Source organism: Lissotriton helveticus, chromosome 4_1, assembly GCF_964261635.1.
Source record: "Lissotriton helveticus chromosome 4_1, aLisHel1.1, whole genome shotgun sequence".
NCBI lineage: Eukaryota > Metazoa > Chordata > Amphibia > Caudata > Salamandridae > Lissotriton > Lissotriton helveticus.
Window position 1 is genome coordinate 1,130,707,810 of NC_136063.1, and position 72,089 is coordinate 1,130,779,898.

Below are 72,089 nucleotides of genomic sequence, written 5' to 3' on the forward strand. Positions count from 1 at the left end.
CTAGTCCACTGCCGTGCAGATCTCCACATCAAGAATACTAATCTAGTAAGGTCAGGGAGGGCACATGGGATGCAGGTCCATACAGCCTGCCCATAGTAGTGTCCCAAATCATAAAAATCAGTTTGACCCTATAGGCCAGGTAGCCCCACCCACCATGGAGCCAGTCACTGAGGACCACCAACTAAGAAGCCCAGTAGTAGAGTTGCACGTAAACAGCACACATTTCCCAAATCCAAATTGAGGCAACAAATAGCTCAAAGAAAGGAGACCACATTTGAAGGTATAAAGAGGAACCAGTGTTTGGGCAGAGAGTGGGGAACATTCTGCAGAATATATAGGAACCATGGTAAGACCATCATCTTGAACAGAGCCTATAGATCAGTAGCATAGAACGCCGAGACATAACTAGTAGGGGCCTAGTTAAGGGAACCAAACTCGATTTGGGCCAATTGACCTGAATACGGGAGGTCTGCCAATATTGTTGCAGCATCTGGATCAATCTTGGGCCAATAGTCTCTCGGGCAGTGACCAAAAGCAATACGTCATCTGCAAATAGAGTAATCCGATCTTCAATGTCACCCTCTATCAAAACCCCTGGACCTGGCCATTGCATCATACCCAAGACATTAAAGACTCCATCACCAAGGTAAAAAGGAGGCATGGCAAAGGAAACCCCATTTTCTGGTACCCTATAAGAATAGGCCAGCCCAAACTGCCAGGCCAGGTCTTCCCTGGACCAGAAACAAGCATCATGGGACCGGTTTCAGGGTATCACCCCTCATCAGGCAGGTTGGCTTGAATCCAGTAGCATAGTGAACCACTTACTCAAGGACCTGTTCGCCGTCCTGGTAGCATGAGCAGTCAGCACAAAGACCACTGCAGGAGACCAGCCAAGGAAGAGTTGAGGGTCCCACAGACTGGCACCCCCAGTATCCACAGAGGCAGGTCAGTATAAATCCATGGTGGTCAGCTAGGGCTACCAGTCCCCACTGAAGGGTCCAGCATGCAACAGGCATGGAAATGGGTGGCCACAATGTGGAGATCTCCCTGCAGGAAAGCAGGGCCCTACAAGAGTAGATGAGCCAACACCAGGGGTACACAAGGTACTGACACACCAGTACGGGAAAGTCCTGTGGTCCCAGCAAAATGAGCAGTTGGACCCCTCCGTGGATCCAGCAGAACCGGGCCTCCAAGTAGCACCCTGCGTAGTCCATGGGGGAAGGGACCACAGAATAAAAGAGGGTGCTCCAGTGTGGCCTGCCAACCCCACTCACCAAGAGAGGCACAGAAACGGGGATTCCCGCCAGCCAGCCAAAGCCTTTGCACTCCCCTCATGGCCCCACTGGTTCTGAGTTTGAGGCCCCGGATCCGGAGACAAAGAACTAGCCGCAGACCCCAGACCCTGAAGGACACAGTGGCCCTTCCCTACCTCCAAATTCAAGCAGAACCTGGCGGGGGCCCGATGCCACTAAGGGAAATCAACACAATCTGCTCCATTTGGCACGGCATCCGACAGGCTGAGGAGCTGCAGGTGGAGTGGCTCAGCACAGTATTTATCCCAAAGGCTTCAGCCATGTGGCTCAAGATGAGCCCTGACGTGCCGTCATTGGAGCCCCTAAACACACGCCTGGTCTCTAAGGGGGGCTCTCCAATGGTTGCCAGGTCAACTCCGCACCCTGGGTAATACTAGCAGCCAGTATGGAGTTGGAGTCTTCTTCCGAGAAGTCTGGAGCTCATGGAGGGCTGACTTCCATCTTGCCTGCCCAGACCACGCCCCCTCCCATTGGTCTCTCTTTTAGTTGCTGTTCAGTATACAAAGGTGCCAAATCATATAAAAGCTCCATCTGTTTGGGCCCCCCCCCCCCATCCACGTTAGCAGAATGGAACAATGCTGGCTCTGGGTGGGTTGGCCCAACCACCCATTTCTTTGACTGGGGAGGCTAGGGTCGTTAGACACACCACAGGGCGGCGGAGCCAGCATTGTGTGGGGAAAACCCAGCCCATCCAGGACACAGGTACACTCCTCCCACACATCACTCATGCTAATCTCCCACTCACCACCGGGCAGACCCATCCAGACTTCCTGGAGCCTGGCATGCCAGCCAGCTCCAGCCAATCACGCTCCAGCACCCTCACAGCACACGCACACATATCTCAATGTCCAGAAGTAGCACTTCCCTTCTAGACACATACATGCCGCAGACACCATCTCGCAGCATTCACTCTCACGAGTTTATACATACTAAACTCGAGCCTGCACTCCCCACGCATCAGGAACTACCAGGGACACACACATTCCCCATGCATTCCTATGGGAGGGCAGGCCAGCCATGCTACACGCTCGCACTTTCACTCTGGGACCCAGGGAAAAGTGCGCAGAGACCCAAAAATCACTGACACAGGGTCACACATAAGGCAAAAAGTTCAGGGGTGAACCAGCCCTGCGGGCCAAGTCCAACACAACCCCCTTCCAGCCAAAACGCAGGGGAGAACAATCACCACCGTGATGGACTTCCCTGCTTGGGGCGATAGAACACGGACGCAGGCCCGCCACTGCCGGGACACCCTCCTGTTCTATGCCACGGTGAACCCCTAGGGTTCCTTCTAAAGCTACTGTAAGGACCAGCTGGGCTACCCCACTGGTACTCCACAGCTGTCCGCGGCCAGGACCAGGCCCTAGGCCACCCAGGTGCCACTGGTTCCTGCCTACTCACGAAGTGGGGGGTAGTAACCCCAGGCCCATAGTAGCCACTTTCCACTCTTCCTGTCTGCAAGACAGGGCTAGACTGCCACTGGTGCTCCAGCCTAGGGTCTACAACCTCAGGCGGACCAGGAGTCTCAGGGAAGGCTCTCCTCCCCTTACCTCTTCTTTTAGGGTTCCTCCTCCCCGTGCGAGGGGGACACCTAGAACGCCATTCCAACCTGGGTTTAACCCCTCAGGTTGCACCGGGGTCAGAGGTGGGCTCTCCCACCCTCTGCACCCCCTTCCAGAGGTCTGCCTTCTCCCACCTGGAGAAGTTCCTCTGGAAGAAGAACCGGTCAGGACACTGGTTACAGTCGTCCTACCCTTCAGGTCAGGCTGACCCTGAACCTGGCCATCCAACCTCCGGTCTAAAACCTTTGGTGGAACAACTGCCTGGCACTCCAGGACTTCTGGGGACTCGCACACAATCCCCCTGAGGCTAACAACTGACACATCTGTTGCGTGACTGTCTGTCTGGCGCAGATCTCCCGCCCTCTGTCCACCTGACAGTGTGTGACGATCCCCCAGACCAGAAGTGGCGCCACCCGGGTCCCTCCAAGAAGATCTAGCCCAACTGGCTAGTCCCTGGTCCACTGGTGCATCCACTGGGGAACTCATCCCCCAATCACTCCTCACGCTGGACTCCTGTACCCTCCCTACCGGAGCGGTACTGCCAGCCTCTAGAACCACAGGAGCTCTGGTTACAGACGCTCCAGGTCCTCTACTCACTAGGAGATCCTCCTCAAATGGGCTAACAGGACAGCCTAGGTCCCCAACCTGGTGTTCCCTCAAGAAACCATTCAAGTCCTGAGGCAGGGCTTCGGGCGTCTGGGGAACCTCGGTCTCCCCCTCACTCCTGCTCCACTGAGCCAGGCAGTGAGCCCCTACACCCTCCTCGCTAGCCTGGGACCTAGCTGGGCTACACTGAGCCTCTTCCACCACGCTGGGCTGGAAGATCCCTGAACCACTACTTTTGGAGTCACTCACCAATGACTCTGCAGAACCTCTGGTCCCTTCCCAGCGGTCTGCTTCCTCTGCCAGCTCACATGGTTCAGACAATCCACACCCTAACAGGTGTTGGCGCAACCCTGGTGAACAACAACTGAGCAACTGCTCTCTGAGAAACATATCGAACAATATGTCCCAATCACATTTCGTGGGCTCCCGTACCCAATCACACAGGGCTCCACAACAGTCATCCTCAAAGTCTTCCCAAGACTGATGAGACGGTTTCCTAAGGTTCCTAAACCTCAACCTATTCTCCACCTCTGGGGAAACAGGAACCATACTCTGGGAACTGGGACTTTCTAGACTGAGATTTAAATAGCTGCCACCACTGGACTCAACCCTCCCTGGGGGATCCAGAAAATTAAGACTGCGCTCAGGGGATAACCTACACTCTAGGGCTATCTTCTCCCTGGCCAAGGCTCTCTCAGCCTCTGCAATCCGCTCATTCACACCCAGCTGCGCCATCTCTCTGGTATGCTCTAACTGGAGCTTTTCCATGGCCAGCTGGTGCTCCCTCTCTTCTCTCCTATCCAACCACTCCTCTGGGGACAGGGAAAGGGATGGGGTGCTACATCTGACACTGGACCCAGCAAGGGACTCCCTATCTAGGGGGTACTCGCTCTCTGCTGGCGCCCATCCACTGTCAAACTCACTCTCCACATCAGACTCTTCAGGGTTCCCCTCAGACCCACCACCCTCATGGTGTGCGGCCCGGGCCCTCTCCCTCTCACTGTGCTCACGCTCCCAGTCACTCTTCTGCCACAGGATCATGTTATCCCTAAGCTTGGACTGGGTGTCTGACTCACTCACTGGAATGTCTCTCTCCTTACATAACCGTACCAACTCATGCACACTGTACTTAAACAGGCCACAAAGGTTAAAAGGAGATTCCATCTTGACAGGATGTTCACAGACACGTGCAACACAAGGGATCTAGCAATCTGAAGTAGGAGTACACAATTCCAAAACTTCCACACTCTCCTTAAAAAAGAACTCACTCATGCGTCCAGAAAAACACACCATTCATCCACACACACCCTCCCCTCGGATCGGTAAGGTAGTTTCTACCACCCCTGACTTCTCAACCTGACCAAAAGTGACACAGGTACCAAACTCTGGAAGCAGGGCGGGGGACAAATGTACAGGACACAATTATAAAATGACACTCTTCAGGAGAAGAACAATGGAATTTTACCAAAAACAATAATCCCCAAAATGTGGTTATCTAAAAAATGTAGAGCTTTGAAGTGCGGCCAGCCGCTACTGTGGTACAACGCAAACACAAATCCTTATCCCACCGCTTGCCGCCAATGTTGGAAATGGGATCCCTGGCTGGCCAGGGCTTTCGCCAAAAGTCAGTCAGAGACCACCACACCCAAGTCAGGGCAAGGGGTTATCTTGGCGTGTAACTCCCTTGCCCTGACTTGGGTGTGGTGGTCTCTGACTGACTTTTGGCGAAAGCCCTGGCCAGCCAGGGATCCCATTTCCAACATGGAGGTATCAGTAAAGTTAGTCGCAAGAAACGCAGCCCACTCAGATTCCTGCACATTAGATGTAAGTGCGTTACAGGGTCTTGTTAGCTGATTTATTATTTGCCAAAATGTATTTGTGTTCTGAAGTTTTGAGCTGAAGATTAGTTTGGACCAAAAGCTCTCATTGGTTATCCTTTTTTGTTCCCAGACCTTATTTTTATAGATGTTTCTTTGCGCACGAAAGGTGACCCACTGACAAGCACCGCGGTCAGCAGACAGCAACTTCTTGCGAGTTCGTCGAAGTGACCTTCGCAGCTCTTGTAGCTCGTTTGAAAGTTTTCTCTGTGATCCGTCTGTGCCGGCTTTCATAACAGGTAGCTTCATATTTTGTTTGAATTTTGTCAAGAAGAGAGACCATGCATGAATTCGTTGCTGCATTCCCTATACCATTCAGTGTGTCCTTCATTATCATAAACCACTTGTTTTCATTCGTGTTGGACCAGTTTATACGTTTCAGATTGACAGAACTTAGTTGACCTTCTAATATATATGATGGTTGCAATCTTTCCTTGTTAAGGTTGAATTTGGTGTGCTGCATTGCATGATCGCTCAACAGGGAGAACTCAATATGAAAGCTAATTACTAAAGGGATTAATGAAAGGCTAACAATTGTAAAGTCCAAAGTTGATTGAGCATGTGGGCCATAGTACGTTTTACTAGAGGGTTGGTCTTCTGGGAACCTTCCATTCAGTACACGCATACCGAGAAATTCTAGTTCTGACACTAATTGGATTGCTAGTTGGTCCTTCCGTGTTCCTGCTACACCTTGTGTCTGTTGAGGAACACCCCAATGGATGTTATCAGCTGTTAATTTATCTTCTTCTTCCAGAGTAAGAATGAGATGCAGTGCGCGCAACGAAATTCGTTTTATTTATTTAAATGTTTACTTACCTGTAAAACTCCGTAATCCATACATTACTACCCCCCACCCTGCCCCTCCCCCTGCCCACATCACCACCCTATAGAAACACCTACTGCCGACCGCTACTGCTTGCATCTCGCTTAGTTGTGTCTTGCAGCAAGGGGTAAACATCTTTACAACATATTGGGTAACTGTTAGCGAGAAATGTGTACAACAACTGCTATATCAGTATATCATTACTCCAACTAATGTCCAACGAGAAGTACACTCAGTACCATTTATAACAACATGCTAACTCTTGGGGGATGAAAAATAGGTTGGGGGGGAATGGGAGTGAGGGAATCACATCTCTCTGTTTTGCTATATTGGGTGCAGATGCCTTTACTAAAGCAGTATTTGCCTTTACGTAGCACTGTCCGACTCCACACCAAAACCGGAACCCTTTGATGCATGGAGGGAGGGAGTTGTCTTGCCATTTTGGACCTCTTCCATAATTTGGACATCCTCACCTTCAAGCACTGCCAAAGGTACTTCCACCTTCCAGTGTCAGAACACTCTCACTACACCCAACTCAAACACTGGGTTTTATGGTCCACTAGAGACCACACCACTATGTGCAAAACGGAATTGGCTCTAAAGGGTATTTCTCCTTTCTTTACTCCCTACTGCTCTCAACATTCACTTCCCCTCAACCACAATACATGGGTTTTTGGGAGCGGATACTCTGCAGTTCCATTCCTAAAGTGCAATGAGGCAGCCTTTGGAGAGACATACCTAGGTTCAGTCATTCAATGTGGATACAAGAGCCCCATATAAATTACGATATGACTGGTACTTTTATCCTACTAAACTGTGGAAAATCTTTCCGATACCTGAGACTTATGCTGGTGGGGCTGTGACATGCTGGGGGACTTCAGGCACATCTGGTGGAACTTCCCTACAATCCACCCATTTTGGGCAGAAATACTAGCACAGATCAAAGTCATTCTGGGATATCCGATCCCGGATGGCCCAGGCTTCACACTCTTGGACCCAAGAGATGATTCCCTTAAACATTAAACCGTGGGTGATAGATCCATTCTCTGGCTGAGTCTTGGGGCAGCAAAAATGGCGGTAGCTTCTGCCTGGAAATGAAAGGAAGCATCTTCACTGACACAACGGCACACCTGACTATGGCAGGCTCTCACAATGGAGCGCATGGCAGACAGCCTCTCTGTCAACTTTAAAAAATTTTAATGTATTAGGGGTCCATTCATAACATATCTTTCTAGAGGTCTCCCTTTAAGTGCGTGTCCAACACGAACAAGTGCACTCCATCTCTTTCACTTTTAACAACTTAACTTCAGCTGAACATTGGGGAACTAAAACCCCTTTTAATAGATATGACTCCAGCCAACAATAGATAAAAATTACATACTCTAGTCGCCCAGGAGATGGGGTCCATGCAGCAAGAATACGGTTGGGGGGGTGACACCATTTTCCAGGTGAATGTACAGTGAGTTTTCTCTACAATTGCATGTTAAAAAACGATTGGAAAGTCATGATGGGGGTGAATGCATCACTGATTTATCGGAGTGCAATCTCTTCTGTAGTGGCTGTCCAAGACAAGTGGATTCTTTCTTGTTGTCTCCTGATCTGAGGGCAGAGTCCACAATTCTCCCTTTTATTTGTTTCTAAGTATGCAGAAGCGCCAAATAACCCTACAAGCTCTGTCCATTTAGCCCCGCCCCTTCCACGTTAGTAGTATGCAATGGCATTCCCGCCATTTTTTTGGCTGATGTACAGTGTATTTTCGCTACAACTGCATGTTGAAAAACTATTTGGAATCCTTGATGGAGGTGAATGCATTGTTGATTTATTGGAAGTCAATCTCTTCTGTAGTGACTGACAAAGACGAGAGGGTTCTTATGTGTCGGCTCCTGGTCTGTGGGCTGAGTCCATGGTTCTCTCTTTTAACTTCTGCAGTATGCAAAAGTGCCAAATAACCTACAAGCTTCGCCCATTTGGCCCCGCCATTTCCACGGTAGTAGTGTTCAACGGCATTCCCGCCATTTTTCAGGCTACTTGACAGTGCATTTTCTCTACAACTGCACGTTGAAAAATGATATGAAATCCTTGATAGAGGCGAATGCATTGTGGATTTATTGGAGTGCAATCTCCTGAACTGAAAGCAGAGTCCATGGCTTTCTCTTTTTTTTAATAAACCAAATTTTATACATTTTATATGAAAACTGAGCAAACCAAGAAAACTTTAGCAGTATGCAATCACCACAAGCATATATCAACATCTGGCGTGTAGTCGCCCATCTGTGCCCTGTAACCCACCATTTATCCCAGATCTTTTTATTACTGTGAGAACACCCACAGACAGCATATATTAGCTCCTCCAATTTTGCACACCAGTCCATAGCTACTCACCGTGCCGTTTCTGAGGGTGGGACTGATGAGTTTCATAGGCGAGCTATGTCCCTCTTAGTCACCAACGTCTCCAGATCCACCAACAGGCATTCACTCCTGTTGCCACCCAAATCTTCCATCAAGCTAAGAAGGGCAATACGAGGAGAAAAGTAAATTGAGTGGTGCAATATGTTTTGGCTTACCTCAGAACAATACCTCTCAATCACCGGACTGGACCATGTCACTTGGAAAAATTCTGCTGCGTCCACATGGCACCTAGAGTATGTGTTGTGTAAAAAATGCCCCAGGGGACCCATGATCAAGTGGACCTCCTAATGGCAAAACTTTGGTGCCTCACCAATAAGATCACAATGGGCTGCCAAGACATGGTGGAGCTGTAAGAACCTGAAGAACTGGGAACAGTGAAGATGAAAGTTAGACTGCAAATCCTGTAATGACATCATATGTGCACTCTGCCACACATCCCCCAGTTGGGAGATGCCTATGAGGTCTCACAGGCTGAACTTGCTAGGTGAGCCATGTGGTGCAGCCAATTGCCCCTCCAGAGGGGGTATGCACAATGACCCTACCCATCCACCTAGTCCACTGCCGTGCAGATCTCCACATCAAGAATACTAATCTAGTAAGGTCAGGGAGGGCACATGGGATGCAGGTCCATACAGCCTGCCCATAGTAGTGTCCCAAATCATAAAAATCAGTTTGACCCTATAGGCCAGGTAGCCCCACCCACCATGGAGCCAGTCACTGAGGACCACCAACTAAGAAGCCCAGTAGTAGAGTTGCACGTAAACAGCACACATTTCCCAAATCCAAATTGAGGCAACAAATAGCTCAAAGAAAGGAGACCACATTTGAAGGTATAAAGAGGAACCAGTGTTTGGGCAGAGAGTGGGGAACATTCTGCAGAATATATAGGAACCATGGTAAGACCATCATCTTGAACAGAGCCTATAGATCAGTAGCATAGAACGCCGAGACATAACTAGTAGGGGCCTAGTTAAGGGAACCAAACTCGATTTGGGCCAATTGACCTGAATACGGGAGGTCTGCCAATATTGTTGCAGCATCTGGATCAATCTTGGGCCAATAGTCTCTCGGGCAGTGACCAAAAGCAATACGTCATCTGCAAATAGAGTAATCCGATCTTCAATGTCACCCTCTATCAAAACCCCTGGACCTGGCCATTGCATCATACCCAAGACATTAAAGACTCCATCACCAAGGTAAAAAGGAGGCATGGCAAAGGAAACCCCATTTTCTGGTACCCTATAAGAATAGGCCAGCCCAAACTGCCAGGCCAGGTCTTCCCTGGACCAGAAACAAGCATCATGGGACCGGTTTCAGGGTATCACCCCTCATCAGGCAGGTTGGCTTGAATCCAGTAGCATAGTGAACCACTTACTCAAGGACCTGTTCGCCGTCCTGGTAGCATGAGCAGTCAGCACAAAGACCACTGCAGGAGACCAGCCAAGGAAGAGTTGAGGGTCCCACAGACTGGCACCCCCAGTATCCACAGAGGCAGGTCAGTATAAATCCATGGTGGTCAGCTAGGGCTACCAGTCCCCACTGAAGGGTCCAGCATGCAACAGGCATGGAAATGGGTGGCCACAATGTGGAGATCTCCCTGCAGGAAAGCAGGGCCCTACAAGAGTAGATGAGCCAACACCAGGGGTACACAAGGTACTGACACACCAGTACGGGAAAGTCCTGTGGTCCCAGCAAAATGAGCAGTTGGACCCCTCCGTGGATCCAGCAGAACCGGGCCTCCAAGTAGCACCCTGCGTAGTCCATGGGGGAAGGGACCACAGAATAAAAGAGGGTGCTCCAGTGTGGCCTGCCAACCCCACTCACCAAGAGAGGCACAGAAACGGGGATTCCCGCCAGCCAGCCAAAGCCTTTGCACTCCCCTCATGGCCCCACTGGTTCTGAGTTTGAGGCCCCGGATCCGGAGACAAAGAACTAGCCGCAGACCCCAGACCCTGAAGGACACAGTGGCCCTTCCCTACCTCCAAATTCAAGCAGAACCTGGCGGGGGCCCGATGCCACTAAGGGAAATCAACACAATCTGCTCCATTTGGCACGGCATCCGACAGGCTGAGGAGCTGCAGGTGGAGTGGCTCAGCACAGTATTTATCCCAAAGGCTTCAGCCATGTGGCTCAAGATGAGCCCTGACGTGCCGTCATTGGAGCCCCTAAACACACGCCTGGTCTCTAAGGGGGGCTCTCCAATGGTTGCCAGGTCAACTCCGCACCCTGGGTAATACTAGCAGCCAGTATGGAGTTGGAGTCTTCTTCCGAGAAGTCTGGAGCTCATGGAGGGCTGACTTCCATCTTGCCTGCCCAGACCACGCCCCCTCCCATTGGTCTCTCTTTTAGTTGCTGTTCAGTATACAAAGGTGCCAAATCATATAAAAGCTCCATCTGTTTGGGCCCCCCCCCCCCCATCCACGTTAGCAGAATGGAACAATGCTGGCTCTGGGTGGGTTGGCCATAGGGCTGGTCGTAGGTCAGGCCCTGTTGCCAACCCCCTGCTGTGCATGGCCATAAACCGTGTGCAGTGTACAGTTGGCTGCCTCTGAGGGATTTGCAACAAAGTCTGCCCACCGGCTAGGCCCTATGTACTACCCTGCATCTGCGCCTTGCTAATATGTATACATCTGTTGAGAGAAAGCCAAATTACTCAAGATACTCAACGTCTGTTCCAAAAGTAATGCCCTACTATGGACAACTTTTGTCTGCATGAAACACATCACAATCGCCGAACCTACATTGAGAAAGGAAGTTGATATGAAAAGAAAAGTGGGTACTGTAAACAGTGTTTACACTATGGAGAAAGTTTATTCTGTACCACAAAGATTGCAGACAGTGAAACTCTCATGAGAAATACATTACAAAGTAATATAAAGTATCTGCTAAGAACAGTGTACACTCTATGCAGGACTTGTCAAAAAAGACACTATTCGCATTACATAACCAAGGTCTGAAGGCGCTGAAGATTATACTATCTGCAGCCTTCATACTATGGTGAAAACTGTACAAATAGTTCTTCTTCTGAAGCAAATGAAGCACATGGACATAGGTTAGTGTCTGGTGCACAAACTCTTCTATGTTATGGAGAAATTGTCATGCTGTGGAGATTCTGTCTAGTAACTCAAGGCTGCTTAAAATACGTAGCATGTAATACGTAAACTTCTGTGGAACATGCTAAACACAAGTTGTCAACTGTCACCTGCACACAGTGTCACTCTTAAATGCAAAGACTTATAACATGTTCAGTTCCTCTACACACCTATGATGCATTAGGAGCACATGTATTTTGTAAACACTTGCACCCATTAGCTGGACACAGGCTGCACAAAATTAGGTAGAAAAGTTCAATGGTAGCTATCCGCCACTATGTAAACTATAAAACAAACAAACATACTCATTGAATGACATCATGGGTGATGTAATCAGTGATGTTATGTCAGATGTCATCAGTGTTGTCATAAATGAAATCACAGAACATGTCATGAGTGATATAATATGTGAGTTCATAAGCAGTACATGGCGGGTGCAATTTATAGTTAGCTCTGCAAACTATAACTGTACATTTCTGTGCATATATTTTAGTTTAAAACGTTATTGTTGTAATTGACATATTCACCTAATTATAACGTTACTTTAACCTTTGGTATAATCAGTGAGAGAGTGTGTGCGTGCATATGTGTGTGTTTGTGCATGTGTGCATGCGTGTGTGTGTTGCAGAAAAAAACATTATGAAAAAATCAATGTAAATTTGGTAGAAACACATTCATCTTTGGGTACGTTAATTCCTCATTCGATTAGCTAACCGAGCCCGGATCATATTCCTGCATATTGTGTGTGCGAAAGGAAGTAGCTGCTTTTATGAAACCTCAGTAAACTAATATTAGTAAATGATGATCACATCTATCAGCAGAGAGGAAGGATTGCGTTTAGTGATAAAACTGCAGGCAGCTGTGGTCTGTCCTGTGTGCTTGGAGAAGTGCCATCATTAACTGTGAAATGGGTTCTTCCTGTCAGAGGCCAATAGTGGAAGAGGCACTCTCTGCACTTACCTATTTTTGGCATAGATTTTTCTATTCTGAACTGGAATCCGTCTCTTGGCCTAGACACTTATATCCAAGAGGAAAATAATCTGAATCAGTGTAACTAAAAGTGTTTCATTGCTGATCAACAGCTAACTAAACACAGTTTTCTGTCTGACACACATTGCACTGTGAGGTTAAGGTCATCCATCCCTGTAGGTATACTTTGCTACATAAATGGAAAGTCAGCGTTTTATTGGCAGTCAGTCAGTCAAAAGCATCTTTATTTCGGATAATCTAATGCCCATAAAAGAAAAACCACATTAAGAACACATAAAAGCATATAAAGTATAAATTCTAAAATATGGAATAAAACACAATTCATCACACAGAAAGGTCACATATAAAAGCACCACTGTTTCAACAGGAAAATCCTGACCGGGAAACATATTAGAGAATAAACACAATTCATTACACTCAAAAATAAAAGTCAACCTAGGGCGGCATGTATAATCACTACAATTTCAACAGGGCTATCTTAATCAGAAAGCTTGTCATGCCAGACCTGAACTGCCGCTTTAAAAAAGAGCCTACATATAAGCTCCTCTCATCAGCCAGCTTGTTTAAGAGAAAACTGAATGGCATTTTAAATTCCCTAATATTGTGTTTTTTAATGAGCGGAAGTACAAAGTGCTTCGTATATCTTAAATAAAATTTGCACAAAAAGTGCAAAGTGCTGCATGGACTGACCAGAACTCCCATCACAGGGGAAAGGTCGCGCATCAAGGTTCGTTTAAAAACCCGGGGTAAAGCCTAATAAGTATTTTAATATCCCAGCACTAAACTGAAGTAACAAACTACGTTCCCAGCATCCTCTTGCTGTAAAGAGGCAGCAGGTAGGAGGGCTGACTACAGCCTTGTTCAAATAAGATGTCACTGTTGACTTCCCCATCCACGTTCAATCTAGTGGTACGCTCCAAATTAAACAGGGTTAGCTGCACACATTTCTTATTTATATTCACAGTATTTTCAGGGTCTGAGAAGACATGCTGTAAACCAATCTTTCAAAAAACTCCACAGCTGGTAATCGAGGGATTTGGTGTGCCCTTTCACACCCCAGAAAATCCCTAATAATATCCATTGTTAAAGTGGCTTCTTCATTTCTCCACACTGCTATCCAAAATAATGCAGGGCATGCTCTAATGTGAGCTTTTATATATGGTATGCTCAGTTCTTCATGACATATCGCATAGGAGTATGATATAGGGACCGGCAGCACTATCCTGCAGAACCTATTTTCTTCTATCTGTATACTGTTGCAGTTGGAAATGCCCCATATCCCAGCTCCGTATGTTGTGACAGCAGTGCACCGAGTTTGTAAATATGCAACAAGGGGCCAAGAGAGCCTCCTCCTGGTGGCTGGGGTAGATTGTATAGTGAGCCAACCACCCTAGACAACTTAGACTTAGACTGAGAGGTAGGAAGCATCCAGGATCCAGAAATAGCAAGGGTGATACCCAAAAGGAAAAAGTGCTGGTGCATCTTAAACTGTTAGGGGCAGATTTACAAGAAAGTGATGCATCTGTAGAGATGCATCACTTTCCCTGTGCCACCCTAAGAAACCCTTGCGCCACCATGGATGTGCCGTAAACGGTGCACCATGGCGCACGGATTGACAGATGCATCAGAAATCCTGCTGCATCTGTTGGGGCAAAAGTCATGCATTGCTGGAGTCGTGTCGCAAGCACAGCAATGCATTTTGAGGCCTATTCCCGCTACACTGCGTCACTCCTTATGCCTGCTTCAAGCAGGTGTAAGGTTTTGACGCAGATGCCTCCTAGAATTGACACACTGAAATCTTTCCTTTCCTGCGTGGAAACGCCCACCCTGCATACATTTTACCTGATACAGGTATAATGTGACGCCGGGCTTTAAAACGTAACGCATCTCCCTAGATGATTCACATTGCAAATTGGCTGCATTTTTTATGCCGTCTCTGTGTCACAAAAGTGACGCAACGGTGGCGCAAAAGTGTCGCAAAGGGCTTGTGAATCTGCTTGTTCTTTGGAATCTATGCCATAATGTAGGATTTCACAAAGTTGGTTTGTAAATCCAAGGAACCCATAAAGTTCACAAAAGCATGCACCAGCTGATGCAGAGCTTTTGGTGTTTGTGCCATCAGAACTGCTTCGTCAGAGTAACGGAGAGAAGGGAGTGGTATCCCTTGGATTCTGGGTACATCTGGGGTATCAGTGACTAAAAAAGGGTGAAGCTTATTAATATATGATGTAAATAAAAGAGCGGCTAAAACACACCCTTGTCGCATCCCTGTTAAAACGTATATTATTGGACACCTTTCCATCTGTTCTTATTCTAACTCAAGCCTTCATATCTTTGTGCAAATACACCACAAAGTGTTCCAGTGCTTTGTCCATCCCATAGGAGAGAAGAGTTTCCCACAACTTAGAGCGATTGACACAGTCAAACGCTTGTGATAGGTCCATAGATGGCAAGTATAAAGGGGAACGTTTAGCAACGGTACATTTTCCAATAATCAGTGACAAATTAAGACACTGCTCAACAGTCCCCAACTGGTTTCTGAACCAGTGTTGGCAAGAGTACAGAATAGTCATATCCTGTATCCACTCTTTACACCTGTTATACAACACCCTCCTTAAAATTTTAACAAATGGTTCAAATAAGGAAATGGGCCTGTGGCTTCCTGGGTGAGAGCGATCTCCATTCTTAAAGATGGGAACAATAATGGAGATTTTTCAGGACTCCGGTAACGGGGAGTTAACATGGCTCTTAAAAACATTTGTTAATAGCGGTACCCAATATTCCAGGTTTCATTTTATAAGCTCAATAGGTACCCTGTCTGATACGGGGGCCTTAGCACACAAACTCTGGCTAATTGCATCCTCTATTTCTCGCGGAGTTACCTGAATACCTGAGCAATGGTTATCGCAGAGGCCGCCCCGACAGGGGGCTTAGAGGGCCGGTGCCTTAACCCGCGCCGGGCCCCCCTCCAGAGAAACCGGTTAGGGGCACTCCCAGAAGCGGGAAAGTCTGTGCCACCCCTCCAGACCCCCCCGCTAGCTGCGCCAGGCAGGCGCCGGGCCTGCCGGCCAATGGGATCATCGCGGGGGTCAAACCCCCCAATAGAAGAGAGGGGCCAGCTAGCCGGGAATGCAAAAATAGGGGCATAAAAGCGCCGCGCTTGAGTCCAGCTGGCATCTCGGACCAGGGGCGGCGGCAGCACGGCGTTGGAATCTTGAACTTTTGGAACCTGACAGAGATCACCTGGGGACCCGGGGCGAAGCGCTGCCCGACTCGACAAGCCAGCAGACGGAACAAGTGACCCTCGCCACCCCCTTTCCCCTCTCCCAACCTCTCGCAGAGGAGCTCGTGGACGTAGCATGCCTTGAGGACCTTGCCGTGCTGAGCCAGGACCGCAGGAGGAGAAAGCAGCGGAGTAGCGGTCATCCGGAGGCCCGGCGGCAGGAGCTCCACCAGCGCTACAGTACCGGGCCAAGTCATGGAGCAATAAGGGAGAAACGGCCATCCGGGACGCGGCGCTCACCGAAGGCTCGGCGGGGGGAGGCGCAGGAAGATGTAAGCCTCCCTAGCGGCGTGGCGGATAATAAGGAAAACAATGGTTGCTACGGAGGCACATCGTCGGGCGGTGTGTAAGAATGGGCACCCTCACACTGGGATGCCGGACGGCAGAGTGATTGGCCAACCAATGAGAAAGGGGGTAGCAAACGGAGACGGCACTCTCTGCCCAGCCCCCGCCGGTTGGCAGGGCACAATAGAAACCAACAAGGTGGCGAGTATGGTCCTAACTCCGGGAAGGAAGCTACCCCCGCGCAAAGTAAGCGCTGAGACAACCCAAAAGAACTAACGAACGAACTGCCAGTCCAAAGGGAACGGACGTCAGACAGGATTAGCAAACACAGACTGATGATTTATGACCATGTATGACAATTACTAAATAGTATTTTATGGCAAGAACTACATGTGACGTATGACAAACAGTATTCGCATGTATTGTAAAAAAACTGCGGCCAACATTGACCACTAAGAAACCAAAACAGGTGTTGGCTTGTTCATTCAAAAGGACCGGAATAGGTCCTATGCATGTGTGTACATACTCTGGGGGTTTGGGGCACAGTGCGAGGGTTAACAACAAGAGAGGACTCGATATAAGAAGGCAATGGTGCATAGATTTCAGAGAAATGGGCCTCCCAAGACTCACTGGGAATATGACAGCTAATTGGGCTCACAGTTAAGTTCATTCTACTCATTTCTGTCACAGCTGACCAAAAGAGTTTTATTTATTCTCCTCTGATCTCTAATTTCATATCCCATCATAGATGGCCTTGAGGGCACGCAGCTCCTGCAAGATCATGGGGCAGTGCACACAAGGGTGAGAAGGCCAGTAAGGAGTGTGGCAGGGGCCATGACGTGAGTGAGACAGGTCCAAGGTGTTGTCATGTTGAAATGTCAGCCAGCTGAGCCGCTCTGAACCTTAACCGTAGCTGTGCTTGATATGAAGAATAGATAGAGACAATGAATGTCTAATCGAGCGTCAGTTCATGTTCTCCTCTTGTTGGCAATGTGGCTCTACCATTTCAGGCATCCACTCGGGTGATACAAATTCTGCCAGTAGGACAGATACTCGGTGACACTGCTGGTCTTGTTGAGCCCTTGACTATGCCGCCTCTACCTATGTTCACATGGCCTCAAAGGAGAAAGTAAATAGTGGTTGGCGAGCCATGATTGCTCTCTGTAGTTTCAAATCGGTGTTTTTCCCTAGTCCCTTAGCAGCAACATGGAGTTTGTGGAATAAGATGGTAAATTTGCGACATGGTTGGATGTCAAGTGATGTGAGACTTCACTTCCATTGCCCCTCCTTTACTCTTTACCTTCCTAGCGCTTGCGCTGTGCTCGTGAAATATATTGTATTTAATTTACCTTAAAAGGGGCTTATTTCCCACCTTCACTTCTTATTCACTTCGTATTTGTCCCTGGGCTTGTCACTTTAGTTTTCCTTTGTTTCTATTGGTTGAGCGTTGCATTTACCAATTCCTTTTTGGTGTGCTTCTCTTATCATTATGCCAAGGCCTAATTACTCACTCTCACCTGCTTCTCATCAGCTTTGATGGTTGGAACTACTTTCGCTGGTGCATTTGAAGAATTCTTTGCATGGCGCCACCCATGACTACATACATTTCTCCTACATGTCCAATATTTAATTGGTCTTAAGTAAACTTCCCCTAACTCCCACTCCCGGAACTCCTTTCCGCTTTTGAAAAACCAGTGCACGCTGTGCTGGTGGTGTCCTCATGATCCCAGTTCTGCCACAGTACTCACCAGTCCCCCTGGGGCAACAGGCACTCACCAGTCCCCCGGGGCCGAAACAGGCACCCACTCTAGTGCTCTCTTTTGTTGCAGCGACTGGCGCATGTTTTAGTATTCTTGTTGAAGCAAATCACTATTGAGAATCTGGAACAGTTCACCTGAGGAACTGCAGACGAGGCTCCCAGTATTTAAGTATGCCAAACATGGCTTCCTCTTTCTAGTATTCTTTCAGATGGTTAATCATACTTCAGCACCCTGGTGACACTAAAAGTAGCTCAGGTCTGTCCTTCTAAATCTTGCAAGACTTAGCCTGCAAGACTGAGCTGTCAAAATTCAAGAAGCGTTCTCTATGTAAGAATGAGGGTGAACGTGCCACTTTATACCATTACAGGCTACTAATCCTACAGTTAGCAATTTGGCACTATTTTACTATGCAGTCGTGATCTTCTCTGCTATTGTTCAGCATCAATATTGAGTCAATATACAACATACGACAGGGTGCAGTGCTGTACATGAAGAACAGGCAACTGCACGACACAGGCACAGACTAAACAGTATCAAGCCAGACAGAAGGTACACATATTAATAGCCAGTTTCCAGAAGAACAGGTAGCAGAATACAAGTTGTGCAGTACACTACTGAATGAAGCTGTGTGCAAGTGGTTGCAGTTGGGTGTACTGTGTGTGTCTGATTCACGTCTGGAGTGTGTGGGAGAAAGCTGATGCAAGCAGAAGTGCAAAGGTGCAAAGAGAGAACCATCCGATGGTAACCAAAGCTTCTACAGGAGACCTCGTAGACAAGCTGCCTCTATCTCAGCTGTCAAGTGCTCACTCTTCTTATATATTAAAGCACGTTATTGCATACCGTCCTATGCTTACCTTAAGTGCCCAGGAGCATCCCCTCTCTGTAGCCTCCCCACCAAGTTCCAGAAACAATATCTGAACGAATGGTACCAGGAGGTGCACTGGTATTTCTTTTGTGCATCTGTCCATTGTTTAAAAATGTACTATATATGTCCATTCACAATTCACCACCAACAGATTCTTCTTGACTGACTATACTTATTCATGAGATTCTCTTTGCAGCTGATACATGTTTTTCTTCATGAGCAGGTTACCCTTTGAGCTTCGAGAGTTTCAAAATGGGTTGCCTTTGTGATTGGAAGTACTTAGTCAATTTTGTTAATTTATATTTACAACATATTTATAACTTTTATATTGTAATCATTCACTTCTTTCCGAATAAGTTAATACTCTTAACTTATAGTCTAATTCACGTGCCTAATGCACTTTCACTCTCCCTTTTTAAGCTTTTCCACAATTAAGTGTCATCTGGCTGTCTAGATTCAGTGTAAAGTGAGGTAGACTTACTGTAGAGGGGATTTATATATGAAGGTGCCATACTTCACAAAGAGCCACATTTAGAGGATGGTTAGTGTGTAGCTCAATTTTGTTTTGTAAAGTTTAACACGAGGCCATGGTTCTTTTATTTTACACATATCATTCACTCTATGACCAGGTTGCATATATTGCACAGTTAAATGATGCAATTTTGCACTAAAGTGTTAAAGTTCCATTTGTGCCACTAAAATATTGCAACAATTTTGAAGTGATCCACTAGCACAAAATGTTGCTTTTGCGCTAACTGATTGGTGCAAATGTTATTTTTATGTTTCGCCTGCACAGCCATTGCGTTGTGCTTGTGAAATATATTGTATTACATATATCTTAAAAGGGGCTTATTTCCCGCCTTCACTTCTTATTCACTTCTTAATTGTCCCTGGGCTTATAACTTTAGTTTTCCTTCGTTTCTATTGGTTGAGCATTGCATTTGCATTTACCAATGTTTTTTGTGTGTTTCTCTTATCAGTATCCCGACGACTAATTACTCATTCCCATCCACTTCTCATCGGCTTTGATGGCTGTAACTACTTTCGTGGATGCATTTGAAGAATTATTTTGGTGGCAGCAAGTATTGCTACATTTCTCCTACATTTTTATTATGAAGTTTATTATAATATGTTATGCGATTCATGTGTTTTTGCATAAAATAAGCACCAACCAATATGTGTTTCATGAACTACGCTTCCCTCCCTAAGTAGTCTAGTGGTAGCATTGTAGATTATTCATCGCTGTTTAGTTTGGTACGTTGTTTTTTATGCTGAAAATTGTTTGCACTGGTTCTCTTTTTACAGTGCATCAAATGTTGATGCTCTTTGATAGGCCGGTGCTTCCCATTGGTTTGGGATTGCTTTGGTGTGTGGCTATCCCGGTGGTGATCGGGCTTAAATAAATAAACTAGCTTTCTTCTATGTGTCCTGATTTGCTTTACATCTGCACTAGAAAAGGACAAACAAAACACAAGTTTATAGTACATAGCAAAGTTAGCAATAGCATTACTTGTTCAAAATTCTTATAATTTGGTGGGGACGGTAGATAAATTGCAATGGCGTGAGTGGGATATATGACGTTACAATACATACTTTTACAACACCTACCTTTACATCGCAAGTTTTACAACGCATACCTTTACAACGCATAGTGCTTTTAGGCGCTGGATAGTGAATAGTTTAATTTACTATTCAAACTCCAGTCCCCGTGGATAGTAGGGAAGGTGTTGGATAGTACATTAAACCTATTCCCTATACTAGAGCGCCCCCCAGCGCAATGCGTTGTAATAGTTTGCGTTGTAAAAGTTGCGTCGTAAAGGCACTGCGTGGTAAAAGTTGCTTTGTAAAGGATGTATACCGCGTGAGTGATATTGAATGAGCTGTGTGAAGTTTTTTGTGCTCTGCAGTTAGGTTCCTTAAGATAAGGCACTGATGGATTAGGTGTCACTTAAAAGGTAGGTTTTGGTGGTAACTTTGGTATTCTTATATATTTGTATACCTCCAACCTCTCTCTTGCATGTGCTGTCCCAGCTCCATCACTAAATTGTATGGCAGCCTGATCACTGCCTGTTAGTTTCATTAGGCTTTTGTATTTGTAAGTCATAACATTTTAACAAAGTTTCAGTAGCTTATATTGCACAACTGCTCACTAAGCTACAACTTAAAACAAAAAAACTGCTTATTATTAATCACAGGTGAAACCTAATGCTTTTGCCAATGCTAGTATTTTGGTGAATTGACGTCCATGCATTTTTGTGCTGTTTAAATCATGCATGCTAATCTTGAGATTAAATTACAATGCTTAATTATGTAATGATTTGAGAGGAACCATTGCAGATAAAGTCCCAGGGCCGCACCCTGTCCAGCCACCCACCACAAGCTGAAAAAATGCATACATACTCTGCCATTCTGTGCCGAGTTCTGCAAATAAAACCCACTTTATTTACATATTGAAGACGATGAAAGTTTGGGGTTATGTAGCAAATGTTTTCAATTTTCAAACAAAGTTAATAAATTAATGAACGAACCAAAAGCACCTTAATTATGCAACTGTTACTATTGGAAGGAATGTGACCAATTGACAGCTGTGCTCGGATTATTAAATGCTAACCGGTCATTGTAATCACCGTCACAGCAGAGTGGCAGCTGGAACCAATGATCTCTTCCCAGTTACCCTCGCTTCAACTCAGGTACAAAACTGCTCTTCCCAGTGGTGTCTCTATAAAAGGACAAACACACACATACACTTGGTGATTTTAAAACTAGGATCCTATTTTCAAACAACCAAGGTGATTAAAAAACCTGTTCTAGACACCCGAGGACAGGGAAATACAGATGATCTCATTTTTAGATCCTATATACAACTATAGACAACTACCATATCTGAGATAAAATATAGCGCTGACCTGACCAAATAATCAGAGGAGGAAATCTCCTGTGTCTAAAACACCTTTAGGAAAACGTATGAGCAGGAATATTTTCTTGAGCTAGCTTAATGATGGTGAGCAATCCTGACCTGCAAACTCTGTATGCCACACTCTGGCTGAAAGGCTGGTGGATGATTCCTACTCTGTTTCGATGGCCATTAACTTTCCCTTGAAGAAGCCCCATAACTCTACCTGATAATGTTCAACCTGTGAATCTGCCTTATCACTGAATGTTGACTTGGTGTGGGCCAATGACCGCCCTTTACTCTCATGGGCTTCAGTCTATATGGGAACTGCCTATGTTTATTTAGCAAAGATCCACAATCAGAATTTTTTATTTTTGCTGATTTATGTAGCGGGAACTTGACCCGACGGTATTGGAGCGCATTACATGAGCACCAGTTACGTTACACAAGGACACATTAAATTATTTTATTTTTTTGGTAGGCACAGGGAGATTACGTGATTTGCCCAGAATCACAGGATGTGAAGTCGACCCAGAGGCTCAAACATTTGTTTCCCATCTCCAAAGTCGGCAGCTTGAGCCGTGAGACCACATTCTCTTTTTTAGGCTTCAGGAACTTGAGGACCATCCCTGACTTTAAGACTCTGAAAATTAAAATCCATATAACAATTATTTTCTGCTTGTGAAAAACTGCCTTTCACACTGGATGTCTCATAAAACTTTCAATACACTTGACCGGTACAGAAATCATCTTTTACCCTTTAGCAGTAACAACCATGTTGCATTGCTCACACTGGCAGCGCCACATTCAGGTTTGCTCCTCTAATGGTGATCCTAACTGTGCTCTGCTGCCTGAGCTTTTCTTCACTACATCTCCTGGCCGTACCACCAACTTTGTACAAGAAGTGCATTGGCACACTTTGGGGAGGATGTGGGAGCAAATAAGATCTGCACATTTCTTGCTAGCATGTGTCTTAAGAGTCTCATAGCACACACGTTCACACACACACACACAAACAAACACACACGCACATGCGCACACACAGACACCCGCATACACAAGCTCACACCCCACTAGTTCGAGTGTTTCCATTTTGGGTCACCTCTTCTTAGCTAAATTCAGTTTGGCCATTACACATAAGGGATATAAACTGAAAGACAATCACCTCACAACTATCAAACCTTCCTGGGGAAGCAATGTATCTTGTTTTGTTGCTTTCTGATGTTTCAAAACTCTGCAACTTTTATCTAGTCTCTTTTTCTGCATGAATCGAATTCTGATGTGTCTAAGTGTTTGGCTCATTTGAATTAGTTCCTTCTAGACATCGTTAGTAGTAGTTCTGTTAACTGCCTTGGATTTATTTGTCTACTATTAGAGTTAGGAATTCTTTTTCTGGAATTGTGTTTTAGACTAAGATTAAGGACAGAGTAAGTTAGATAGTGTAGTTCTATATTTTGAGTGTCTTGCATTGTTTGGATTTTGCTTTCTTCTTTCTATTCCTTCTTAGATGTTTATAAAGTAATATGGGTTAGAGATATGATTGTTCTTTTTGTGATTACTTTCATTCTGAGTTCTGTCTGGTAAGCCATTTCTTCTTGGAATATACTGAACAGGCAGATGTCTTAAAATGTGCACTGCTTTAGCAATCTGTGCCATCATTTGGCACCTTTCCTTTCTTCTTATTGGTGCGTCTTGTTGTTCGGTGAATGCTTGTAGAGTTAGAGATAGGTTGTCCATTTCACCTACACTAACTTCCTGAATCCTTTCCATGGCTCAGCCTGACATTGGCATTGGGCCTAGCACTTTATTGGCTACAGTGATTTTGGAACTTTCATTGACTTTGAGCCCTGTGATTCCTACATGGCTACCAATTTGCTTTACCTCTGCAATTCATGAAATCAACTGTAGTCATCCACAGCATTCCTAATTAGCTGCCTCTTTGGCTCAGCCATTCAGATCTGAAATGTCATTGGTCCCTGATCAAGCAATTACAATTACAAGCATACATATATATATATATATATATATATATATATATATATTCACTGAAAAAACCATAGGTTATAGACCATATATAGTTAGGAATTAGCATTTACAAAACCTTGAAAATTCACTGAAAAAACCATAGGTTATAGACCATATATAGTTAGGAATTAGCATTTAAAAAACCTTATTTTACTCACACAAAACCATTGAAATTCCATATATAGTTAGTTGCACTAACTATATATCGCGCACCTGCAATCCACTGCTGATGATGTCACATATTACATCATTCATGACATGGTCAGTGACATCACTGATGACATCACTGATGACATCTCAAATGACATCACTGATGACATCACTGATGACAACATCCAGTGACTGTATGTTTCTGTAAAGTTAAAATATATCTTACATATTGAAGAATGAGTGGATGTATAAGTGTCTGGATGAAGCATTTAGTAGGTGCGTGACTGACTGTATGAGTGAGTGATTAAATGTGTCTCACTGAATGCATGGGTTAGTGACTAAACTGTCTTAATTTGTGCATCATTATGTCTGTTGTTCTGTAAACTGCTGCATGTGTTGATCATTAGCTATACGAGAGGCTATATGTGTTATTAATTGCTTGCCCAAGTATTTCTATGGGAGATTGAGTTTGTGTGGGGGTGGCTGAAAGGTGTGTGACTCTATGCATAGATGTGTGAACAGTTTATTCACTAGGTGTATGAGTTCAAGAGTGCATGTGGAAACAGCTACATGGGCAGTTGACTGTGTGCATGAGTGTATTGATGAGTAAATGGATATCTCAATGCTACATGTCATAGTAAGTACATATGTAAAACACAGTACATGTGAGAGTTGGCATATATAAATAACTGTGCATGAGAGCCACCGAATGAGTGAGTGGTTGTATCGATCATTGTGAACTTGTATCAGGGATTGTATAAGAGAGTAAATATGTGTTAGTATATGTTTCAATAAGTAAGGTGTGTTTAACTGTATAGTTGAAGAAATGGAGATGAGATTGTTTCTTTGCATGACTGACTGGGTGTGTGAGTAACTCCATGGATGAGTGGAAGTGTGTGAGTGTCTGTATACACTGAGTGTATCTAAGATTATATTAGAGTCTGAAGAGGTTTATCGTATTAGCACAAGAATGATGTCAAATGAGATGTCATTAGTGATGTCATCAGTGATGTCATTTGAGATGTCATCAGTGATGTCATCAGTGATGTCACTGACCATGTCATGAATGATGTAATATGTGACATCATCAGCAGTGGATTGCAGGTGCGCGATATATAGTTAGTGCAACTAACTATATATGGAATTTCAATGGTTTTGTGTGAGTAAAATAAGGTTTTTTAAATGCTAATTCCTAACTATATATGGTCTATAACCTATGGTTTTTTCAGTGAATTTTCAAGGTTTTGTAAATGCTAATTCCTAACTATATATGGTCTATAACCTATGGTTTTTTCAGTGAATTTCAATGGTTTTTTAATAGCAAATATCATAAGCTGTCGAATGTCAAGTACGTGGTAAGTGAAAACATTTTCGTGTTTATGCACACTGATCTGCTTTGAATGGTGCCCCCCCCCCTCATTTCTATTAGGAGTACTCTCTCTTTGCAGATAGTGAAAGGTAGTTAACGCAGGTCTTTGCCCCCATTGTAATCCGTCGTGCCTGCTTCTCTCTCCATTTGATTCATTGTTATCCAAGTATTTACTGTTTTAGAATTAGTTCTCTTTGGTTCATTCTCTATTTACAAACAAACACAGAGTCGCAATACTCTGTTTAGTCTTTGCAGATAACGAAAAATCGTGTAAAAAAAAAGAAAAGGAATCGAGCAAAATCAGTAGGCCACTAATGGGATCTCTTTTTGACCTCGCTAAAATAGAAACATTAGGAACAACCCCTCATGACAAATACAAAACTAGTGAGATGAACTGAACTCCACACAATGATGGCTGCAAAACAGCTCGGCTCCGCCACCCACCCCGCCCAAAATAACGATAAAGAACGGCTGCCATGATTGGTTGCGGAATTACCACGACGGAGCTACGAAATGGTGCTGCTCTCATGCTAACCCCAGCTTCAGTCTGAAACATCCAGAAACACTGTAGACTACCAATTCGATCAGTTCCGGTAGCGCCCCAATGTAACCCGGTAGAGAAGAACTAGCCCTCCCCTCTTTGACTGATGGTTCTTGTTGCCTGTCCCTTCTGTTGTCATTTAACAGAACTATTTAGCCTGCTGAAAGGGGTTGTGTTCCGACCGCTGGTTGGTGGAGACATTTTGACTATATTCTGTACCTGCGTTGTCGCGTAATGCGTCATATGACGCGCCGCGTTAGCGCATCCGGAAGTCATCCGGGGCGCGCAGCGCGTAACGTAAGCATAACAAGTCATGTGACTTGTTAATAAAACTTTTCATTGGTTCATTTTACTTTTCTTATTGTAATGATGAAAGGCTTGGTCATATGACCTAAAAATTACGCTTTTCATTACTTCCGAACATTATTTTTTCTTAAATATATGTTATAATGTTCCAGGCTAATGTACTTTCCCGGAAATTTTACAACTGTCCTGCAAGTAAAATATATTCTTTTTTCGAGAAAAAGAGCGTTTCTTCGTCCCATGACGGAGCCGTTGAGCAAAAGAGGGTCGACCTGCTGTCTTAGTCGCCGATACGCCTGAATATGAGATTCTTATCGATCACTTTATGTTGCAGGAATAGAAAACACAACAGCCCTTGACCATTTATCTTTACTGCGTTCCTTCGTATTATACCTTTTACCCTTCATGTAATTGGTCTGCTTTATTTCACTTGCCTTTTAATGATTCTAAAACAGTGACTATTATTAAAAACTTTACCAATGTATATACTACTACCATGTTTTCTTTTAAAAACCTTTATTGTGAAAATTTCATTATACAAATACGAGCCTATAACCACGTGGGCCGGCCACGGAGCAAACTGTAATCGTATATGATGAATAGACATTTACACAAAGTAAAGTAAAGTACACTGTAGAGGAACGTAACGGGCGGGCCATTAGGTTGCAAGAACTAAGGTGTCTAACAGTTACGGAATCGGTGGACGTACATTTTATAATTAAAATACGACAGGGCCAGTTACAATAAAATTATCTAGATATACATTTGCGGGCAAGTACCATGGGTGACGTTAATTCGAACTTTCAACAGTACAGTAATCAATAACACATCAGAACTTAATATCAATAGGGATGTCGAAATATTCAATCAATTCTCGTCCCCGCCCGCCATGTGCTTCAAAACTGCATACGTATCTCGTGATTTCAAGGTTCTGCAACCAGTACACAACAAGGAGTTACGAGTCCCATTTATTCTGGCGCCATTTTGGGCGAGGACGGGCAGGTCCAGGATATAGTCAAAATGTCTCTACCAACCATCGACTATGATGATGTTCATATGCTGTATTTATTAGAGTAACACTCATCTGTCCACATGAAATTAATTTGCCACAATCTAAACATGTCATTTTAATCTTTCCAAAGTTCTTCTAAATATTTGGGACCGTTTCCCTTGCCTCTGAAGCTCTCAGTGCCACTTCTTTGATGAATGTACTAGCAGGTCAGGGGTTCTCCTCCAAATCTCTCTTTTATGCAGCACTATAATTAATTGGTGCCACCTCTCCATATGACGATGCATGGTATAGTTACCACAACTATATTTTTTTTCGGTTCCTCTGGAGAGTTCATCGTGGCAGATGAAGCGTGTAACATACCGGGCATTTACCTTTTTTTGCATGTACAGGAAAGGAAAAAAAAATCGAGCGTCCGAGTTCTAAGGTGTCCCAGGGCCATTTTGGTGGACCAGGCCCAAATCCAAAGAACAGCTATCTCACAGGCTAATGGGGCGACCCACGCCGAGTTTCAGCATTGTAGGATGACCACACAAGTACAGCAACTTGCTAGACATCACCTCGGTGCCATCCGGATCTCGGCGCCCCACTGCAGATGAAGTGCCTCTCAACTATGAAACCACCACGGTGACATCCGGATCTTGGCGCGTTGTGCTGCCTTCGGCCTATTCGCACATCGGTCCGCTACTGACGCCATCTCACAGGCTAATGGGGCGACCCACGCCGAGTTTCAGCATTGTAGGATGACCACACCAGTACAGCAACTTGCTAGACATCACCTCGGTGCCATCCGGATCTCGGCGCCCCACTGCAGATGAAGTGCCTCTCAACTATGAAACCACCACGGTGACATCCGGATCTTGGCGCGTTGTGCTGCCTTCGGCCTATTCGCACATCGGTCCGCTACTGACGCCATCTCACAGGCTAATGGGGTGACCCACGCCGAGTTTCAGCATTGTAGGATGACCACACCAACTTGCTAGACATCACCTCAGTGCCATCCGAATCTTGGCATCTCAACGCCTAGTGGTATCTTCCATACAAAAAATATTGTTACGCTGCCTTTGGCCCCATTCGCACATCAGTCCGCAACTTAGACATCACCTCGGTGCCATCCGGATCTTGGCATCTCAGCGCCTTGTGGTGTCAGTCAGAAAATATTGTTGTGCTGCCTTCGGCCTATTCGCACATCGGTCCGCTACTGACGCCATCTCACAGGCCAACGGGGCGCCCCACGCCGACTTTCAGCATTGTAGGATGGCCACACCAGTGCGGCAACTTGCTACACACCACCTCGGTGCCATCCGGATCTTGGCATCTCAGCGCCTTGTGGTGTCTTCTACACCGGAAATATAGTAGAAAATATTGTTGCGCTGCCTTTGGCCCCATTCACACATCAGTCCGCTACTGACACCATCTCACAGGCCAACGGGGCGCCCCACGCCGACTTTCAACATTGTAGGATGGCCACAGAAGTGCGACAACTTACTAGACACCACCTCGGTGCCATCCGGATCTTGGCGCGTTGTGCTGCCTTCGGCCTATTCGCACATCGGTCCGCTACTGACGCAAACTCACAGGCCAACGGGGCGCCCCACGCCGACTTTCAGCATTGTAGGATGGCCACACCAGTGCGGCAACTTCCTACACACCACCTCGGTGCCATCCGGATCTTGGCGCGTAGTGAAGCTGCAGCAGCTGCAAATAAGCTTCAGACAGTGTTACAACCGCTGCTCAGAACTCTCAACTATGACACCACCTCGGTGCCATCCGGATCTTGGCGCGTTGTATTGCCTTCGGCCTATTCGCACATCGGTCCGCTACTGACGCCGCCTCACGTGCCAACGTATTTTCTCCGCATTTTATACCCTATGCCGCATAACAGGTCATGTGACTTGTTTATAAAACTTTTCATTGGTTCATTTTACTTTTGGTTTCCTAATGATGGAAGGCTTGATCATATGACCTAAAAACAACACTTTTCATTGGATGAAAACTTTTTTTTTCCCCCAAACGATGAAAGCCCCACCTTGTTTCTGGATGTTTCAGACTGAAGCTGGCGTCAGCATGAAAGCACCACCATCTCGTAGCTCAGTCGTGGTCATTCCGCGAGCAATCATGGCAGCCGCTCCCCACCAGAAGCCTGCAGGAGTCGGAGCCCCCAAAACTTTTGATGAATTCTCAAGGCGGAGGGGACGCTTTCGAGAATGGGGTCCAAGACCTAGCAGACAAGCGTCCGATTTCCAAGGTGTCCCAGGGCCATTTCAGTGGACCAGGCCCAAAAAGGAAACAGCCTGCCGCCATTTTGAGAGTCCTGTGACAGCCGCCTATCGCTGCACCGCAAGAGTGGGCGCAACTCAGCTGAATGGCGGATTTTGACACAGTGGACCAAAAGCGGACGGAATGGCAACTGAAACGGTAAAGGGGCGCCCCACTAAAACAGATGAGACTCCACCTGGAGAGGCCCGTTCACGCCGCCTCCCCCGGGGCGCTCCACGCCGTTATTCGGAGCAGCATTGTAGGATACCAAAACCAGTGCGGCAACTTACTGGACATCACCTTGGTGCCATCGTTCTGCTGCCTTGGAACTATTCGCACAACAGTTTGCTACTGATGACCCACCCCCCGCGACGCCCCACGCCGTTATTTGCTGGGTGGCAACTTACTAGACATCACTTTCGTGTCATCTAGATTTCGGCGCGTTCTGCTGCCTTGGAACTATTCGCACAACAGTTTGCTACTGATGACCCACCCCCCGCGACGCCCCACGCCGGAAATCTGGACGTTGTGCTGCGTTGGGACTATTCGCACAGCCGACCGCTACTTCGTTGTTTTTCTCTAAAAATGTTTATATGTTATTACTATTTTTGTTTTCTTGTATATATTTATAAATTATTAAAGTTTTATAATCTTACTACTTTGTCGGAGTGCTATATATTTTTAATGTGACACATAATTGTAAAAACTTTGATGTACAAAGAGTCATCCCTGGAATCTTCCGCTTCACGCTCGGTCCCCTCCCCAATCACAATACAGGATGGTTTTCAGATAATAGCAACGCTTCTGCTGTGACGGATCTCATCGAGTGTGGGCCTTGATCTACTATAACTCCTTTGAAGACGGGTGATTCTTTACAGCTGTGGCCATAAACTACATCTGCAGGGCTAGCTGATAGCCTAGGACCGGCCTGGACAATCGGACACAGAGGAAAAGGAGTGTCAGAGGGTGCGGTAGTGAATAGGGCGAAAGGGAGGTGTCAGGCGGGCACAGGGTGTGATTCTCAGGGAAGAACAGCGCAGATGGGGGGAGGTTTATTACCCATGCATAAAACAGAGAGCGGGGGTGACCACTGCCTGGGGGAGATGCTTGCGAGGGTGGGGAGCCATGCTAAGGATCGACAGCGTGCACAGAGTGGATCTGGTCAAGGCATCTAAAATGGCTGCCGTGCACGACAAAAGTGTGGCATTTGAAAAAAGACAAGATGGCGCACACAATGTTTTTCAACAATTCCTGATTTCCTTCGAATCGAACGTTAACAGACGTTGGGGCATATTACCAAAGTTAAGCGATATTTATCCCTAACGATGCATTGCAAAGATTTTTTTACCGTCAGAAATTATCGCAGATAAACCTTGCTATTATCAAGGTTTATCGCAAATACGATAAAAAACGAGCGCAATGCATTAATATCGCTGAAAACTCCGCGATATTCATGCATTACCGAGCTAATGCTCTTAGCCATGTTATCCACCTCCCATTGGATAACATGGCTAAGAACTGCTCAGGGCAGCTGTTACTTTTTGGAGATATTCGCGCTTATCTCGAATATTTCCAAAAGTTGATAATAGGAGATAGCGATGTTAGCGACTGTTTCCAGTCGCTAACATCTTGGCATGCCCACTTTGCATGTCATTAGTGATAAATATCACTCACATGCAAAGTGGGACCCAAGATGGTCGCTATCTCCTACTAGCCGTCGCTAACTGGTGTTAGCAACAGCTAGGTAATACAGATATAATTTTATCTCCGCGAAGCGGAGCGCTGTTACAGATATATATCTTGTTTTTGAACGTTAATTTCTCAAAATGCACTGAAGCACATATATTGAGACATAGCAAAGGCACATCGGGCTACCAGTCCCTAATATTTTACCAAGTTTCGTGCAAATCCATTCAGCCGTTCGATTATTATTATTATTTTTTTTTTTTGCCCCGCGGGGCCCTTTTAAAACCTCCACATCAAACCTAGGGGGTCAGCGAGGATCTACTATGCCCCCTTATGGTCATCAGCCGTTCGATTATTATTATTATTTTTTTTTTTTGCCCCGCGGGGCCCTTTTAAAACCTCCACATCAAACCTAGGGGGTCAGCGAGGATCTACTATGCCCCCTTATGGTCATTTGCCCCTTCGCTTTGGCCTCCTCTTGTCTCTCGATCCTACCGAGAGACAAGATGGCGGCCGCTACGTACTGTTTGGAATGTTTACAGACACCGGAGAGCCAATCAGCTTCGCTTCGCAAAGCTCCGTAACGCGAAAAGTACGCGAAGCGGTGCGCTGTTACAGATATATATCTTTTTTTTAACGTTAATTTCTCAAAATCCACTGAAGCACATATATTGAGACCTAGCAAAGGCACATCGGGCTACCAGTCCCTACAATTTTGCCAAGTTTCGTGCAAATCCATTCAGCCGTTCGATTATTATTATTATTATTTTTTTTTGCCCCGCGAGGCCCTTTTAAAACCTCCACATCAAACCTAGGGGGTCAGCGAGGATCTACTATGCCCCCTTATAGTTATTTCCCCCTTTGTTTTGACCTCCTCTTGTCTCTCGATCCTACCGAGAGACAAGATGGCGGCCGCTACGGACTGTTTGGAATGTTGACAGACGCCGGAGAACCAATCAGCTTCGCTTCACAAAGCTCCGTTGCGCGAAAAGTCCGCGAACCAGAGCGCTAACCGGTCCGCTGTTACAGATATATATCTTTTTTTAAACGTTAATTTCTCAAAATCCACTGGAGCACATATATTGAGACCTACAAAAGGCACATCGGGCTACCAGTCCCTACAATTTTGCCAAGTTTCGTGCAAATCCATTCAGCCGTTCGGGCTAAAAGTGAGGCCAACCGCCCTATGGAAAACTCAATGTTAAAAACACGTTTTGGGACCCCCCTTTTTTCTCGGCCCCCACTGGACGAACCCCCCCCAAATTTTCAAGGGCTGCTCAGAAACAAAATGTGCCATTTTCCTGAAAATTTCAGCCGATTCCGTCCACAAACGCCAAAGTTATTAGACATAGAATTTTCAAAAAACCCATAGAGAAAAAATCCTAACTATATATACCTACTGGCGACCGCCAGTAGGTAATATATATATATATATATATATATATATAAATATATACATATATATATATATATATATATATATATATATTACCTACTGGCGGTCGCCAGTAGGTATATATAGTTAGGATTTTTTCCCTATGGGATTTTTGAAAATTCTATGTCTAATAACTTTGGCGTTTGTGGACGGAATTGGCTGAAATTTTCTGGAAAATGGAACATTTTGTTTCTGAGCAGCCCCTGGAAATTTGGGGGGGGTTCGTCAAGGGGGGGCCGAGAAAAAAGGGGGGTCCCAAAACGTGTTTTTAACATTGAGTTTTCCATAGGGCGGTTGGCCTCACTTTTAGCCCGAACGGCTGAATGGATTTCCACGAAACTTGGCAAAATTGTAGGGACTGGTAGCCCGATGTGCCTTTGCTAGGTCTCAATATATGTGCTTCAGTGGATTTTGAGAAATTAACGTTCAAAAAAAGATATATATCTGTAACAGCGGACCGGGCAGCGCTCCGGTTCGCGTACTTTACGCGTAACGGAACTTCGCGTAGCGAAGCTGATTGGCTCTCCGGTGTCTGTCAACATTCTAAACAGTCCGGAGCGGCCGCCATCTTGTCTCTCGGTAGGATTGAGAGACAAGAGGAGGCCAAAACAAAGGGGGAAATGACCATAAGGGGGCATAGTAGATCCTCCCTGACCCCCTAGGTTTAATGTGGAGGCTTTAAAAGGGCCCCGCGGGGCAAAAAAAAATAATTTTTTTTTTTGTTTTTTTTGCGTGGGTAGCGCCCGGTTCGCGAACCGGGAAGCGTTCTGGGCAGCGTACTATAAGGAAAAAAGAATGATAGACTTTTCAAATACTGTATGTTAATTGATTGTTGGTTTTGTTGATTATTTTTTTTTTTTTTTTATTTTTTAAGCAATTATTTATTATTGTGATTGTGTTTCAAAATTTAATAACATTTCTAACATTTAACTAGTTCATGAATTACATATAAAAATGATTAAAGACTCAAACAATTTTTTAATATTACATACAATTTTATTTTTCGGATTGTTTTTCAAAATTTAATAGAACGTCTAGCATTTGACTGTCCGATATGTGTTCTTGTTGAGTGAACATAAGTTCCCACATTTGACCGTCATCATAATGAAGTAAATGATCCACAGATTCTACACATTGAACTAATTCATGGTCCCGTGATTCATCCATGAAATCTGAGTCATCATTGTCCTCAATATCTTTTTCTGTGTTGTTCTCCAGAACAATTTCGAAGGAAACATTCTGCTCACCTTCCATTTTATTGCTGTAATTTGCATAAAAAATAAATATATCAGTAGAGATAGGGCACTGTTGGGTTTAAGTTCAGACAGGTACTTGTGAGTTTATAACAGAGAAGTAATCTATGGGCACTGTATGGTTTCAGGCGTGAAGTAGTACTATTAAAAAGTGCCTGTGAAGAAGCCTAAGTAAATTCATAATTATACCACAGAAACCTAAATCAATCCATTATTATAATAAAGAAGCCTTTCTCAATGTCTAACTCTTACAGAGGGATAGTATATAACTATCTGAAAATGTTTTCAAATTTATAAAATAATATCTCACCTTCTAAAAACAAGTTTAAGTTGTGAGTGAAAATGATCTTGCAATGTAGTTCAGGAAGTAGTAGTCAAAATGGCTGTGTTTCTCTCTCTTCCTTTATATATATTCAGGTACATAGCCAATCAAATGTCAGGTAAAAAAAGTAGAAAATGAAAGTAACATTTTAATTGGTTGTCAATTCCAACACTTCAGATGTGTTTTGAGAAGTAATTTACCTCACGGTATTTAGAGAGGTCTACAGGCTAAACGGCTAAATGGAATTTCAATCAAATTTGTGAAAATGGTAGGCATTGGTATGTAGTATGAGCTAATCTATATTTGGTGAGAGTGTCTCCAGTCGTTTTTCTGTAAATTACTTTCCCACCTTTTTTGATGGTGCGCTTCCCGGGGAGCGCCCCGGTACGGGAACTGGCGAGCGCCCCGGTACGCGAACCTTAAGCGTTACGGGAGTCCACCATTTTGTGTTTCGGTCGACTTAAGATACAAGATGGAGGGCAAATAATGTTCAGAATGGGTAGAAGGGGGCACGGTAGACTTATCTTGACCCCCTAGGTTTTCTGAGGGTGGCTGAGGAGGCTTATATGTGCGAAAAAAAACATATTTTTTTTTTTAATTTCGCGAGGTTAGCTTCCGGTTCGCGTACCGGGTAGCGCCCCGGGGAGCGTACTTTGTTGAAAATTAGTGAAAAATGTTAGAGTAAAATAATAATTGTGAGTGATCAGATGTAGGGTAGCTCTGAGAAGAGCTTTTGGGTTTATGGTACATTTAGGTACTTATAAGTAGGTACCAATGCACAGTCTTAAATTCAGAATGAAAATTCTGTTGCCCTCATCTGAGAAGTGAACTCCATCTCCTCTGTAGATATCTTGCATGTAGTAACGCAAGTTATTGTTGTACAGGGAGCCCATTCCATGGTCTCTCATGTAAGCTGAAACAGATTTGTTTACATGCTTCCTCGACTTCTCAATTTGTGGACAAAATTGGTTTGACCACCTCCATTTCTGTCTTTGGCATATATTTGAATATACCAAGGCAGTCTGAGGAAAAAGTGCCATCAATTGCTCAAAGGTGTCCTTTAAAAGCATTTCCAGACCTACCCCAGTCAAAGTGCCCAAATCATTACCTCCACAGTGCACAATTAACAGGTCAGGTTTTGGCAAATGCATAAAGGTTTTCACCAATGGTATCAATTGGTGACATTTTAATCCTCTGTGGCCAAACCACTTAATTTCCACATCTTGTAAATTGAGGTTAGGTAAATTCCTGTTCTCAGCATACCTCTGAGCCCAATAGATGTAACTATGTCCAACAATCCAGACAGAAAACATGGTGAGAGAAGGTTCTCCTGCAGTCAGATGAAGTGTGGCAATGAAATGGCAGTTGAAAAAATAAGAGTTTAAAATGAAAAAAACTGTGGAGTTTCTGTGTTAATGAAGCAGTAACAGTGATTGGTGGATTTTGATTGCTGAAAACAGAAAGTTAGGGTGCATGGATGAGTTGTTTGAAAGATGTATTTTGAGTGGTCAAGAAAAAATCATTAAATGAAAGAATGCACTGGATATGAGGTGCACTGAGAGTTCAGAGTTCAATTGCAACATTGTTGTGTGAACTTGCAAACACCAGAGGTCTTCCAAGAGGTGGTTGCCATGCAGAAAAGGCATGAAATGGCAGAGGGGGGAAGGGTTTTCATTTGAAAAAAAGTGAGGGAAGAGTTTTGATTGGGTGACATGAGAGATATGTGTGAAGAATTACAGCATTTCTGTGCTTTTGATAGCTGCAGACTCTGGAGTGCATACCTTTTGCTCTGCTGAAGACAAATTGGTGTGTTTCTGAGACTGTTTTGAAACTCAAAGTATTTGCTAAGGTGAGACAAGATTTCTTTAATTTAGATAGAGAATAGTGTGCTTTAAGGAGAAAATTATGAAGAAAGTTGTGTTCTTCAAATGTTGCTTTGTCTCAAGTGTTTTACAAATAGATTTTGTTTCTTTGAGAAAATGTAATTGGAGAAAATGTGAAGTATCAGTACTGACAGGGTGTTATTGTGCATAGGAGCTGTGGAGTCTTTTCAAATTATGATTTGAAAATCGTTTTTGAGGAAAATGAATGGTTATAATATTTATGACAAGGACATAATGGTGTATGCTTCATTATAAGGCAATTGAGTGTCTCTGATGTTATTTTTCCCATTTTAATGTAAGACCTTTCTCTGTGGAGCAAATTGCTTGTAAATATGCTCCCACCTGTGCATGGCAAATTTAGATTTTGAATGTTTGTGTTACATAGCTATGTTAAAAGTGACCCAACCATGCTGCAAAGGCAATCAAAAAACGCTTTTATGTGTCTTAAGGACATTTTAAGTCATTTCCCTATGTGCAGTGTTTTCAAATTATGATTTGAAAATCGTTTTTGGGGAAAAGGAATGGTTTGTAAATTTATGACAAGGATATAATGGTGTATGCTTCTTTATAAGGCATTTCAGTGTCTCTGATGTCATTTTTCCCATATTACATTAAAAGACCTTTCCCCGTAGGGCACATTCCTTGTAAATATGCTCCCACCTGTGCATGGCAAATTTAGATTTTGAATGTTTGTGTTACATAGCTATGTTAAAAGTGACCCAACCATGCTGGAAAGGCAATCAAAAAACGCTTTCATGTGTCTTAAGGACATTTTAAGTCATTTCCCTATGTGCAGTGTTTTCAAATTATGATTTGAAAATCGTTTTTGGGGAAAAGGAATGGTTTGTAAATTTATGACAAGGATATAATGGTGTATGCTTCTTTTCAAGGCATTTCAGTGTCTCTGATGTCATTTTTCCCATATTACATTAAAAGACCTTTCCCCGTGGGGCACATTCCTTGTAAATATGGTCCCACCTGTGCATGGTAAATTTCGATTTTGACTGTTTGAGTTACATAGCCATGTTAAAAGTGACCCAAAAACTTGCAAAGGCTTTAAAAAAAACACTTTCATGTGTCTTAAGGACATTTTAAGTCATTTCCCCCCGGGTGCAGTGCTTTCAAATTATGACTTGAAAATCGTTTTTGACGTAAAGGAATGTTGTTAAAATTTATGTGCGCCATATGCCCCCAAATTTCTTTTTCAGGGGTGCAGCAGGGTGTTATTGAGACACCCCTGCACCTTTGGAAAAATTCCTAATTTGCGATGAGCTAATTGCTAATCGCAAATTGCACCTTCATTCCTATGGGCCTCCTGGCCCATGGAAATGAATGAGTAATTTGCAATTAGCAATTTGCTCATTGCAAATTAGGAATGGTAAAGAATCGCTATTTATTCCTTAAAATTCGCTATTTAGGAAATGCAAAATAGTTTGATGATACATATGGTAGTTCATCTCTAACAAGATAAGAAGCATAGGGATAGATTTATGATGACTGGCACAATGAAGTGGACATAACTTACTTCATTGGTAGGCCTTTACATGTATTATCTCCTCTGTATTGTTCATCAAGTGTAACTTTGATCTGAACTCCTGAGTAGGCCTCACCTTAAACAAACCTCTGGATAGGCCACACCTTATCGTCATCCTGAATTAATCATTTAAAATGCTAGGGACAGATTTATGATAGGTGTATGCCTCTTTTGCGCCACTGTGCGTCACTTTTCTGATGCAGCGGCGGTGCAAAAGATTTGCTATGAGGCGACAAAATTACAAATTGATGCATTTAGGCAGATGTGTCATGGTGTAAAAAAAACGTGCCACATGAAACCGATGCAGCAGTGATGCAAAAGATGCACCATGTTGCAAGACATGCCTCACTTGGGGCTATATGTATCAAGCTAATTAGCATTCGCAAAGGCCTAAATTCTGCGAATTTCAGCCTTTGCGAATGCTAATTAGACAAATGGTATGTATCAAACAAGTTTGATGCAAAATAAGGAATAGCAAAATTTGCTATTCCTTATTTTGCGATTGCACTGAAGGATTTGCAAATTTTGCGATTCTTTAAATGCAATGTATCAAACAAAAAATATTCAAAAAATGCCATTAAGGATTTGCAAATTACCACCAACTTCTAGTTGGTGTTAATTTGCGAATTCTTTTCAAAAAGCTTTTTTTCCAAAAAACAAAAGGTGCCATATGACGCCCATACATGCCCTTAGGGCATGTATGTGCGCCATATGCCCCCAAATTTCTTTTTGAGGGGTGCAGCAGGGTGTTCTTGAGACACCCCTGCACCCTTGGAAAAATTCCTAATTTGCGATGAGCTAATTGCTAATCGCAAATTGCACCTTCATTCCTATGGGCCTCCTGGCCCATGGAAATGAATGGGTAATTTGCAATCAGCAATTTGCTCATTGCAAATTAGGAATGGTAAAGAATCGCTATTTATTCCTTAAAATTCGCTCTTTAGGAAATGCAAAATAGTTTGATGATACATATGGCGGTTCATCTGTAACAAGATAAGAAGCTTAGGGATACATTTATGATGACTGGCGCAATGAAGTGGACATAACTTACTTCATTGGTAGGCCTTTACATGTATTATCTCCTCTGTATTCTTCATCAAGCGTAACTTTAATCTGCAATCCTGAGTAGGCCTCACCTTAAACAAACCTCTGGATAGGCCACACCTTATCGTCATCCTGAATTAATCATTTAAAATGCTAGGGACAGATTTATGATAGGTGTATGCCTCTTTTGCGCCACTTACAAAACACTGCCCACGGGGAAATGACTTAAAATGTCCTTAAGACACATGAAAGTGTTTTTTTAAAGCCTTTGCAACTTTTTTGGGTCACTTTTAACATGGCTATGTAACTCAAACAGTCAAAATCTAAATTTACCATGCACAGGTGGGAGCATATTTACAAGGAATGTGCTCCACGGGGAAAGGTCTTTTAATGTAATATGGGAAAAATGACATCAGAGACACTGAAATGCCTTATAAAGAAGCATACACCATTATGTCCTTGTCATAAATTTACAAACCATTCCTTTTCCCTAAAAACGATTTTCAAATCATAATTTGAAAACACTGTACATGGGGAAATGACTTAAAATGTCCTTAATTCAAAATTTGCTATTCCTTATTTTGCGATTGCATTGAAGGATTTGCAAATTTTGCGATTCCTTAAATGCAATGTATCAAACAAAAAATATGCAAAAAATGCCATTAAGGATTTGCAAATTACCACCAACTTCTAGTTGGTGGTAATTTGCGAATTCTTTTCAAAAAGCTTTTTTTCCAAAAAACAAAAGGTGACATATGACGCCCATACATGCCCTTAGGGCATGTATGTGCGCCATATGCCCCCAAATTTCTTTTTGAGGGGTGCAGCAGGGTGTTCTTGAGACACCCCTGCACCCTTGGAAAAATTCCTAATTTGCGATGAGCTAATTGCTAATCGCAAATTGCACCTTCATTCCTATGGGCCTCCTGGCCCATGGAAATGAATGGGTAATTTGCAATTAGCAATTTGCTCATTGCAAATTAGGAATGGTAAAGAATCGCTATTTATTCCTTAAAATTCGCTATTTAGGAAATGCAAAATAGTTTGATGATACATATGGCGGTTCATCTGTAACAAGATAAGAAGCTTGGGGATACATTTATGATGACTGGCGCAATAAAGTGGACATTACTTACTTCATTGGTAGGCCTTTACATGTATTATCTCCTCTGTATTCTTCATCAAGCGTAACTTTAATCTGCAATCCTGAGTAGGCCTCACCTTAAACAAACCTCTGTATAGGCCACACCTTATCGTCATCCTGAATTAATCATTTAAAATGCTAGGGACAGATTTATGATAGGTGTATGCCTCTTTTGCGCCACTGTGCGTCACTTTTGTGATGCAGCGGTGGTGCAAAAGATTTGCTATGAGGCGACAAAATTACAAATTGATGCATTTAGGCAGATGTGTCATGGTGTAAAAAAAACGTGCCACATGAAACCGATGCAGCAGTGATGCAAAAGATGCACCATGTTGCAAGACAGGCCTCACTTGGGGACATATGTATCAAGCTAATTACCATTCGCAAAGGTCAAAATTCTGCGAATTTCGGCCTTTGCGAATGCTAATTAGATAAATGGTATGTATCAAACAAGTTTGATGCAAAATAAGGAATAGCAAAATTTGCTATTCCTTATTTTGCGATTGCACTGAAGGATTTGCAAATTTTGCGATTCCTTAAATGCAATGTATCAAACAAAAAATATGCAAAAAATGCCATTAAGGATTTGCAAACTACCACCAACTTCTAGTTGGTGGTAATTTGCGAATTCTTTTCAAAAAACTTTTTTTCCAAAAAACAAAAGGTGCCATATGACGCCCATATATGCCCTTAGGGCATGTATGTGCGCCATATGCTCCCAAATTTCTTTTTCAGGGGTGCAGCAGGGTGTTCTTGAGACACCCCTGCACCTTTGGAAAAATTCCTAATTTGTGATGAGCTAATTGCTAATCGCAAATTGCACCTTCATTCCTATGGGCCTCCTGGCCCATGGAAATGAATGGGTAATTTGCAATTAGCAATTTGCTCATCGCAAATTAGGAATGGTAAAGAATCGCTATTTATCCCTTAAAATTCGCTATTTAGGAAATGCAAAATAGTTTGATGATACATATGGCGGTTCATCTGTAACAAGATAAGAAGCTTAGGGATAGATTTATGATGACTGGCGCATCACCAGGGATGTGCCAGTCATCCTGCGCCGCTGTTCCGCCACCCATGGTGTGCTGCATTTACAATGCGGCGCAGCATGGGGCAAAAATGGCACAGATGCGTGACGCATCTGTGCCGTAAAGGTGGCGCATTGCTGGAGTTGTATCGCAAGTGCGATGCAGCTCCAGCAAGGCTCAGGGGTGCCCCATCTCCACAATGTTGCGTCAAGACCTATGCCTGCTTAAAGCAGGCGCAGGGTTTTGACGCAGCTTTTTCCTATCTGATTGTAAATGCGGCACACCATGGGTAGCAGAGCAGTGGTGCACGTTAACTGGTGCATGCCTGGGGATGTGCCATTTAACATAAATCTGCCCCTTTACATTTAAGTATGTGCAGGGGACACAGAGTCGGTGAGGCTTATCCAAGGTTAAGAAGAGATGAGTCCTGTTCACTGAAAAATTAGACATAGGCTTCACCTGCTCAGCATCGCTGGACATGGCTAAATAATAGCTGCAAAATGTTACTCTTGTTAAACAATTTTACTATTATAATCTCTGAGATTTGTCTCTTACTCTGCAACATCTCATTGTTGTTATCTTTCTTTAAAGATAAAGACAACATCAACATGAGCGACAATCAGCAATCAGTTTATTTTGACCTCATCATTGAACTCGTAATTGAAACATCAGTGGATGTTGATCCCTTGGATGATTTAAATCCTGAGGATGAAGAAGAACGTGATGAGGATGCAGATTTGTCCGAATTATATGACATAGGGTGGGAAGCTGACCTGCTTGAGCCTAGGGAACTATAAACATTTATTTTTAAAATTTATAATAAATAAAAAGTAAAAATGTAAACCGTTTAATTTAAAAATAAAGACACCTTCAAAAACAGGTTATGTGTAGTGTCTTCAATAAAATATTAAAATATGCTCATAAAATTAGATCAGATTCACATATAAAATAGCACAGGTAACATGAATATAAATTCCATTTCTTTTCTGCTATTTTTGTATTCTAAATTTGCCAAGCACTAAAAAATCTTCCATGTAAAAATGTCAAGTAGTGTTTTAAGTTTTTGATTACTGTTATTGATGTACTATTGGGTAATAGTGGTTAATAACATTTTTTAATATATTTTACCACAGATTCAACTGCAGATCATTTCAACATTTCACCATGCCAACGAAAGAAAGACTGAGAAAGGCTGCAAAACGTCAAAGACAGCAGGTGAATGAAAAAAGCAGCAGTCCTCTAACAAAAAGATTTGTAAAGTCACCAAGAAAACACCGGGTAAGAGTACAAAAACATTCATAAGAAATATTTGTAGTAAAAAAAATATTACTACAGAAAATGTTTCAGTCCAGAAAAAGAGAAGCAATTCAAACGGAAAGGAAAGGCCAATCAAAAATGTTACTGCTAGAGCAAGAGATAACTCTGTGCATGATAGTAGAAGGAAACAACAGTTTAGGGACATTCGTAAACGAATGTTCCGCAACAGGATAATTGGCAATTTGTTAAAAAATATTAAGAAAGGTCAACAGAAAGTGCTTTTTTATAGGAGAAAAAAAAAAGTTGAGAAAGTTATTGATCAGGCATTTGAAATTAAACGTAAGTTATTTATTTTGATAATCAATAGAATTAGGAAGCTAAACAAGGCAATTTATGATTTCAAAAGAAATAGTAGATGGAAGAGAATAGTTAATCGTAGTAATTTTTGTGAAGTTTTTTCTGGAGAATGGATGCATAGTTCAAGCTGTGAGGCATTTTTTAATGAGGAGAGTTATTTCCAGGATAATGATTTGGTGCATGCAGTTGACACCAGTGGTCGTGCTTATGAAGTGAAAGATGGTTGTCCAGTTGAAAAAGAAAAACTTGTGACAACAGAGGCAGAAGAGGTGTTAGGTAATGAGGTTTTAGGAAGACGTGCTAAGGGTCCTGTGTACACCTGGAAGTGTAGTAGTATTTGCAGTGTGCGACAGGATTCCATCAATTTGCTTTGTGATTTTGTACGGTCATTTAATAAGAAAAGTTTGAAGCAGAAAATGAGGTTGTTGCAAGAATTAGATCCTTGCAGAGTGAGAGAAGTGACAGGTTTGCATGGTCATTCACTGGCTTGTCTTTCCAGGAGAGTATGCCAGAGTGTTTTTCATCATTTCAGGATGCTAGCAGTGCATCATAATAAAGTGAGGAAATTAGTTAGAATGTTGTATTATGCTAAGAGTCCAGCAATTATGCTTAAACAATTATGCGCTGCTCTTTTGCATGGTTCTGAAATAGATGTGAAGAATATATGTGAAGAAATTGAGTTTTGTTACTTTGGAAGTAAAGAGGAGAATGTTGAAATTGACCAAGAAGAAGCGGGTAATGTGGAAGATAGTGTACAGGTTTCCAGTACAGATAATTTCCAGAGGGAAATTGCGACGTTTCAGGTCAAATCAAGTGAGAGGCCAAATTTCACTTGTGTGTGTTGTCGACGCACTTATTATAAGAATCAGACTAAGTTAGTGGATTTATATGCAAAAAGTGAAAGGGAAAATAATAGTGAATGGAAGGATTTCACAACATACTTGATGGTAGAAAATTGTTTTGATTTGGGATTGGATCAACGTGTGTGTACTTATTTTTGTTGCAAATTAAATCAAAACCAGATGCCTGCTAGAGCAGTTCATAATAATCTGGAATTGGTTGAGATTCCTTCTGAATTGAAGGATTTAAATACTTATGAATCTATTTTGATTCAAAGTATCCATCCCTTTCAGGCTATTGTAAGAATGGAGCCAAAGACAGGGAAATTGCCTCCATCAGATTTACAGAGAGGATTAAAGGGAAGAGTTGTTTATTTGCCTCTAGATTTGAAGAAAAACATTAACACAATTGGAGTAGAAAAAGTGGAAGAGGAACCTCTGGTTATCTTAGTTAATGGGGTTCCGACAAAGAATAAGAAAATATGGCAAGATTTAGTGGATGTTAGGAAAGTTAAAAAGGCAACATTGTATTTGAAAAAAAATAATAAATACTATAAGAATGTATATGTTGCAGAAGAGGAAGTAAGTGAGGAAGAGGATAGCGATTTGTGTGCTGGTCAAATTGAGAAAGTAGAACCCTCTACTAGTGAAGAAATATATGAACATTATAGTGTTCATCCTTTGCATTCCAAGGAAGTCATGGGGAATGCTATTGAGTTGTTTCAAATGAAACAAGCCAAAGGGAGTCCCATTAGTGTTTGGGAGGAAAGTTTGGAAGCTCGGTGTTTCCCACAGCTTTTTCCAACAGGTCAGGGAGGAAGATATGATGAGCGACCTCATCAAATTCCTGCTTCTGAATACCGGACTTTGCGATTGTATGCAGGAGATGCTAGGTTTCGACAATGCATTCCTTATTTGTTTCATCTCCTGTTTGAAAGCGATCTGTCTGGACTGTCATATGCAGTGAACCACATCTTGAAAAGTGGTATACACATGCAAAACATCTCGGCAAGTGACTTTATGGATAAAGTCAATGTCCAAGACAGTATTTTGGATTCTCACCTGATTAATCTCATGGCGTGTCAGCGTGGTACTAATGAGTACTGGTACCGTCGTCATGGTGATTTAAAATGTATGCTGAGGAACTTAGGAACTCCCACATGGTTCCTCACTCTGAGCTGTGCCGAGTATGGCTGGGAAGACTTACTTGAATTTCTACGAGAGGCAAATGCTAACGTAGAAAACATCGAATTCAAGACACCCGGAGAACTGTGCTCTTTGGATCCAGTCAATGTATGTAGGTACTTCAATCATAGATTTGATGCTATGATGTCTTTCATCATGAATAAGAAGAATCCACCTCTTGGAGAGGTGTTGGATTTCTTCTGGAGAAAGGAGTACCAAGCAAGAGGTGCTCCTCATATACATATGTTGCTGTGGATCAAGGATGCACCTAAATTTGGAACGGATCCAGAAGACTCAGTGATGAGTTTTATACAACAGTATTCTACGTGTGCTATTCCAAACGCAAAGGAGAAGAAAAGCCTAAGAGAAAAAGTTCTGCGTTTCCAAAGCCATCGATGTGGAAAGTACTGTCGTCGTAAATTCCGAAACAAGGACAAGTTCTACACCAAATGTCGTTTCGGCTTTCCACGACCGGTGATTTCTAAAGGAAGAGTAAACAGTTTGATGTCTTCGCTGCGACATAATGTGATGAAGAAATCACCTAAAAACACATACAATTTGAAGAGGAACGAAGAGTCCAAGTACATCAACGACTACAACCCGGTGATTTTGTCCATGTGGAATGCTAACATGGATATACAGTTTGTGGCTGATAACTGTATGGCTGTGGCTCGGTATGTGACGTCTTACATCACCAAAAAAGAGAAGACAGAATTGAAGGATATGTGGGAGGACATTTCCCATGAAAAGAGCCTCAGCAAGAAGTTGTACAGTTTCAGTCTGAAGATGTTGTCGCATCGAGAAATTGGAGCGTACGAATGTTCTGACCGGTTGTCTTCAGCAAGTCTCTATGCCAAGTCCAGGAGTATCGTTTGGGCGAGTCTTGGTCTTGCTGCAACGCGTAATCGAGTTCTCAAACCTGTGCGGGAAATTGAGTATTTGGCGGAAAAGGAGCCAAACAGTACCGACATTTTGAAGACCAACATATTGGATACATATTATCCAAATCGAAGCATTCACCTCGAGAATGTTTGTTATATGAGGTTCTTCAAAATTACATATTCAAGAGGAACATCAAAGAAGATACTGAGAAAGGAGTGTATGCTGTAATAGGCAGTGAGGGATGTCTGGTCAAGCAAAGAAAATGCCACTTGGTAAAGCATCGAAAATTGAGTGGCGAATCTCCTGAAAAAAAGGAGTTTTTCTATTTAGCACTTTTGCAACTTTTCAAGCCTTGGCGTGCAGAAGAGGAACTGCTTGGAGATTTTCTCTCTTACGAAGACTCTTTGAATGCCGCCAAGGAGACCATAGAATGTCCTGCTTTTCCCAAATATGTAGAAATGTTGAATGCGGAAATTGAGCAGGAAGCAATGATTGCAGCCGAGATTGCCAGAGACAGTTCTCAGGACAGTCAGAGTTCTGCTTCATTGAGTCAGGATCCACTAGGAGAACCTGTTATCGAAAATGAAGCTGCCACTGCTATGAATGAAGTGGAAAGAGCCATGGCACATGCTCAGGAGGATGCGGTTAACTTAGAAGAGTTGGAAAGACAACTCAACGTTGAGCAGAGGAAAATATATGACGAAGTTACCATGCAAATTGATCATGGATTAAGTCATGACAAGAAAGAGTGCTCATGTACGTCGTTGAAGCCTGTCCGACTGTACGTGAGTGGAGAAGCGGGAACTGGAAAAAGTTTCCTTAGTAAAGCAATTTCATGTTATTTGCAGGAAAGGACAGAGTCATCGCTGTCTTGTGTTGTCACCGCTCCAACTGGACTGGCAGCATATAACATTAAAGGGATTACTTTACATCGTTTACTGATGCTGCCAGTGGAGCATGACAACAAATTACAATATCACAAGCTATCTGGAGATGCTTGTTTTGAAGTTTCAAGAATCTTGAGGAAAATGAAACTTCTTATCATTGACGAAGTAAGCATGCTTTCCAATGTCATGCTTGCCTTTGTGCATTTGAGAATGCAAGAAGTTCTCAAAACAGAGTATGATGTGTTATTTGGTGGCAAACACATCATTGTTTTCGGAGATCTTCTGCAGCTGACACCAGTGAAAGGGCAACCTGTGTTCAAAATGCTCACGCATGAAGATACCAGGAAGTGCCTAGGCAGCATTGGCAACGTCAATATATGGTTAAACTTCAATTATGCTGAACTGCATGAAAATATGCGTCAGGCGAAGGATGAAGTTTACAAGACTATTCTACAAGATGTTAGAATTGGAAAAGTGACCGAGCATGGGAAAGAAGCTTTACATGCACGATTACTGTCAAATTTATATCCAGAACAAGATGTTGTGCCTGAGAATATTTTTCAGAAAATTACTGAGAAGAAATCTGGAATATGTTTGATGCCAACTCTTGCAGAATGTGCCAAATTCAACAACAAAATGTTGCATTTAGAAAAGCAAGAGATTGTGAAACTGGAAGCTATTGACAGAGTAGAGCATATGGGATCAACAATTATTTTGTCTGAGAATCTGAAAACAAAATTGGATTCATTAGAGAAGAGTTTGCTTCTAAAAGATTTTTCTGTTCGCCGTAAGCAGTTTCCTGTTTGCTTAGCATATGCGGTGACAATCCATAAATCGCAAGGTTTAAGTGTAGACAGTGCATTGGTGAATATTGGCAGTTCTGTGTTCAAGGAGGGTATGGCATATGTGGCATTGTCACGAGTTAGAACTTTATCGGGATTGTACTTGATTGAGTGTGATGTCACAAACATTTGTGCGGATCTAGATTGTGTTAAGGAATACAATAGGTTAAGAAGAGAGTATGCGCCACATTTGCCTCAATATCCTTTGTTTGAGAAACGTGTGGTAGGCCGGGAACGAAGAAATGTGACCAATACTGGGGAGGTTGTAGCAAAAAGACGAAAAGTTGATGAACCTGAAATTATAAGCAGAAACAAAAAGGATTCTGTTCAAGATGTTGTTGGTTTTCAATTTGAAAACAGTTCTGGTGTCAACTGCTATGCTAATGTAGTGGTTAATGTTTTGTTTTCTCTAGAAAATGTACAAGAAGAGATTGTGGTCAAATCTGATCAAAGATTTTGCAGTTTGTTAAATTCTGTCTTAGAAAAATGTAGCACTGATAGAACAAACATAGGAAGTGTGTCTGAAATTCGAAATCTGTTAGACAGATGTTCAGGCCAAACACAATTCTCTCAAAATATTCAGCAAGATTGTCAGGAGTTTTTAATGTATATGCTTGATGTATTGCATGCTGAAGGTGTAGATGTAGATCAACTGTTTGGGCTTTCTTATCAATGGCAGCATGACTGCGAGAACTGTATGGTATCAAGTACTACTAGTGTAGACTCAGAAAGATTTATATATTTAACTTTGCCAGACAGTAAATCAGTCTCCTTTAATAAGCTAGTAAAAGCAGCTGATCACAACATGGAGTGTAGCCAATGTAAATCTGAAATGATGTCCACATTATTTATACGAACATATGGCCAGTATGTCATTTTAATGTTCCAACGATGTAGGCCTGATGGAACAAAATTGACAACTTTAATTAAAAATTTTGTGGCTTCGCAGTTGTCAATATCAGGAAGGACTTTTGTAACTGCAGCAATTATATATCATGACGGTCCTTCAATAACATCAGGACATTACACAGCTTATTTAAAGTCTAGAAATGGCTGGTCATTCTGCAATGATTCTGTTTTAATTTTCCAAAAAAAATTGCCGTATGACCTTAAAAACTCTTACCTGGTGTTTTTAAAACCAAAATTTTAGGGAAAGAATCTCGGGATGTGCTCTGAGGAATTTCAAGAAGTTCTAATGGCTCCTACACGATTTGGCCTTGAGGATAAGTGTAGTTCAGAGACATAGCTTCTAACCATAAGACTGGACGTCATGGAGAAATAAGTGCACTTTGAATGAGTTCAGAAAAACGATTTCTTTTTATAAGCTAATTGAAGCAGCCAATCAAAACATAGAGTAGAGGGAATGTAAGTCTGCAATGCTGTCTACTGTTTTACATTGCTTTGTGATTAAAAGTGATGTAGAGAATTAAATAATTGTAGTAGTCATAGAGGTAGTGTAAGTCTGCTTCATAGTAAGCAGTATCAGTGTCATAGGAAATGTAGAACATGACTGAGGAAGAAGGGGAAGATATTACTAGTCCAGGATTGTGAAAATGATCTTCAACATTTTAATTCTGAAAGTTGCGGAAATGCCAAATGACGGGATTGGCTTACAAGAAATCCAAGAGTTATAAATGGCTCTGACAAGATTTGGCCTTGTGGAAACTTGTGGTAGAGAGCAAGAAGTCATTTATTGTATGTAACCTGTTTTTCAAAACGATGGAGGTTTTCTTTCAGAAAGTGGCGGGCTGAAAGTAATAACAGCACAACAGAGTGTAAGCTGTTCATAGGACATCCTTTGACGTCATGGAAAGTAAGTTAACTTTAAGGAGTTCTGAATTCTGATTTGTTATGTTGTATGGGTTTTTTAAACACAATCATTTTGATTGTGTTTTTTTTCCCCCGCTGTTATATGATGAATACCTTCAAGTCACTGTTTTTAGTGAAATTTGATACATTCTGAGAACAGCAAAAATAAACCATTTAACATGTATAATTAATTCTGTACTGTTTCCATTTATGATGTACATTTAGAACTGTGTAGGAGGCATGGAGAAGGAGAGGCTTCTGTAAGTGTCAAAGTTCTTGCATACAGTGCTCATATTCTACGTAGTCTTTCATATGATAGACTACATTTCCACAATGAGATACCTAAGCAAAGGAAACACAGGTCATATGATTGTGGAATGAGCAAAAAAATGTGCATGTTTTTCAATTATATTACCTGTGTTTCCTAACATTACACACCACATTGTGTAGATGAGGTTTAGGCCTGTTCCTGGAGACAGAGGAGGTCTGACATTTGTTCAAGAGTGCAGTGGACATTAATCACTTCATTGGTAGGCCTCCACATGTATTATGTCCTCTGTTCTCTTCAAACAACTCAAAATTTCATTTGGAACCCTGAGTAGGTCTCACCTCAAACAAACCTCTGGATAGGACACATCTTATTGGCATCCTGAAGCAATCATTTAAAATGTTAGTGTCTTGCGACACTTTTCTGAGACAACAGCAGTGCAAAAGATGCACCATGTTTTAAGATAGGCCTCACTTCATCTGCATCAAGATACTGTTAGTTTAAAATGTATATCTTTAGGACTGTGTAGGGGGCCTGGAGAAGCAGAAGCTTCTGTCAGTGTCAAAGTTGTTGAAAAACTGTTTGTCCTTCAATCTTTTCCCTTGTCTTTTGTAATTTTTAAATACATGTTTTAATATTTTTCAAATGTCTGTTCTCTCTTTCACAGATTGAAAGTATAAAAACAAAAAGTGAGTAATTTAACGACAATTATAAGGTAAATGTTTTGTATTCTTTTCGTTACATTTCTATCACATTCACCTACTATTAGTTCCACAGCTTTATTTCTTTAACCCTCAGTTTCCTGCCTTTGCTACTTTCCTCATTCCTTTCCTCTTTTACCTACTTACTCAACTCCTTCCACTCTTTTTCTCAGTCCCTCTCTTATCATAGTTCCTCACTCTTGTTCACTCACTCCGTCTCTATTACTCTTAGTGTCTTTGACTGATCACTTTTTCACTACTTGTTCATAATGCTTTCTCTGTGTAGTTGAAGCACACTAAGGGGCATATTATGAACACAGCCAATAAAATTATTGCTGTTTTTATTGGCAGAAAACTGGTGCAAAAGTGGTTTTAGCGGCAGTTTTCTGCCGCAAAAGCGGCTTTGGTGACATATTTCTGCCGATAAAAGCTGCAAAACATTTATTGCCTATGTTGATGATATGGCTCTATGTTATTTACATTTCTTTGCTGTTTCAATTAATCTTTTTCTGTTATTTTTTGTTTTCTGTTTTCTATTTTTTCTCTCTGTTATTCCCCATGTTTTAATCTTATTTTGAACATTCACTCACATTCTCCAAGAAACTCTTCTTTGTTATTGTTCTACTCTCTTTTTTTTGCTTTCACTTCCTTATCTATTTTGTTTTCCACAATTATACCCTCTTCCGTCTTTTCTTCGGTAAATAGATCTATTAAACAGTATCTCTGGTTTACTCCCTATAGCTGTCTTTCTTTTAACATCACTCTCTGTTTACTTTCCTTATACTTACTCTTCTTTTTTTATTTTTTTTTATTTTTTGGGTTCGCTCCCGGTTCGCGAACCGGGAAGCGAACTAGGAAGCGAACTAAAAGAAATAGAGCTTGCTAGAGTGCTAAACATTCTAGCAATTTTTTTTGAAAGGGGAGGTAGTTCTGAAAATAACTTTTTTTTAATGTTTTTGTTGTTTTATATTTTTTTTTATTTTTTGAACATTTTTTGTTTTTTTTGTATTTTTTGAACAATTTTATATTTTTTTTGGTTTTTTTGGGGGGGGGGAAACAACAAAAAACAGGCATTGAAAAGGGCTCAACAGGAGCAAAAAAAAATTACTGTGTGGGGCGGTTAGGGCAATTATGATTGTTATAAGCCAGGTTGATGGAATTAATACTCATGTTGCCACATGATATCAATGCACCGCAGTGCAGACAAGTAAATTTCATATGCCCAAAATTATCCTGGATGTTTGGCACGGTTTCCCGTGCCTCTGCTGCTGTCAATGATATTAACGAGGTTGACCTGGCCACAGGAGTTGCTGTTGGGTTTTGTTCCATGACACGAATTTCCGCCCGGCTGTAATTGAGTGGATGCCTTCTGCTCATGTGCCGATGCATGGTATAGTTCCCATAGCTTTACTTTTTATCAGTCCCTCTTGATAATTTGTCTTTGCAAATGAGGCAGGTGACATACCTCGCATTCACTTTCTTCTGCCCTGGAGGGAGTGAAAAAAACTGCCAAATGAAACTGGCTTTCCTATGGGAAACCCGGGGCACCTCTTCCAAGAACTGTGGTCCTTCTCTCTCCTCTTCCTCTATTTCTTCCTCTTCCTCCTCTGTGTTGGTGATGACCTGGGGAGGTGGTCCTCTCTTCCCATGAGGAGGTGGAGGTGGTGGTGGGGGTGCACCAGCTGAAGCAAGTACTGAAGCCATTGCTCTATTATGAATAAAGGTCTTCCTCTCACAATGATGAAAGTCAGAGTGAGGAAAGAAGGAGGGGTTTTCATCATTTGGGAAAAACAATAGTTCTAAACCAATAAAAAGTGTTATTTTTAGGTCACCTGACCTAGCCTTACATGATTATGAAACCAAAAGTTAAATGAACCAATGAAAAGTTTTATTAACAAGTCACATGACCTCTCACGCTTATGTTATGCGCTGCGGAACGTGCCCCGGATCGCTTCCGGGTCGCTGCGGTTCGCGCCTCGGTTCGCGCACCGGAGCACTTCCGGGTGCGCGAACGCGGCGCGTCATAAGACGCATTACGCGGCAACGCGATACGTCGCGCTTTCGCGACGCGCCGCGGATCGCTTCCGGGGAGCTGCGCTTCGCGCCTCGGTTCGCGCACCGGAGCATTTCCGGGTGCGCTAACGCAGCGCGTCATAAGACGCATTACGCGACAACGTGATACGTCGCGCTTCCGTGACGCGTCACGATGTTGATTTCTAACGCGGCAGTTGCGCTAACGGAACGTTTACCGGTTCGCGGACCGGGTCGCGGCATTAAATTGAGGTAACGGAAAGCTTCCCGGTTCGCGAACCGGGAGCGAAACAAAAAAAATATTTAAAAAAAAATTATTAATAAACATATAAAATATATTTTTGGATTTAAAGAAGAATACATTTTACAGCTATAGATATTAGCTTTTAAAAAACCAATGAAATTCACTGAAAAAACCATAGGTTATAGACCATATATAGTTAGGGATTAGCATTTAAAAAACCTTATTTTACTCACACAAAACCATTGAAATTCCATATATAGTTAGTTGTACTAACTATATATCGCGCACCCGCAATCCACTGCTGATCATGTCACATATTACATCATTCATGACATGGTCAGTGACATCACTGATGACATCACTGATGACATCTCAAATGACATCACTGATGACATCACTGATGACATCTCAAATGACATCACTGATGACATCACTGATGACATCTCATTTGACATTACTGATGACATCACTGATGACATCATTCATGTGATAATACGATGAACTTCTTCAGACTCTAAAATAACCTTAGATACACTCAGTGTAAACAGACACTCACAGACTGTCACTCATCCATGGAGTTACTCACACACCTACTCAGTCATGCAAAGAATCAATTACACCTCCATTTCCTCAACTATACAGTTATACATACCTTACTTATTCAAACATATACTAACACATATTTACTCTCTTTTACAATCCCTGATACAAGTTCACAATGATCAATACAGCCACTCACACATTCACTGGCTCTTATGCACAGTTATTCATATATGTCAACTCTCACATGTACTGTGTTTTACATATGTACTTACTTTGACATGTAGCACTGAGATATCCATTCACTCACCAATGCACTCAGTCAACCGCCCATACAGCTGTTTCCACATGCACTTTTGAACCCATATATCTAGTGAATCAACTGCTTACACATCTATGCACAGAGTCATACACCTCCCAGCCACCCACACACACACTCAGTCTCCCATACAAATACTTGGGCAACCAATCAATAACCCATATACTTACTCATATAGCTACTGATGAACACATGCAGCAGTTTACAGAACAACAGACATAATGATGCACAAATTAAGACAGTTTACTCACTAACCCATGCACTCAGTGACACACATTTAATCAGTCACTCATACAGTCAGTCACGCACCTATTAAATCCTTCATCCAGACACTTATACATCCACTCATTCTTCAATATGTAAGACATTTGAGATGTCATCAGTGATGTCATCAGTGATGTCATTTGAGATGTCATCAGTGATGTCATCAGTGATGTCACTGACCATGTCATGAATGATGTAATATGTGACATGATCAGCAGTGGATTGCGGGTGCGCGATATATAGTTAGTACAACTAACTATATATGGAATTTCAATGGTTTTGTGTGAGTAAAATAAGGTTTTTTAAATGCTAATCCCTAACTATATATGGTCTATAACCTATGGTTTTTTCAGTGAATTTTCAAGGTTTTGTAAATGCTAATTCCTAACTATATATGGTCTATAACCTATGGTTTTTTCAGTGAATATATATATATATATATATATATATATATTCTCTGAAAAAACCGTAGGTTGGACACATGTTATAGTTAGCTGGACATTTCACTCATATAAAACCATTGAAATTCCCCCGTTACAGTTAGTTCAGCTAACTATAACTCGCGCGCCCACAATGCACTGCTGATGACGTCACATATTACATCACTCATGACATGGTCAGTGACATCACTCATGACATCACTGATGACATCTCAAATGACATCACAGATGACATCACTGATGAAATCATCCAGTGAATGGGTGTTTTTCTGAAAATTAAATATGTTTTATATATGTATATGTGAAGGTTGATGGAAGAAGAAATGGGTATATAAGTGTATAAATGGCTGCTTTTTTGGTGAAAAATAGATTGTATAACTGACTGATTAAGTGTATCTTAATGAATACATGGGTTAGTGAGTAATGTTTAAATATATACATTTCTGTATCAGTCTCTCACTTCCTGTATAAGTGGCTGCATGTGTTGGTGAGTAGCTATATGAGCGATACATGAGTGTCTATATAGGTTATTGTTTGTTTGATTATCAGTAGGAGTGTCTGAGTGTTTGAGTGTCTGTATGCTTCGTTGGGAGGTCTTACATAGTGCATAGATGCATGAATGAGTGACTTCCTGCTTGTATGTGTTGAAGGCAGCATAAGTGCAGGACTGTATGGGTGGATGAGTGTGTGTGGTTAGTAGCTATATATGTAATTTTTGTTTTCTGTATGGGTGGATGATGTATATATGGGTGTGTTAGTGAATGAATGACTGTTTTAATAGTGTATTTGTGAGTAAGTGCATATGTTTTAAACTAGTACATATGAGTTATGTGTGAGTAACTCTATGGATGAGTGTCGGTGTGTAACAGGATGATCAGGATGTATCAGTGTATGAGTACATATGATGAGTGAGTACATGTATGAGTGACTGTATATGTCTGTTGATGAATGAGTGGATGAGTGTATAGATCTTGGAATTACTAAATAGGTGTGTTGTAAGTGGCATTGGTATGTCTATTGTATTGAAAATGTTATTTTCTATTTTTGAATTTGTGTAATAAAAGTTAAATTAGGGTGAGAGAAGATCTGCCACTCTTCCACAAGGATGATGTCATCAGTGATGTCATCAGTGATGCCATTTGAGATGTCATCAGTGATGTCATGAGTGATGTCACTGACCATGTCATGAGTGATGTAATATGTGACTTCATCAGCAGTGCATTGCGGGCGCGCGAGTTATAGTTAGCTGAACTAACTAAATTTCAATGGTTTTATATGAGTGAAATGTCCAGCTAACTATAACATGTGGTCAACCTACGTTTTTTTCAGTGAATTTCAAAGGTTTTTTAAATGCTAATTCCTAACTATAACAAGTGTAAAACCTACGTTTTTTTCAGTGAATTTCAAAGGTTTTTTAAATGAAAATTTTTTAATGTAATAATTGTTATATTTTCTATACTGATTAACTATATTATTATAATTTTTTTTTTTTTAGATATATTAATTTTTAAATTACATTACATATTTTTAATATAAATTGATAAAAAATGTTTGTACACCTCTCTGCAACGCAGCCCCCTGACGCGTTTACAGAGGGGGAACTAATTCCCCATGCATACTGGGGGTCCCTGGGGGCCAACTAGCCCACCAGGAACCTCCAGTATTCCCCAGGGGGCTGCATTGCAGAGAGGTGTAATGAGTCCACACCCTTTTTTACACCTCTCTGCAGCGCAGTCCACAGGCCCGTTTGCAGAGGGAGAACTAATTCCCCTTGCATACCGGGGGTCCCTGGGAGGCAACTAGCCCACCAGGAGCCTCCAGTATGCGCCAGGGGGCTGCGTTGCTTTGCCCCGGAGGGCGGCGGTCCCCGGGGCAGTGTGGGGGGGGATTGGGCACTCCCCACACTTCTTTATCACTATGCCCCCACAATTTGGTCCCCCTGGGGGGTAATTCTTAAATAAACATACCGGGTTTTAAAAAAAACAACATTTTTGGCCTTAGGGGTCCTTGTGGAACCCCATGAGCATGCCTAGGGGGTCAGGGTGCTTCTACCCTGCCCCCTTTTTGTGTTCTACATATTGTTTTTCTGCTTTCTTGTGCCTCGGTCTACCGAGCACAAGATGGCTGCCAACACTTCCTGGTTTGAAGTGTTGAAAGCCAATGAGCATGCAGCTTGTGCTCGAGAAGTTTTAGAACTCAAAAAGGGGGCAGGGTAGAAGCACCCTGACCCCATAGGCCTGCTCAGGGGTTCCCACAAGGACCCCCAAGGCAAAAACATTTTTTATATTTTGGGGGAAAATCATGGGGTGCGCGCACCCCGTGATTTTTCGATTAGTTTTTTTTTTTTCGCCTTGGGGTCCCTGTGGGACCCCCTGAGCAGGCCTAGGGGGTCAGGGTGCTTCTACCCTACCCCCTTTTTAAGTTCTACACTTTCTTTCTGCTTTCTTGTGCCTCAGTCTAATGAGGCACAAGATGGCTGCCATCCATTTCTGTTTTGGAGTGTTGACAGACAGTGGCAGCCAATCAGCATGAAGCTCGTGCACGGCAAGGTGCGCGCACGGTGCGCACACGGTGCGCGCTTATAGATATATAATTGATTTCAACTTTAATTTTCTCAGGCACTACTGGAGGGATTTACACTATTTAACCAAAAGCATGATCTGCGTACCAGACTCTACAATTTTGCCAAGTTTGGTGTAATTCCGTTCAGCGGTTCGGGCTGTAGCCGTGTCTAAAGGTCCTATGGAAATTAACATGGGGAAAACACGTTTTGGGACCCCCTTTTTTCTCGGCCCCCGCTTGACGAATCTACCCGAGACTTTCAGGAAAGGAGCGGAGCGGAGCTGGACAAAATTTTGGAAAATTACACACAAATTCCTCAACCGGCGCCAGAGTTATTCCCAATATGTTGTTGCGGATTTCCTATGGAAACTAGGTCCTAACTATAACTACCTACTGGCGACCGCCAGTAGGTAATATATATATATATATATATATACTCGCCAAGAATGCATCAGCATGGAGCACTCGCCGGCGGGTGCTTTCTGAATGCGGGGGTGCACCCGCACAATCAATTACTCTCCAATCTCCTTCATATCCAATGTTCCCATGAAAGAAGGAAAGCACTCCCGGGGATAATTTCTGTTATTTAATCACAGAGAATAGCACAACCAGAAACAGACGCGTTTCGGTATACAACCTTCGTCAATTCCAGGCTGATGAAGGCTGATAGCCAGAAACCGGTCCTTGGATGCTTGATTCCGGTCTGGGAAAGACATGGCTTGGTAGTTCGGACTGGACTGTTCCCATGAGGCACAGGGTCAGAGCTGATTTGCCTATAGCCAGTGTCTAACCCAGGGTGGTGTGGAGTGCAAAAAATGATGGATTTAGGCCCAGATCCTTGTACTGGGGTGAATGTATGACATTGTTCTACATTCTGTCCATCAACTGTGTTTTTTACAAATTTCACCCCGAGTGGGCTGGGTATGCTCAGACGTGAGTCCCAGGCTCTCCACACCACTGGAGTCAAGCTATCCAGGCTGATGAAGGCTGATAGCCAGAAACCGGTCCTTGGATGCTTGATTCCGGTCTGGGAAAGACATGGCTTGGTAGTTCGGACTGGACTGTTCCCATGAGGCACAGGGTCAGAGCTGATTTGCATATAGCCAGTGTCTAACCCAGGGTGGTGTGGAGTGCAAAAAAATGATGGATTTAGGCCCAGATCCTTGTACTGGGGTGAATGTATGACATTGTTCTACATTCTGTCCATCAACTGTGTTTTTTGAAGGTTAGAGGATAGCATATCCCATTGTGCGGACTCAAAAGCAAGTAAAAAAGCGTTTTCAGTGATCTCCAGTTTCTGTTGTCACTTAGAAGATTTTAGAAGCAAATCGTTGGGCATCAATGTGTTAAATATGTTGTAAATACCTCCAATACGTGGTATCGAGTCCCCACAAATCTTCTCCATCAGTTTACATTTAGTGAAACCCATCGGACCCCCGATCTTTCGTGTGAAGAAAGACTTCACAGCATAGTATTTCAAAGAATCCCTCTTGTCTAGGTTTTATAATAGCTGAAGATCTTCAAACGCCAAGATGTTACCTGCTGACCATAGGTCTCCTAGTTTAGACACACCTTTGTCTACCCAATTTTGAAATTAGAATGAGCTAAAAATATCCGGGAGGTTAGTGTTGTTTCTAATAGGGGTATAAACATGTAACCTACCTATGCCAAGAAATGTACGTATGGCTGAGAAAACTTTAAATACCCCCAAAAGGGACTTACATTTCACCCTTTTGTAGTACCCTAGTTCTAAATCCTGCCAAAGACAGCCCCTGGCATCAGGTCCTAGCAGAAGTTCGAAAGGCGAGGGCAAGCCTACGGTGGGCGAGGGGGGATATCTTGTAGTAATATAGGGCAGGATTGCAGTACTGTGGCCCAATAATAAAGTTTTAGATTAGGAAGGGCCCAATCCCCTTTATCCTGAGGAAGGGACAAAAATGTAAAAACCCTTCTAGGCTGAGAATATGCCCAAACAAATTGGGAAAACAGTTGTTCGACCTTTGAGAGGGTCAGTTTATTAAATTCTAGAGGTATAGCCCTAAAGAGAAATAATATTTTTGGGGAAAAGATAATTTTTAGTAGATTAGAATGCCCAACAATGGAGAGATGTAAGTTATTAAGGCAATTAAGGGCTTTCCTTGAGTCGGCGACAAAGGGGTCGGTGTTGTGATGTACTATGAGGTCAGTATTGGCTAAGATGTTAATGCCCAGATGTCTGGCTTTAGTCACTACCCTTTCATCGACCCAGCTGATCTTGCTATTAATTATTATTTGAGTTTTCCCCTTGTTCAGTTTATACCCTGATAAAGAGCCAAATAGATGAGCCTCAGATTCAATTACGGGGATAGCCTTTCTTGGATCCGCTGTGACCAAGGCTAGGTCGTCGGCATAAGCCCTAATTTTGGTTTCTAAGTCGAATCTATTCACCATTGGTATAGCCTGGTTAATTTCCAGTTTTTTATTGAGAGGGTCGATGTAAATGGCGAAAAGCAATGGGGAGCAGGGACAACCTTGGCGGGTCCCCCGCTTGATATTAATCATTTCCGTCAATCCCCCGTTGATGGAAACCCTAGCCGTAGGGGTGATGTACAAAGCCTTTATCGCTTGAATGGCTTTGGGCCCAAAATGCATTCTCTGCAAGATGCCCCACAGATAGTCCCAGGAGACCCAATCGAATATATTTTCAGCATCTAGAAAGATTGCTGCCATAGGGTCTCATGAAACCTGTGAGGCATCAAGCAGAGTAATAAGCCTGCGAGTGTGTTGGTGGTACCCTTCGCAGGAATGAACCCATGTTGCCAGTTGGAAACTAGCCCTTTGATTCTAGCCGAGAGCCACGAGGCAAGAATTTTAAAGTATACTTTAGATTCACCATTGATTAGGGTGATCAGCCGGTATGAGCCCATCTCTGTTGATGGTTTATCCTTTTTGGGGAACACTATAATCTTAGCGTTAGACCAGAACTCGAGGGGAAAGATACCCTGAAAGATTTGGATCACAACTTCAAGTAAGATAATTTGGATTTGAGGAAGGAAGACCATATCAACTTCCACTGGGCTACAGTCTGGTCCAGCCGCTTTCCCATCTGGCAGACTTCAGAGCTTTTGTTATCTCATCCCAGGATGGCACAAGTTTGAATAGTTCACAATCTTCTTTGCTCAAGGTCGCTAGGGAGATAGAATCTAGGTAAGTATCTAAATGGCGGATAAGGTCCGGTTGCTCATCCTCAGAATACAGGTCTTGGAAGAATTTAAAGAACGCTGCACGAATTTCTACAGGGTCACTGGAGATAATTCCTGCAGGTGTTTTAATGCTCTGAATTTCGCTAGCAGAAACCTGTATCCTAGATCTTATAGCTAATTGGTGGCCTATTCTTTTGCTAAATTCATATGTTTTCTAGCGAGCAGCTGCCCATTTAGAAGCGGCTTTATCGGCCAGTAATGAGCAAATCTCAGCCCTCGCCGCCGCGACCGCCAATTGTGCAAGGTCGATCCTCCCGTTACCCTGAATAGCTACAATACGGTTTTCCTCCGTTTTAGCTAGTTTTGATTGTAAATCTATCAGCTTAGCTTTCTTTAGTTTGTTTTTATTAAGTGAATATTATAAAGTTTCTCCACAGACACAGGCTTTTAAAGTGTCCCATACTATCATAGTAGGGGCAGTGCCGAGATTGGTGTCTAGAAAAGATTTTAGCCACCGCTTCATGTGGGACTGATAGCCTTCGTCTTGTAGGAGTGCTCTTTCAAAGCTCCAGGAAGCAATTTCCTTACATGTATTCAGCCCCCGGAAACTAAAGCTTAGGGGATTATGATAAGAAAGAAAATGGGGGAGTAGTTCGATTTCGCTACAGTGAATTAAGGATGAAGAAACCAAAAAAAAAAATCAAATCGAGCAAAAGATTTATGGGGAGCAGAAAAAAATGTGTAACCCAGTATATTAGGATACATATGGGACCAAATATCAACCAGCCCATGGATGTGCAGGAGATTTTTGAAAGCCAATGCACTTTAGGTTTACGAGAGGTCTAAGGGAATTGCAGGTTGTTACCCCAGCTCGCCAGAACATTAATATTAAGATCCCCACACAGGCTGATGAGCAAAGGCCAGTGAGCCAATTCAGCGGAGATTTGATTGCGTACCGTAGGGTCATCTAGAGCACTCCCATAGACGGAGCATAGAGTAAACAGGAAAGTGGGAGTAATACGAAATTCAGTGAGCATCCATCTCCCTTGAGAATCTGCTTTAGTTCTAGTGATTTGGGGAAGATGGTTATGCCGGGCAAGGATAGCTACACCCCTGGTGCCGGTCCCTTGTGTTGTTCCCTCAATAACCTTGTACCCTAAGCTATTTAAGAGGTATAGTTGTGACCCTTCTATGTGTGTCTCTTGAAGACATACTAGATTAGCCCCAGATAATCGTAAACTTTGGGCTAATTTTTGCCTTTTTCGGGTATCGTTGATCCCACAGACAGAAATTCATGGAAAGAATTTTAAGGTTAATGGCACTCATTAGAGTGCAAAAACATTAAACTATAGAACGGGGATTCCTATGAATTGCGAAAAGTACAAAACATATTGACAACCCCAGTGAATGAATCTATGAGCGTCACAGGTCACATCATTAGAGCACAGGTCAGCTAATGAAAAAATATAATTTCCTATAGTATCCGCCTTCCTTTCGTAAAAACCCCCTCACCCCAACCCACCCCTGACACCCCATCCAGCCCAGCCACCCTCCCCTCCACGCGTGAGCAATCAGGAACTACCTGAATGATGAGCCCTGACATAACAACCCGCCACCACCACCCCGCAACGAGAACCAACTGAGAAAAACTGAGAGAAAAAGAGAGTCATGCGGCTTAAAAAGATGTCATAGAAGAAGGGTGAAAAAAGAGAAGAAAAAAAAGGAAGGAGAAAGAAAAAAGAGGAAAACACAAGCATCAATAGAGGAAAGGGGAAGAGGGAACATAGGCATATAGATGCTTGTATAAGGCTAAATGTACTGTAGAGGCTCGGCTGTCCCAGTCACAATGTCAATGATACTTATTTTTAAGTTCGGACAAGTATTCTTGCACTCTGATCTCAGACATGAAGAATCGTGAAGCCCTGTTGAAGATAACCTTCAGTTTGGCAGGGTTCATAAGGAAAACCTGAGCCCCCAGCTGCTGTAAAGGAGTAATTAACTGACGGAGTTGCCACCTTCTCTCCACAGTGGAGTGACAGAAATCTGTTTTGACGAAGAAGAGACCCCGTCAAAAGATTTCTGAGAGTACTGCCTAGCTGGATCAAAGATTAGCTGCCTCAAAAGAAAATTCCCAAAAAAGACCAGGAACGCTCGTGGTTTTCCTGAGTCAGCAGAGGTGCCAGATTGCTTTATCAAGGTAAGGGGGAAGCGGTGAGCCCGTTGGATTTCAAGCTCCCAGCACCACTCCGTCTGATCAGGAAATGCACCCTTTAGGAGCTTGATGATATAGCCTTAGGGATCTTCCCCCACAACCCCTTCAGGAATTCCAATTAGATGGAGATTGTTCCGTCATTGCCTATTTTCCTGATCTTCCAGCTTCCATAACACGTCCAGTAGTCGATCAGTTTGGGTAGTGCATTGATTTTTAAGCAGTACAGTATCTGTTTCGAGACTTTCGGTTTGGGATTCTACCATCGTCATTCTCTCACAGGCATCTGTACAGGTCTTATTTAGCTTTCGAATCCTCCCTTGCAGCTTTTTAGCTGCACTCTTTGCCTGATGGTTATCGGCTCGAGCTTCCTCTTGAAATTGTTTCATGGATGCCAGGATAGCGGCTAAGGTTGGTTCATCATGCTGCTCTAACGTAGCTTGTGAAGCACAGTTCGATTTTCTGGAATCATCCGTCTGGGAGAATGAGAGCTGAGTCCCGGAGTAATCCCACTTGAGATGGTCTTTTTTCTCAGGTCTCTTTCCCTTACCCTTTGATGCCTGGCATTTCTGTTTACGGACTGTGTCCCTACCCCCTTTTGAAGCAGTACTGTAATTAGATTAAGATATATCACTGTCGCTGCTGGATACAGAACTTGCTTCTGCAGGGGAGTTTGAGCCATCTAAAACCAAGAAGAAATGCTCTCCCAAAGGATCAGGGGAGCCTGGATTTATATGCCATTGTGAGTTTAGATCTTTAGAGTCATCTAGATTGGTGGGCACAGGGCCCCAAATATTTTGATCCTGGATCGCGCTCCAAATAAGGTACAACTCGGTGTCAGGCTGAGAGGGAAAAATGATGGCTTCACTGTTCGGTTCAGGGGTGATATTTTCCATTAGAACAGCCCTCTGGCTTGAATCAGGCAGCGTGTTTTCCAATTTGCCAGCTTTAGCTGTGAGTGAGGGTGAAGCAGTCTGTGGGTCCGGGGCTCCAGTCTGGACAGTTAGAGCCAGGGTTGTCGGGCTACTTTCTGTATGTGCGACTGGCGTAGACTTCCCTCCACCTCCCAAGCCTAACCCAGCAGAGAAAAAGATTTTTGCAACTGAGGGCTGAGAGCTAGCCCATCCTTTGGAGGCCCGCAAGGTTGGATTTACCTAGGGGCTTTCTATAGCCCATAGTCTCTTTTTTGCTTTAGGGAGTGGGCTCTATGGCGGTCCGGGTAGAACCAGCAGAGGCAGCAGCATTAGGTATAGCTACAGTCTTGCCTTTAGCCCTCCTGACCCTGCGAGAGGCCATGCCCCACTCACCAGAATGCAAATCCAAGTCCGAGCCAGAGCCACCCTGCTCCGTCAATGTAGTCAATGCAGACACCGAAATCCGCGCGCCAGAGGACAAAATTGTCTGAGGAAAGAATGAGGCCAAGCCAGGCACACAGAAGTCCCAGCAGCACGGCAAAACCGGGCCAGCAGCAGAGCTTGGAGCCGCAGGGTTCTGAGGGCGCACTCCCAAAGTTGCAGACTGCAATTTTCCCCCTGCTTGAGGCTTCCGGCGGAGTCTCACCAGTACTCGCGGTATCCTGGGCCGGAGGAGGAGAAAGCAGCTGGAGCACCAGCAGCAGCAGGCCGCATTGCAGAAGGCCGAGCGGTCCTGTAGCGTGGGCGGCGGTGTAGCGGGAGATCACACAGAGCTCATCTTGCTCCCCGTAATGAGCAGTTTTAGGATTGTGTTTCCATTGGAAATCCTCTTTTTTGTTACTAGTCAACAAGGATGTGAGGGCCCTCATCTTACGACTCTGGACTCAAAACATAAGGGGGCAAGGTAGGGAAACCCTGACACACTATGCCTGGTGGGGAGTCCCTGAGGGTGGGGGGCGCGAGGTTGTTCAGAAAAAATATGGAGTAGGGACGGGCGGAGAATTCCTTTCAGCTGGCGGAGCTTGCGGATTTGTGCCTACTCCTCGTTCCACTGAGAGTGCAGAGTTTATGCAAAACTCTGACTCCACAGTGGAGCGGAGTTCAGCCCCGGGCACCACAGTAAAGGTTCTCCGCCTCCTCCCCCCAATAAATATTTTTTTAAATAAATAAAGAAGATTAAAACTACACACTAACCTCTATTGGGGCGTCTCCGGGCTGCCCTCCTATTCCTCGCCGTGGTCTCTCCTGCAGAAACCCCTACGTCAGACGTACGTCAATCTTATGTTGTGGTAGGACTGCACATACGGGCACAGTCCTACAAGACGTACGTCTGACGTAGGGGTTTCAGTTTGTAGAAGACACCACGGCGAGGAGGAGTAGGGCAGCCTGGAGATGCCACGATAGAGGTAAATGTGTTTTTTTAATCAAATATATTATTTTTTAAAAATATTTATTTATTAAGGGGGGTGGAAGTGCGGAGGGGGGTTCCACAGAGTTTTTGCCCAACTCCATGGAGCTCCGCGTAGTGCAACTACACCAGCTCCACCCGGGCCGGATATCAAGTCAGTAATATCGACTGACACAATTATCAAGTAGGAAATATTGTGACACCAAAATATTGTGCAAAAGAAACAATTGATGGACGGCCTGCTGGACAATGCAAACATTCACTCCCAGACACAAGGACATGGGTTTAATCCATCATACTTTTTCTCACCACACCACCTCAGTTTGGACCCAGCCATATGCAAATCAGTCTTGACACTGTTCCTTATGCGAACAGTCCAGCCCGAACTGCCAAGCCAGGTCCTCCCTGGACCGGAAACAAGCATTTGTTTAAGTAGCACAGAAATATTGTGAACAAGAATATCGTGGACAAGATTATTGATTTTAAGGTAAGCAATATATAGATAAGGTAAATAAAATATTATTATTAATAATATTGACTTTTGATTATTTTGTGCATTTTAATATATATGTTAATTGTATATGTTTTAAATTGTTTGTTTAAATGTTGGTAGTTTTCTAAAATGGTTTGTAAATTATTATTAGTTTTTACATTTATTGCAATAGTTTATTGTTCTTTTTAGTACCGTAGCGGGTTGTGGGATTTATAGGGGAATAGGGTGGGAACTATATGAATTAGAAATAGATATATATTTTTAAATTAATATTATTTATTTAATTGATAATTATGTATGTTAATTGTTTATTTAATATTTTTTTAGTTCAGTTTTACGTGCGGGTTGTGGGTTTTGTATAGGTAATGGGGTGGGTATATACTTAATTAATACAACATTTTAAATTAAAATCAATTATTTCATTGATCATTATTTATGTTTAATGTATAATTAATATTTTTTAAATTTAGATGTGGGTTGTGAGTTTTGTAGTGCGATAGGTTGGGAAGTAAATTCATTATAATTAATTTATAATACCTTTTGAATTATTATTAATTATTTAAATGATAATTATTTATGTTAATTATATAAATATGTTTGTATTTACATTTAATGTGCGGGTTGTTGGTTTTGTATGGGTACAGGGTGGGAAGTAAATATTTATAATTAATACAAAATTATGTATTATTATAAATAAATATTTAATTGATAATTGATTATGTAAATTGCGTAATAAATATTTTTGTTTGGGGGTGTTTCGCGGTTTTTGTATGGGTAAATGATATGGAGGGAATTAGTAAACATTGTTAATTTTTAATAATTGTTTCAATGATAATGAATTATGTAAATATGTCAATAGTGTACTTTGGGGGTTATATGTGTGAGTTGAATTTGTATGGGTAAAGTGTTGGACGGCAACTAAATAAAATTAATTTATTCTAAGTTAATTAGTAATATTACTTGGTTACTTGATTATTAAATATGTTAATTAATTAATTAATTTTTTAATGGATATATGAGGTGTGGCTTGTTTGTTTTGTATCGATGAAGTGTGGAAAGGTGAATAAGTGTAATTGTTTTATTAGCAGCTAATCAGCATTAATATCTTATTTGCTAATCAATTATGTAAAATGAGTAAATATTATAAATTTAAATATACATTTTAGATGTGTGGTGTGTAGCTTGTAGAGGGATGGGGTAGAAGGTTATGTCAGTAATAACAACATTTAAAAAAGCAACATTTTTTATAGTAATTTATTATTGTATGTGTTAATTCTTATTTCCTACCCTGGGAGCCTACTGCCTGCAGTCCCCAAACCTCGACGGTGCTTAGCCCGTTGGCTAAGGAGTGGTCCCTGCATTCTGTACCCGGCCGCCTCTGTGCTGCGGGTGGTACAATTTGAGTGCCCATCTGACCTTAACTTACTCACAGACTCGTAACCCTCATTTTGTTCACCCAAGACCGTATCGTGAGTAAACCTGCAACACAATAACTAAATTGCCAAACGTATTATCAATTTGTTTCTCTCCCTCAGGAAATGTCCCAGCCTGGGGGTCTATTAGCATGGCGGTCGGAAAACCACCCCGACCGCAATGGAAGCGGACAACAACCGCCAGCCGGTACCTGGGAAAAACCGGCAGCTAAATTAGGAACAACCGCTAAAAAACACCGACCGCGGTGGAATGGGGCAAAGAAAAACTGCCCGTAGTGGGCAGAGATTGCCAAAACTCGTCCGCGGCGGTCATATTTGCGACAGAAAAACACCAAAGCGCCACCAGGATACCGAATACACCGCACAGAAAATTAGGATATCCCTGAAGGTCCCGCGGTACGTTCCGCTGTTTCCGACCGCCGTGGTCGCAAACAGTGATGAATGGGAGAGCTGGCGGAAGAACTGCAGCATAGCCACCACTGCAGACGCTCCGTGACAAATATGGCGGCCAAAAGAAAAACCCCACAATAAGGCCACTAAGTGCACACAGCAAACTAGCCACGCCACCCAAAAACACAGAACACACCCAAATGACACAACCACATGGCAAATATAAAAATACAAATCCCAGGACAACCCACACAACACACCTGACAGCAATCCCCCATTTGGACACACCCACATAGCTGAGTATAAAACCATCCCCTTCCTTGACCACAATCCTTTGTAATACTCCACAACTGAAGGGTCGAACACCAGATAACAAAGGAGAGGCAAACAACACACCATCACTACTCACACCACACACAGCACCACCACCACTTTCACACCTGCACCTCTAACCCCCTGCACATCACACACCATACTCATCACTACCACACCCACCACTCACACCCCTGCACCCACAACCACTTTGCACATCACACACCATGGCAACACAGAAAATGCCCAAATTCACAGAAAGTGAGTTGAAGGTTATGGTAGATGAGATAGTCAGAGTGGAACCACAACTGTTTGGTAGCCTGGTCCAACAGACACCATAAGCCACAAGAGCACAAATGTGGGCAAGGATAGTTGAGAAGGTCAATGCAGTAGGGACCACCCCATGCTCAAAATTGAAATCAAGAAGCTGTGGCATGACCTGAAGAGGGTTGTCAAACAGAAGAGGAGCACGAACCATGAGCTGGCCCAGAGGACTGGCGATGGCCCTCCCATTCCACCCAAAACATTCACTGCATGGGGGAGAAGGGGCTTGCCATACTGTATCCAGAGAGTCTCACAGGAGTGGAGGCTGGTAAGTACAACCAAATGATTACCACCACACTGCTATGTACTGTCTTGGACACATTCCATCAATCTACACCACACACTCCCCAACACGTTTCATAGATCCAACATTACCATGGGGGCATGTGTACAAGCAGCCAGCACTACAACTCCTACCAGGCCCCCTTGTCCTATAGCTCAGCAAAATGGAGCACTCCCCGCACCCAACCCAGAATCATGTGTTAATACATTGCCCTCATCAAACTAACAGGTAGGCAGCCCCCTTGCCATGGAGGGCCGTTTGGGGGTGGGAGGCCTGTACTACAATTCCCACCAGGCCCCCTGACCCACACCTGAGCAGGATGTAGCACTCCACACAACCAGAAGCAGTTTCCAGCCATTGTATGGTTCACCCTCAGCTAACAGGTAGGTGGCCAGTTACCAAGGTTGTACTGTTTGTGGGTGGGAGGCCTGCACTACTACTCCCACCATGTACCCCTGTCCCCCAGCCCATCAAGATGGAACACTCCCTCCCACCCAGATGAATGTGGCAGCCATACTATCACTACAAACAAGATAACAGGTAGGTAGCCAGTTACCAAGGTTGTACTGTTTGTGGGTGAGAGGCCTGTACTACTACTCCCACCATGTACCCTTGTCCCCCAGCTCAGCAAGATGGAGCACTACCCCCACCCCACCCAGAAGCATGTGTCAGCCAATACATTGCACCCATCAAACTACCAGGTAGGTAGCCATCTTGCAATGGAGGGCTGTGTGGGGGTGGGAGGCCTGCACTACAAGTCCCACCAGGCAGACCTGTCTTACCCCAAAGCAGGATGGAGCACCACCCCTACCCAAAAGCATGTGGCAGCCATTGCAGTACACCAACCAAACTTACAGGTAGGCAGCCATCTTGCTGTGGAGGGCTGTGTAGGGGGCCTGCACCACAACGCTCACCAGGTCCCCTGATCCACACCTGAGCAGGATGTAGCACTCAAGATGGGGAACTCCCCCCAAAGCAGTTGGAAGCCATTGTAACTCCATAAACAAACTAACAGGCAGGCAGCCATCTTCCCAGGGAGGGGTGTCTGTGGGTGGGAGGCCTGCACTACAACTCCCACCATGCAGCCTTGTCCCACCCAGAAGCATGTGGCAGCCATTGCAATACACCAACCAAACTTACAGGTAGGAAGCCATCTTGCCACGGAGGGCTGTTTGAGGGTGGGAGGCCTGCACTGCAACTCCCCCCAGGCAGCCCTGTCCCACCCCTAAGCAGGATGGAGATTGAGCACCACCCCCACCCAGACGCATGTGGCAGCCATTGCAGTACACCAACAAAACTTATAGGTAGGGAGCCATCTTGTCATTGGAGGGCTGTGTCGGGTGGTAGGCCTGTACCATAACTCCCACCAGGCCTCCTTACACACACCTGAGCAGAGTGTAGCACTCCACACCAACCCAGAAGCAGTTACCAGCTATTGTATGGTTCACCCTCACCTAACAGGTAGGTAGCAAGTTACTAAGGTTGTACTGCTTGTTGGTGGGAGTCCTGCACTACTACTCCCACCATGCCCCCTTGTCCCCTAGCCCATCAAGATGGAGAACTCCCCCCGAAGCAGTCGGAAGCCATTGTAACTCCACAAACAAACTTACAGGTAGGCAGCCATCTTCCCAGGGAGGGGTGTCTGTGAGTGGGAGTCCTGTACTACAACTCCCACCAGGCCCCCTGACCTACACCTGAGCAGGATGTAGCACTCCACACCAACCCAGAAGCAGTTTCCAGCCATTATATGGTTCACCCTCACCTAGCAGGTATGTAGCCAGTTACTAAGGTTGTACTGTTTGTGGGTGGGAGGCCTGCACTACTACTCCTACCATGCGCCCCTGTCCCCCAGCCCATCAAGATGGAGCACCCCCTCTCACCCAGATGCATGTGGCAGCCATACTATCACTACAAACAAAATAACAGGTAGGTAGCCAGTTACCAAGGTTGTACTGTTTGTGGGTGAGAGGCCTGCACTACTACTCACACCATGCACCCTTGTCCCCCAGCTCAGCAAGATGGAGCACTCCCCAACCACACCCAGAAGCATGTGCCAGCCAATACATTGCCCCCATAAAACTAACAGGTAGGTAGCCATCTTGCCATGGAGGGCTGTGTGGGGGTAGGAGGCTGCACTACAACTCCCACCAGGCAGCCCTGTCCCACCCCTAAGCAGAATGGAGCACCACCCCCACCCAGAAGCATGTAGCAGCCATTGCAATACACCAACCAAACTTACAGGTAGGTAGCCATCTTGCCATGGAGGGTTGTGGGAGGGTAGGAGGCCTGCACCACAACTCCCACCAAGCCTCCTGACCCACACCTGAGCAGGATGTAGCACTCCACACCAACCCAGAAGCAAGCAGTTACCAGCCATTGCATGGTTCACCCTCACCTAACAGGTATGTAGCCAGTTACAAGGTTGCACTGTTTGTTGGTGGGCGTCCTGTAATACTACTCCCACCATACCCCTTGTCCCCTAGCCCATCAAGATGGAGAACCCCCGAAGCAGTCAGAAGCCATTGTACATCCACAAACAAGCAGGTAGGCAGATATCTTCCCAGGGAGGGGTGTCTGCGGGTGAGAGGCTTGAATTACAACTCCCAGCAGGCCCTCTGACCCACACTTGAGCACTATGTAGCACTCCACACCAACCCAGAAGCAGTTTCCAGCCATTGTATGGTTCACCCTCACCTAACAAGTAGGTAGCCAGTTACCAAGGTTGTACTGTTTGTGGGTGGGAGGCCTGCACCACTACTCCCACCATGCATCCTTCTCCCCCAGCCCATCAAGATGGAGCACTCCCTCCCACCCAGATGCATGTGGCAGTTATTGGATCATTGCAAACAAACTAACAGGTAGGTAGACCTATTATGCTGTCTTGTCCCACCCCTGAGCATGATGTAAGCCTCCACCACACACACACACAGAAAGATGTATCACAAAACAAAGCCAAATGGGAAAACATAACAGGTAAGTAGCCAGTACGTGCACCCAGCCATTCTTCTAAAAAAGCATGGTGCCATATGACAACACCAGCCCTCTCATTGCACAAACATACACACAGATCATATTGCTACTCACAGTGTGCAGACAGCTGAGCAAAGGATAATGTCACAGCAACCAAAGTGTGACACACCTATGCACATGTAGAAGAAAGTCTGTGCACAATCATGCACAGCACTGAAAGACTTGTGTAGTGCCATGGGGCCAGAGCAACAAGGACCATATGAAAACAAATAAAGCATGGTTGGTGGTACAAATCCAGATTATGCATATGACAAGACAAGGGTATGCAGGAGATGACAATGGCCAGTTCATGCCCAGTTGTAATGTCTGTCAGGGCAGAGCAATCAACAAAGAGTCCTCACAGAAAATCTTTGTTGCGCTAGTGCCTAGATGGCAACGTGTCCCTGTAATCACAAATTATGCAGGTGGCGCATGGTATGTATTGACATCTCACACCATGGACAAGTAATGCATGTACCACAGCATCATGTCAGGAGGCACAGTAGTGCACATAGAAAATAATGTGATGATTAGTCAATTGTGTGGTGTACAAACAATGAATGATACACAGCTAACACAAAGCTTGTGGGGTGCACTACAATGACCATTTCCCATCTAAGCCACAGGTGACCAAGAACTGACTGCAGAGGACAACACCTGCAACCTGCAGAGCCAATCTCCCCCCCCCCCCCTCCGGAACATGTACTCTCGGATGTTGACTCCTAGGATTCTTTGGATGAGGAGCTCGAAGCCGGCCCATCTGGTGTGCCAGGGCGCAACAGGTCCCAGGACCCCAATGTCCCCCCACCACATCTGCGGCAATACAAACATCTCTGCAGACCCCTGCTGTTACGGACGGTGCGTCCTCCACCACCACCAGTGCTGCCTAAAACACTCTACTTGTCCAGAGGATGACCACACCACCCCACCAACTGAGGAGGGCACTGAGAGGATGTGGGTACCTACAGTGGTGAGACAACATGTCCATGGCAGCAGGGCAGGTGGGAGGGGCAGGGTCACCCACAGACAACTAGAGCCTTTAACCGAATCCCTGGACCCCATAAACAGAGTCCTTGGGGAATATGAACAGTTCCAGGGACGAACGGGCGATTCAGAAAAAGATCCCTGTGAGGTCTTCTTGCTGATGAGGTCCATGGATACCCACATGGGCCAAATTTTGGACCTCTGGGCCAGCTAGTGGCGGTACTGAGGGACAGGCCTGCACCACAACAAACACTTCCACCTCCCTCTAGTCGGCTGCAGGATGACAGTTCACCATCCTCCCCTGCGGCCACAGAGAGGGGTGAGTCCTCAGACCCCACTGGCTCTACAGCAGAGGCCCCCCCTGCCAAGCGATGAAGGGGCCGTCCTAAGAAAACCCTGGGAGTATCTGTTGGAAAAGCACCTTCCAAATGCCTGTCACGGAGCCAGCCATGATGGCAACCCTCTTTACCACTGCATTGACTTTTTGGACTGTCCTTCCCCACACTGCCTTGTGAATGGCATCTGTCTGTTGGACTGGGTCACCACATCTATGTGGTGACTACTCGATTATCTCATTTACCAAAACTGTCAACTCACTGCTTCACTAATCACCTCAATGTAAATGTTCACCCCCTCACATGTCATCCTTGTAAATAAAAAAATCCTTACACACATCTTGTTGTACCTGCTACGTCTTAATTCCAGGATGTACAGCCTTCACCATGATTACAATGTACTAGGAGTATGGAATGTACGTAGGCAAGGAGAGGTTGAAGGCACCTAGGAAAACACAACAGAACAACATTCACCTGTCTGCGTGTGTCATCACAGACATCACACAACACTTAACAAGAAAATCCTACATACACACATCACAATGGGTAACAAGTGCCAACATACACATCCTGTAGATGTTCCTAAATGAACTGTCCCAGAAACATTGTCAGCCACCACTGAGTCAACAACCGGCTGCAGTCA